This window comes from Xiphias gladius, chromosome 12, assembly GCF_016859285.1.
Source record: "Xiphias gladius isolate SHS-SW01 ecotype Sanya breed wild chromosome 12, ASM1685928v1, whole genome shotgun sequence".
NCBI classification, from domain to species: Eukaryota; Metazoa; Chordata; class Actinopteri; order Istiophoriformes; family Xiphiidae; genus Xiphias; species Xiphias gladius.
Genome location: NC_053411.1, coordinates 863,323 through 935,411, shown reverse-complemented (window position 1 = coordinate 935,411; position 72,089 = coordinate 863,323). Strand labels below are relative to the sequence as shown.

The following is a 72,089-nucleotide window of genomic DNA, read 5'->3' as shown; positions in this document are numbered from 1 at the left end:
TCCATCAGGCCCATCCAGACAAGCCGGGTGGCTCACCTGGAGGCTCTCCTCGCGGGGGGGGGGGGGGGGTATTGTCATGGCCCTGGCCATAACTCTAGTTTTTTTCTTGTGTTTCCTATGTTTCCTCCTGGTTCCCTGTGTGTTTTGTTTTGTTTTCCCAGTTTGTCCTGTGCGCGTATGTCTGTCTATGTCTGGGGCGTGGCTCTCCTCCATCTCCCTCTCTCCCTCACTTTCAGCCACCTACCTTCAATCAGCCTTCACATCTGCGTCTCATCTGCTCCTCAAGTCTGCTGCGTATAACCCCAACAGCCACTTTTTTAACCAGAGTGTTTTCTCACCCGTCCGGTAGACATTTAGGCCGCTTAGCACTGTTACAATCCAAGTTTATTTCTTGTGTTTCTTCCTGGTGATTAATGTGTGTTTCCTTGTGTTCAGGATCACATCTTGCTTCCCCGTCTGTGCAACCTGCTGAGTGCCAGCTTCTTCTAGTCACGCTCATCCATTAGCCATCTGCCTGCCCACTTCACCATCTCATCCACCTCCACTCAAGACTGCATCTTTCCCCATTTCACCTCACTATATCCACCTCAACTGGTTACTGGCCATCCCCACGCCATCTCTGCACTCTGCCATCCTCCTCTCCCGGTTACCCACTACCCCCAAAGACTATGCCCACCACTTCCAGTGGCAACCTCCACCCTGTCCCTGGTGGTCACAGCCTATGCCCTCCTCAGCTCTCCTCCCTGCACCACTCCTGCTCAGAGCCACCTCCTCTCAACTCCCCAACCCAAACCCCCACTCTTCATTCAGTCTTTGAATAAACTTCCTGGTTCTTTGAGACTCTGTTTGCTGCATTTTGCAATTGGATTCCCCTGTCTCTCTTGACTAGTTCTATGGTCTGTTTTTGCGTTTATATAGAAAATGTGGGAAAGAATAATTGTGTTTTGTTATTCTCAGATATCTTGTGTTCTGTTTTTAGTAAACCTCCTCATGCTCACCTGATGAAAATCCCATCGATGAGGGTTACCTGCCACAGTGGACATGCACATCAAAGGAGTAGATTGGGGAAAATGGTCCACAGTGCATCTGTACCACAACCATCCTGAGTCAATTATGTTTCTGAAGCAGAAAGACTTCGAGTGGGGTATGCATTATATACTGTATTTATGTTTGCTTTTGTACTGGTCTTTCTAACTGTCTGTCTTACTGAATTTCTACTATGTGGTTTGCTGTTAATGTCCTTGATTAAAATTACAATTAGAACTGGCAGGGAAAAGATCTTATTCAGCTGTAGAACTCCAGTATGTTTTTTCTGATTCTGTTTATTAATGCCACAAGCATACAACTCACTCAAATCAACTATGCATATCCCTTTAATTTAGTAAAAGATGCTCCAATTAAAACAGACCAGGTAATAATTAGAACTAAGAACTTTATGTTGGGTTATCCAGCATGATTGTAACTGTAGCGAAAGAAGTGGATTTATAAAATATACAAATACAATCAGATAGGTTGTGTTTTTAATGACTTAAGAAAACCAACACAGTAGTGTGAAGATACTCTTGACCAAGACGTATTTACATTACAACTTAAGCTCCACTTGTAATTAACTTTATAAACAAGACATGTTTTATGCTTTATTCTGTGCTGGAACGGTACAATCTAGAGTCTGGCATATGTTTTAGCCAACTATAGAACCATATCTAACCTTCCTTTTATTTCTAAGATCTTTGAAAAAGCTGTCGCCAACCAGTTGTGTGACTTTTTACATAATAATAGTTTATTTGAGGATTTTCAGTCAGGATTTAGAGTGCATCATAGCACAGAGACAGCACTGGTACAAATAATCTAATTGCATCAGACAAAGGACTTGTCTCTGTACTTGTGTTGTTAGATCTTAGTGCTGCATTTGATACCATTGACCATCATATCCTATTACAGAGACTGGAACATTTAATTGGCATTAAAGGAACCGCTCTAAGCTGGTTTAAGTCAGATCGATTTTGTGCATGTTGACAATAAATCCTCCATATACCCAAAAGTTAGTCACAGAGTTCCACAAGGTTCTGTGCTTGGACCAGTTCTTTTTACTTTATATATATACTGTATATATATATTTATATATATATATATGCTTGTTTTATGCAATATTATTAGGAAACACTCCATAAACGTCCATTGTTATGCAGATGATACCCAAATGTACTTTAGTTAGCTAAACTTCTAGCGGGCCTTAAGGACATAAAGACCAGGATGACCAGCAACCTTCTGTTGTTAAACTCAGAAAAAATTGAAGTTATTGCAGTTGGCCCCCAATACCTCAGAAACACATTATCTAATGATATAGTTAGTCTGGATGGCATTGCTCTGGCCTCCAGCACCACTGTAAGGAATCTCGGAGTTCTGTTTGATCAGGATATGTCCTTTAACTCTCACATAAAACAAACTTCGAGGACTACCTTTTTTCACCTACGTAATATTGCAAAAAACAGGCAAATCCTGTCTCAAAAAGATGCGGAAAAACTAGTCCATGCTTTTGTTACTTCTAGGCTGGCTATCTGTAAAATCCAAAATAGAATTCAAGATCCTCCTCCTCACCCACGGAGCCCTTAATGGTCATGCACCCAGAACGCAAGCTTGCTTGTGGTTCCTAGAATCTCCAAAAGTAGTATGGGAGTCAGAGCCTTCAGTTATCATTCTCCTCTACTGTGGAACCATCTTCCAGTTTTGGTCCGGGAGGCAGACACTCTCTCCACAGTTAAGAGTAGGCTTAAAACCTCCCTTTTTGATAAAGCTTATAGTTTAGGCTTATAGCTAAGGCTTGGCCCCAACCCCCCTGTAGTTATGCTGCTATAGGCCTAGACTGCAGGGTGACCTCCCATGATGCACTGAGCTCCTCTCTCCTCCTCTTCCCCTCCATCTGTACGCATTCATATCCCATCAATGCTCGTTACTAACTTGACTCTCTCCCGTAGTTTTGTGCTTTCTCATCTCTCTCCTCTCTCCTCCTGTCACTTTTGCAGGTATTTCTTCCCCTGGTGCTGCAGAGTTTGGATCTATGACTGCAAACCACCTACTGTCCCAATGATCCTGATCAACACCCACTACTTGAAATGTTATGATTACCCCCCCTCTCTATCTTTCTCTCTCAACCCAGCTGGTCTAGGCAGATGGCCGCCCACCATGAGATCATCTCTGTTGTATTTTGGCGCTAAATAAATAAAATAGAATTGAATTGAATTAATCATCGATCATCGCGAACTCAAGTGCAATTCAGAGCTCAAACCAATGGCATATTGGATACGCTTAATTGTGCAAGAATCAATTCTATGCCAACAATGGCTACAGTGTAAACCATGACCCAAGATTACCACTGCACTGAACCATGAAATTGGACAGTGATCCGACAAAGAGTTTGAGGAATGCTGGGATGAGGAAGTTAATAGACATCAATTCTAACTTACCAGAGAAGACATCTATGTGTTACCACAAGGGCTTGCGGCAGCCATCACATTGCCAACCCAGCTGTTGCAGTGGTTCCAATTTAAAGACTCCATGCCTCATGCAACACTGATGATTGTGGAAGAATATGAGTCACACAAACTTGGGCCAGTGGTGAAAAGAGCACTACAAATTTAAGAATGTTTCCCCACAGTCAATCCAAAGATCCACATTTCAGCTGATAGACAGTTCATTAGGATAACAAGTAGGACCTATGATCAGGATATAGCTGGAAGGGTATAATTAGATAATAGGTTAACAACACAAATGTCACTCACAACTTAACAAACAACACTGCTGCAACACTCAAACGACTACAGGTTGGTACATGATCTAAGAGTATTCAACTAAATAGTAGATGCTGAGACACCAATTGTGCCAGGTCCACATATACTGCTGTCAAACATTCCACCTGGAACTCAGTGGTACAAAGCGACTGATTTGTGTTCAGCATTTTTAAGTGTACTTTTGCATCCAGACTCCCAGTATGTCTTTGCATTCACATACTAAGGTCAACAGTATACATACAGCAGAATATCACAAGGATATTGCGAAAGCCCATCAGTGTTTAACAGAGTGCTGTCAAAAGACCTGCAGTCAAATTAGTACAGACAAATTGCAGTTATGTCAACATGAGGTTAAATACGTTGGCAGGAAATTGCATGGTGACAAATGCCTAATTGCATCCTCACAGGTGGAGGCTGTAACAAAAGCCCCAAAACCACAAACAGTGGGACAGATGCTTTCTTTTCTGGGCATGGCAGGGTACAGCCACCAGTGGATTTGTGATTATGCAGCTCCATTCCAAGCATTGATCAAAGCAGAAGGCCAGACTGACAACACGGCTAGACTGCAATGGAATGAGGAAGCTGAGGGAGCATTCCAAGCACTGTAAGGGGAACTAAAGTCAGCAATATTTGGAAACAAGGGCTGATGGAAGGCCGATTACTCATGAGGCAGCAATTTTAGAATTATTGGAAGCCATACCCTCGGCTTTGGCTTTGGCTATCATTAAATGCCCGGCACACCAAAAAAACCCACACCCTGGTAGCAAAAGGAAACAACTTTGCTGATGAACTGGCCAGAAAAGCAGCTTTAAAGCACAATGTTATGGCAAGCAGAGCTGGCTGAAGAGCCAGGTCCATCCAACTGATCTCTCGTCCCTGATCCAGGGACAGGAAGCCAGCGTATATGAGAAAAGCATGTGGATAAAAAGGGGGGCTGTTAAAAATTCGCAAGACGCCAGGCATAAAACTTGTGGTGGAGAACTAATGGTCATTTTGGTGCCCCCAACTCCGTTTTTCACACGCTAATAAAAAATGCGCGTGGTGTGGACCATTGTGCGGGGGGGGGGTCATTAACAGAATCGAAAATACATGGTTGTCACCAGATTTGACAGCCATGGTGGACCTGGCATTGCATAATTGTGATGTATGTGTGGCTTATAACAACAGCAAAGCTTTTTCAGCACAAACTGGACATATTCCACCACCTGATTGTCTATTCCAACATCTGATGATTGACTACGTAGACATGACAAAGTCCATACAGGGCAAGAATTACATGTTGGTTGTGGCAGATAAAAACAGCCGATTGGCGGAAGCAGTGCTAACGAGTGGTCAAGGTGTAAAATCTTTGGTAAAATTCCTGTGCTGAAAAGTGTTCCCTAGGTTTGGGATACTAAATAAAATTGGCTCAGATGATGGCCCACATTTTGCAAACAAACTAATGAAAGGCGTTGCAAAAACCTTGAGAATTAGTCTGAGACTAGGATGCGTCTATCACCCGCAGTCACAGGGAATGATAGAAAGAGCTACAGGCAGTCTAAAAGCAAAAATAGCCATGATATGTGCAGATGGGAAAAATAACTGGGTGGGAGCATTGCCACTAGCTTTGGGCATGAGAATGCAAAGTAACCTCAACTGGAGCAGCTTGAAAAAGAATTGACTCACTATGTGTATCACCTAACTGCCATACACAAATCTATTTTTCAACAGGTGAAGGGTGCTATGGAGGGTTGAACCAGCAAGATTCCTGAAGAGCTGCAAAAGATCCAAAAGGTGAGTAGTTGTACATAAAGGTGTTTAGGAAAAAGGGGAATGAGCCAAGGAGAGAGGGCCCATTCAGGTTGATCTTGACAACTCCAGCTGCCCTTAGGGTTGAGGGAAAAATAGTCTGGTACCACCTCAACCACTGCAGCAGAGCAGAAGAGCCAGGCCAGAGGTGAGTGAGTGACCTCGGAGACCATCTGCAGCATGCTACCAACCGGCGGTAGGAAAGAGACAGAAACCGCTCCACACACTTCTAACCATTGCATCAGTGGTGACGATTGCGAGGAACACTAAAACATGACCTCATCACCACCAGGCTGGCCTTGACATCCCTTCAGGAGAATGGGCTGTGGCATCAGGGGTAGAATATGTACTTTGCTTCTCATCAGCACGACTATTTTACTCCCTATACTGTGGAAACTGGAAGGGAAAAATTAAGGAAAAAGAGTATATACCAACATCCTCCCCACTGACCGAAACTAACTATTATGACAATAACGCTCAGGTCCTGGCATTACTGGCTACAGCTAAATCAAAAGTACAGTACTTAGCACCAGCAGACAATTAGATAAACGGGCACTAGCAACAGCACTTTTAGCAGCCTCACAAGGTAAGACTACCTCTAGGCAAGACATGAACGTGACTTATATCCAGCCAACGACTTATGCTCGTATCACAGTTGCCATCTTGGAACAGGAACCTACTCAGGGATGTCCCATGCATGTAAGATACAAGTAATGATAATGGCTAAGTGCTTGAATGACCAGTGTATCAACACAGAATCGGATAACTTTATAGCAATTGACCGAGCAAGGCATATGGTAAGGGTATGGAATGGTAGAGTTAAGCGGCATGAAGATCAATCGCAAAGCGAGGCTCAATTAAACGCATTGATATCATTGAGCAAACCACACGCACTGCAAGGGCAGACAATTTATTTTTTTATGTTACAATGCTAGTAGAACACTGCGTGAGTCTGTTGTTGATGCTGAATGCATGTACAGAAGACTTTAAAAGCGGGGGAAATTGCTATTTTGCTTGCATATTGTATTTCATGGCAAAAGACACTAGTCAACGGCGCCTAACAAACTTCCCGAATTTGTGAAGGCATCCTCCTGATAATGGAGAAAAAAAGTTTATTCATACCACCGATAGTTGTATTACCCAAAGAAGGGGGGTTTCTATTATGCATTGTGAGAGATAAAAACCAGACTTCCATGTGTTTCCAAGCAAACACATAAAAATTCTCATTGGATTAACTACTTGTGGTACAACCAACATTGAGGAAAAATGTTGCACAGCTATCCCAATACACACAGGACCAGATGGAAATGTAAAGAAGGTCCTGAATAGTTTAGCGAAATTAAGGGATGAACATGTAAAAAAACACACAAGGAACATTGGAAACACAGTCACGGTGGAATTGGCTGTTTTCTACATCTTGGAGAGCTACCCTAATACGACTAGGGACAGTCCCAGACAGTACCTTGATAATTATCATGTTGATAATCGTGTTATGTTGTGTAATTCCCTTAGTCCAGTCAATCAGAAGAAAAATGGTGACTACAATAGCTGACCAATATGTGGGGTTTTCACAGGTTAAAATGTTTTTGGCAGTCACAAAGCTAGAGATGCCACTGTTAATTAGATTTGCACAATGGAATCAGGTGATGCAGCTAGTTGGCAAATACCTACCTAAGAACTTTAAACTTATTGAATAAGAAATATTATTGGATAAAGATAAATATTGGCCTGATGATTACTTGATAGCAATGCATCAAAGGATGACATTTTGGTTGATGAGTTTGGAAAATGGAAGGTGGACCCCGATATGATTTGCCAATAAAAAAGATATACAAGCCCTGGTCAATAAAGATTCATACTTGGATGATTGAGAAAGAGATAATAAATTGTAATTGTATGGAGGCCATAGTACCTGAAGTCACAGTAATGGAACAAGATATTTACTGAGGTGGCAAATAACATTCTAATATCCAGCCTTTCCAGACCCCCAGACCCCAAACATTTTATATGGCATTTTTTGTTTAACATAGTATGGAAAATGCTTAATGTGATCAAGTTTAGGGTAGGGGAAGACATCATCAGGACAAACACATAACAGGATAGCCACATAACCTGGAAACCAAACTGGAGCAGTTTCCCTGTTTGATGGTCCTACGATACCTACATTAGAGTGCATTATCAGTGCTAATAATTTCTCCGCAGCAATGGCCCCCAGCAGTGTTTGAAACACTTGGGCTGAAGAAAAAGATGGTGCCGTTGACTATGAGTTGTGCAAAGACATTGTGACACTGTAATATGCCACACTGTAATAACCTATGAAACATGTAATCAGTTGAACCTTATCCTGGTGATTTGCTGGTCTGGTCCCTCTTCCAGAAAAATTATAATTGTGTTTTAATGTTGTGTTTGTTAGCAATTCACAGTTAGCTTGCTCAACCTATGTTAGCAAAAACACTGCATTTCTGTAATGACTAATTATTGTTTTTATTTTGTCTAGGACAATTTACTTATTCATATACAGTATACATATAGTCCATATAATGCTTAGCAGTTAAAGAATAGATAACAGTAAAATTAAATTCACTTTTCTAAAATTGTCATTTTTATCCATCAGATTAATGTATAAGTCCTGACTTTGGAATAGTCTTTTACATTTTCTACTAATAGACTGTTGGATAAAAAAATGGAAAAATTAAAATCAGACCATTATTTCTGTTGATGCCTTGGGTTGACTTAGAGGGCAAGCTCTAAGTGCTTGCTTCTGATTGGCCAGTTCGCCATCATTACGGCTGTTTTCATTATATCTGGTCTTCTTACAGTCACAGATGCTTACATATACCACTACTGTAGTCAATTTACACTTTTTTTTTTCTATTACATGCACTTTGGACAAAGGCAGCAACTCATGGCACAGCCTATGTGAGCTCTTGTAAACAGACTTATAGCATATAGCTTGAGATCTATCTATGGTACTTTTCTTACAGACGTGACCAAAAGTGTTGGTACCTTTACACCTAATTGAAACAATGCTCGGAATTCTTGCTTATTCTTTGAAGATCATCTAAAATGGCCTGGAGAAAAATGATTTATACCCCTTAGAAGTGGCAATAAATAAGTGGATTGTAGTGATGTGACTGTAGTGAGAATATGGTCTTCAAATAGCATAGTAGGTGTCTTCAAACTCATAATCATTCATTCATCCTATTTAAATGGAGAAAGGCACTCATTGTGCTGTTTGGTATCATCGTGTGCACCACAATGAACATTGACAGGAGAAAGAAAATAAGAGAATTCTCTGAGGATTTAAGGAAGAAAATAATTGCCAAGCATGGTCGAGGTAAAGGCTACAAGATCATCTCCAAGCAGTCAGATGGTCCTGTCAACACAGTTTTGTAATATTTAAGGTCCATGGGACCGTAACCACCCACCTTGGACATGGTTGCAAGAGAAATCTGGGTAAACAGGAAACAACCCCAAATTCAGATTATATAAATTAATATGAAATTGATTACCTTTTATAAATGTCTATCTTAAAAGCTTTTTGTAGTTTTAATCATCCTGTTGCTTTTTAATTTCCATATAAAACACCTTGGTCAACATTAGTTGTTTTGACATAATGCCACTATATATTCACTGACTCGACCATCTTTTTTTTTGTAAGGAATGAGATACTGAGCCATGGTCCTGAGAAAATGATTTGATATCTCAAGTTAACTAGAAAATTAAGTTGTTATCATGGTTACACTCTATAACATTATTTTCATTTGTGGAGAAAAATAAAAAAATTGTCATGATCATGACAAAACGGTTTATGTTGAGATAACATAATAAATTATGATCTCAAAAGAAATTTATCACCCATTACAGCTGCTCTGTCTCCTTTTCATGCAGGAAACAGACCACCAGAAGCCAGAATCTTCTGAGGAAAAGCAATATCTTTGGAATGAAGGAATGGGGCTGCATGGTCTAGATGTCTTAAATTGCCCTTAGAAGGGGACAGTAATGAAAGCATGTCCTCATGGGGGTATGAGCAGCAAAGAATGAATGACTTCATGTTTTGGAAAGAAAGAAAAAAAAAAAGCAGAGAGTACATAGAGCTGACTGTTGCTTGCAGCCTGAACCCACCACAGAGCCACCAGTCACTGCAATACATTTACACCTACAGTTACAAATGTCTCTGCAGTTCTACAGATTAAATTAATTTGTAATGAATAAATAAATGCATGTTTTCTCTCAATTAGTGTCTGAAAAAATCATTCTAACAGGTATAAGCTAGAGAGCATCTTGTGAATTGATCACACCAGCCAGGACCCCCATCATCATGTTGACATTCCAACCCATGAGTCATTACTAAATTATTACATGAGCACTCAGTAGTTCAGACCACACCCATCTTCAGACTTGGCCTTTATATTGATCTCAACTACACTCCTGTAACATTTCGTGACTGCATCTCGCACTGTTGTGACACTATCGTGGTGACAAAAACTGTCCATAGACAGACAGACAGACAGACACTTACCAAAGTTCTCAAAACCGCATCCGTGGTAGTTGCTGCTACAGTAGGTGTCTCCAGGAGCACATTTTGCCATGATGACACACACACACGCACACACACAGACTCATAAGGTGAAAACAATACCAGCCATCCTGTCACGGCTGGTATTGTCGAAGGACTGCCTACAGAGATCAGAGACAGGATTGTGTCAAGACCCAGATCTGAGGAAGGCTACAATATAAGTTCTGCTGCATTGAAGGTTCTCAAGAGCACAGTGGCCTCCATGATTCTTCAATGGAAGAAGTGTGGAACATCCAGGACTCTTCCTAGAGCTGTCCAACCAGCGAAAACTGAGCAATCGGGGGAGAAAGACCTTGGTATGAGAGGTGTCCAAGAACCTGATGGTCACTCTGGCTAATCTCCACAGATCCTGTGTGGACATGAGAGAAACTTCCAGAAGGAAAACCATCAACTGCAGCACTCTACTGATCTGGGGCTTTATGGAAGAGTGGCCAGACAGAAGCCCCCCCTCAGTGAAAGACACATGAAAGCAACTTCGAGTTTGTAAAAAGGCACCTAAAGGATTCTCAGACTGTGAGAAACATGATGTTCTGGTCCGATGAAACCAAGACTGAACTGTTTAGCCTCAATTCTATATGTTATATCTGGAGAAAACCAGGCACTGTTCATCACCTGCCCAATACCATCCCTACAGTGAAGCATGGTGGTGGTAGCATCATGCTGTGGGGGTGTTTTTCAGCAGCAGGGACAGGGTGGCCGGTCAGGGTTCGAGGGAAAGCTGAATGGAGCAAAGTACAGAGATATCCTTAATGAAAACCTGTACCTGACAGTACTTGAGAGGATATACAGAGAAGAATGGCAGAAAATCTTCAAATCCAGGTGTGTAAAACTTGTTGCGTCATACCTCAGAGGAATTTCGGCTGTATTTGCTGACAAAGGTGCTTAACTAAGTACTGAGTAAAGGGGCTGAATATGTATGTCAATGTGATATTTCAATTTTCCGTTTTTAATAAATTTGCAAAAATTTCTAAAATTGTTTTTGCTTTGTAATTATGGTAGATTGATGACCTTGAAGTACTTGTCCTTTACTTGAGTATTTCTATTTGATGCTACTTCATACTTATACTCCACTACATTTGAGAGGAAAACTTTTTACTTCACTACATTACTGATATGCTGTCTTACATTAAAAAACAAACTGTTGTGTTGTCTCTGAGTGATTTCCTCCAAACTTCTTGGATGCTTTAATTTAAATAACCCAAAGAGGTAAAACTCACCGAAACTTCACAAAAAGCAAAGATAGGTACAGGAGTAAAACAGTCAATTACACATTGAGGCATCAGTATTAACAATCTAATTATAATATTCTCCGTATAATATTTTGTGACAGGGGCCATTCTTCTGCAGAGCAAGTACTTTTACTTTGATTCTTTAAGTACATTTTGCTGCTAATACTTTATACCTAACTAAAATGCACTTTTAGTTGGGTATAATTTTATATCTAGGACTTTTACTTGTAATGGAGTAGTTTTACATTTATGTATAGGTACCTTTACTTGAGTAAAGGATCGAAACTTCCTCAACCACTGATAATCAACAATGTGTCCAGCAATTGTGGCTCTAGATGACCATTATGTTGACTCAGATAGTCATTGAGAAAGCTGTCTGACTGAATGTTCATTGAAAGAGCTGTGTGACTGAATGTTTATGATGCCACTTTTTGTTCTCTTTTCTTTTTCCAGCAGCAAAAGCCCAAAGGCTGACCCCAATAAAATAATTTTTTTTAAAAACAAGGCAAAAACGAAGCTAGTACAGCTTTTTATGGGACATATTCTCAGTGTGTATTTCAAGCATTATATGATGAGACAAAACTGTTCTCCCATGGAAAATCACCCCACAGGTTGTCTGTGCAAGCAGCTTATTACGACCCATAGTTAAGTTTTATTGCTAAGCAACCTCTAGTAGTCCTGTGAGACAGCATCAATTGTTTCAACAAATGCCCCCAAATGACATATGTTTACATGCAAGTGACAAAGAGCTCTAGTGGCCTCAGTAATTATGATGGGAGCAAAGGAGGAACTCAGGTGAGCCATAAAGTCAGCATACAGAAGAGGTCAGGGTGGATGGATGGGTCGACAAAAACGCGACTTTTATAAGGGAGATGCACGGCTCCTGTTTCAAACCGAGTCAACGTTTTCACTTTTAACCACAACCATTCCATAACCTTAACCATGTGTTTATCATTGTAAGCATGATGATGAAGGTCCTCTAACCTTAACAAAGTACTTATTTTAACCCAAATAATCTTTTCCTAGACCTAACCAAATTGTGTTTGTGCCTAAACCTAACCAAACTTTTACCATAGCATTGTTACATCATGAAAGGGCTACTTCTTTATTTTTCAACAGTGATTTTTATATGTCCTGCCACGGGTAGGGGCACAACACTCTTACGGGTCATATCATAGGGTAGGGACAAACAACCTATATGGTCGTTTAGGTTGGAGGACTTGTTGGATGAGAATGTTTAATTAGATTAGCAGTGGTGTGACAAGTTTGTTTTGTTTTCTGTCTTGGATGTTTTTGGGAATAACAACATAGACTAGGTATTTCCTCTCCTTCAGGTGCAGAACATGTGTATTTCAGTAGTCAGCTGGCAGGCAAATGTGTTCTTTGTTTACCAGAAGATGTGAGGTGATGTGATGCAGCTCAAAGTGTTTGAATAGGAGGTTATTGCTGGCACAAGTATGTAGTTGGCTGTGTGTATGGAAGCCCTACAGAGGTTTGCATGGTCCCATCCCACGGCTGTTCAAGCAGATACCTTAACAACAACCAGCAAGAGTGACTAATACACTGTTTTAAGACACATGATCCCTCAACTGCTTCCCACTAAGAAAACACTAAGACCTTTCTGTTCTCTCAGTTTCAACCATTCTCACGTTGTAGCATAGAGAGAGGAGTATCTCTCCTAAAACACAGTTGTAGCAAGTCTTAAGATTAAAGGAGTAGTTCAACATTTTAGGAAATTATCTGATTTCTTTTTGAGAGCGAGATGTTCCGATGGACGCCAATCTCATGACTGTGTATTAAGTACAGAGCTGGACTCAGGTTGTGGTTAGCTTAGTTTAGCATACAGGGCGATACAGCTAGTCTGGCTACTCTGTCCAAGGGTCAAAATAACACCTGCCAACCTCTAAAGCCCAATAATTAACATGTTGTAAATTGTTTAAATCATACACTACCAGAAATATGAGACACTCTTTTGGAACTAATTCTTGATACAAAGTGTAAAAAGTCATTGAAGTCATGTTCTCAATTATTTCTGGACATTTAGCAATGTGGGGGAAATTTATATTTTACAATTAAATTCTCTATATACATATAAATATACATACACACATTGCAGGGGTAAAATCCTGTTTTTACCCTTTACTTTTCATATATTAAACCGCTCAATGCTTTGCCTAAATGTGTAAAGTATTGTCTTAGTTTAAGTGAGTATATATTGGATGAATGAATCAGTAACAAAGACTAAGAACTGGACCAGGCAATCAATACTAACGTTGACACTTTACTTAACAATGGTATGGACACCTTTTGGCTGGTACTCAAGATGTTTTGAGTATTTATACCCATCCTTACTGTATAAAGGATACAGTGTTTTAAAATGAAATACAAATATTTAAAAGGGTTGGTGCATTAGGGGAGGAGTTGACGTATGACGTAGAATGTAACTTTAAGGACTAATTCTGAGGTCATACACGGTAACAATGATGTCGCCAACATCTGAGTCTGAGCTCCATCGCCACGCCTTCAGGAGGGCACTGCTCCCCCCATCTCCTCCCTCTCTATCCGGCCGGCTTCAATGCTAGAGGCGCTCACCCTGCCAGAAAATAGCATGGTCACTCAGCTTGGACAAAAGAAAAACGAAAAATGTAATTTACTTCATCTGATACTCTCAACCTACATCTGGATTAGTTGTCTCGTCAGGACGCATAATCACGGGAACAAGTCAAGGACAAGTTTCACCGTTCAACTTCCCAGATAAGGATAATTTATTCTGATGAAATTTGCAACATTAAGGAGGCATCTGTTTTTCGTGATTATGGATTTCCACACATCAATGTAAATACTCCATAAAGTGAGGAGTACTGCGGAGCCAGGAAACATGATCTCCGCGTAAGATCTTTAGTTTCTATCAGTCCCAAATCCTCCTTTAAAAAATGCAGATCCTCCTGTACGCAGCTGTGTTCTTTTATCTCAAGGCGTCTACCAGAGCTGAGCCGAAAGCCACATGTCCAGCACGATGCGATGTGAGTAACTGTCTGAGCCCTAGCTGCCCTAGCGGCTACGTGCCGGACCGCTGCAACTGTTGCCTTGTATGCGCCCAGGGCGAAGGAGAGCCGTGCGGCCGCAAGGACGACCTGCCTTGTGGGGACGGACTGGAGTGCAAATCCCCGGAGAACAAACGGCTCTCCAAGGGATTCTGTCAGTGCAAGTTCAGCCAAGAAGTTTGCGGCAGCGACGGGAAGACCTACGATAATGTGTGCCACCTGAAGGCGAGCAGCAGGAAGGCCCTACAGCAGGGACTGTCTGGCATCTCCCAGATCCAGAAAGGACCGTGTGAGACCGACATAGGTACGATTTACTCATTGGCGGTTTAATTTGGTAAACGAGACCGTTTATAGGAAACACAGGGCCGGTAAGGTTCTAAAGTACATTTAGGGCCCTAAAAAGAGCTCTTTCAGATACCCACCCACCAACGGTCTTAGAGTTCTTTTCTGTATTTTAATACTGAAAGGTAGAATTAGTGGCACTATGCATGGCATTTGGACTGGCTCAATACAGTTTACCCCCCAAACTGCTTTAAAATGAACAACCAAAATAAAAAAAGGAAGTCAAAAACATTAAGGATATAATAAAAATAGATACAGTATTAGTTAAGTGTTAAAAAAATATTAAACTATTAATTAAATATTTATAACGTATCTACCCCAAGACACTTGTTGTGGGGTTCAATAGGATTTATATGTTCAGCAATAAAATCTGAGGTGAAATTATTTCAAAAATGTAATTATTTTTATTTTTTGATGTATTCAGATTTGTTTACCTTATTTTAGGATGTTCTTGATTAATGTGTAGTTTTTCAATCAAAAGTAAATTAAAAAAAAAAAAAAAAAACTTTCTTAATGCTCACTTGACTGCTCAGAAGCTGGCAGGGTTTGTTCGTGCCTTGGACCAGATATGAAGTGCTGTCACTTAAAATAAAATAGTTTGTAGGAATAAGAACCAATACCTTATTCATGGACCTAAATCCTATATGTTATAGAATTTCAGCAAACATCCATTCCATGTCTGGTACTAAAACCATAATCTTTCCGCACATCACTTCTCAGATGGACATACTGTTTCCCTCCATTTTGCATTAATGAAGAGAATGACAGTTGCCTTAGTTGCTGATAAGTCAGTGGGATGTGGACAGAGTGACATTGCATTTCACCGCCAGATCATTAGAGATTAGATATTTTATATTTTCCTACCTTCGAATAGTAGTTAGAATTCTGTGTACAGTACAAAACAAAACTGAGTACACCCCTGGTCAGTATCACTTAAATTATAAGTATTTACGAATTCTGTCCATTTAATACAATTTTGTTTATTTTTAGCCAAAGCCCAAGAATATGAAGCCAATTCATTTGAAAAACAGAAATGTTTTGACTAAACTATAAAAAAAAGGTCCCTATTAAATAAGCTACAGCAACAAAAGACAGTACACCCTTCATTAGTGAGATTCCATTATTATATTTTTTTTATATTTGCTGCTCTTTGCTGGAGTGGTTTTGCTAGTCTTCATTCTGCTTAAAATCCTCCAAAGGTGTTCTGTTGGGTTCAAGTCAGGGGACATACTGTTCATGGCCAGTTCGTAGTTTTCACTTTTTTTTTCTTTAAAAACTCTTGTGTGATTTTTGCAGTGTATTTGGGATCATTGTCATGTTTGAAAATTACTCTCCTGTTAAACTTGTTAAGATTTTGAGTCATCTTTTCATCCAGTATTCGGGTATACAAACTGGCAGTTCCATCTATAAATCTCATCTCTCCTACACCTTTTGCACTCACATGGCCCCATATCAGCATACTCCCACCTCCATGTTTCATGGTTGGCACTGTCAGTCACTTTGGTGGTTCTTGCCAGGTTCTTGCCAAACATGCTGGACCCCATCTGATCCAAACAAATTTATTTTGGTTTCATCTGACCAAAGAATGTGTTGTTTCATGTTCTTTAGTAAAGGTTTAGCCTACAATCTTGTCTTTTTTTGTGAGCAATGGTTTTCTTCTTTGATGCTGTCCATACAGGTTGACTTCATGCAGTGTTCTTCACACTGTCTGTTCAGTCATTGAAACACCAATTTCCACTGATAATCTACAGACAGATGACAAGTTAAAGGAAAAACCTGAAAAATAAGTGTAGAAACAGGATGACAATGCCCACATCCATAGGGCATGCGTGGTCACTTTGTAGCATAATAAATTGATGTGAATCATATGCCATGGTGTTCACAGCCACCAGATCTCAACCCAGTTGAACACCTGTGGAAGATTTTAGACTGACGTGTTAGACAGTGGTCTCCACCAACATCATCAAAAGACCAAATGAGGGAATATCTTTTGGAGGAATGGTGTTCCATTCCTCCAGTAGAGTTCCAGAGACTCGTAGAATCCATGCCAAGGCACTCTGAAGCTGTTCTGGCGGCACGTGATGGCCCAAAACCCAACTAAGACACTTTATGCTGGTTTTTACTTTCATCTGCCACCTGTCTTTATGTGCCAAGTAAAAAGCACCTATCCGTCTGTTTTTCAATGCAAGGTTGCATAAACAGCAAATTGTGTGTGGCGTCATTTTTCAAGGACAGCCACTATAGCTTTTCTGACAACTGAGCAAACTATCTGCTGATGAAGATCATGTGATATGATCAAAAGGCCCAGAACAGCTACTAAATGGACCTTGTGGCAAGATTATTTTCTCAAGTTTCGTTTCCGAGGTCAAAAATGAACTTTGAAACTCAGTCTAGTGTTACTGTTGAAGAAATCTGTTACCCACAGTATCATGTTGGATCACCAGTACAGTGCATTCTGGCCCTGCACCCACGCCTCAATAAACTGCCTCATGGCTTTTCTCAAATGTCTCCACATTAATAAAAGCCAAATTAATAAGGTGTAGACACCAATATAATGCTTCACAGCACCAATAAACAATGGTGAGAGGGCAGGTGCAGGTTTAACAGCCTGTTAAAGCAGATTTGAACCATTTATTTGGAATTTGTAGTTTAGGTTACTGAAGGCCTTGCTGTGTAAAAATTAATGTTTTTGTCAGAGGGTTGAGTGGAGCTGCTTTATGAAACGATGACCCTTTAAACAGTCTGAGGAGATTCTGTCTCAGCACTTGTGCGGTCAGACAAACAGTTGGATTTCTGTCCTTTAAATGGAGGTGGGACGTGGTCAATAAACTGTGAGTTCACTGCAGTTTTGATTTGCAATGCTACTGGTAGAGGATGAATTAGAAATGACGGGCTATTTTTAAAATGTGTGTTACTTTTTGTTTCAGAGAAAAATGTGAGACCATTCTGCAGACTTCTAACTTATGCTAGAGTAATTTGATTTTTAGCCATGCTAGTGGTGTGGCTGAAGTAATGGCAGTATCGGTTGGCCAGTCAGTTCACCATTTTAATCCAAACTGAAATATCTAAAAAACTATTCAAATCACCGACATACAGGTACAGACAGTCATTATGATTTACAGTAATGACTTTGGTAATCCCCCAAAGATAGGGACATAAATAATATTTGTTGGGCCGATAAAGGGTGAGTGGGGGCAGGGTGGCGGGGAGAGTGTGAAAGAGGAGAGATGCAAACTCTGGCCCTGTTCATACCTGGTATTAACGTGTCGTGGGTGATCCAATCACAAGTGGACAGATGTTAAGTTCGCAGTTTACACCTGACTTAAGAATCCGTTTCCACATGTGTCTTGAGTGATCACTTGTGATTGGATCTCACCTCCTTGCTCTATATGCAAATAAACACATACATCACCTACATCAAAAAAACAAAACTGGTAAAAAAAATATCTGGAGTGAACTGCCTGATCTGAAGCCGTTCTTCTCTAGCAAAAGTAATCAGTTTTGAATAACCAAACACACAAAGAATACACAAAAACAAAAACAGTACTAGAGATCATTGTACACAGGCTGCCATCTGTTGCGCCATCTTGAAACATCATGTATAAATATGTAAATAAACATGTTGTGTCTGACATCACTGTGAAGTTTTTCTGTATTAAACCAGACCACAATCTTTCCCTAACCTTAACCAAGTGCTGTGAGTGTCTAAAAAAATCCATAAAAACTTTAATAATGCTTTAGTCACTACAAGTGGATGCTGCTATTCTGGCAGAAAATAAAAATGTTTTCTGTGAACATTTTACTGATATGTTCAGTATAACCATATTTGCTACTTGCCAAATACGTAACAGTCACAGCTAGCAACTCAACACAGTGACAGTAACTGTCTATCTTTAAATCCCCTGAAAATTTGGTTTCACATCTTCTCTATAGCATTAAATATACATGACTAAATATGCATACATAAGCATGTGGAGTGGTATATGGTATTGGAAGAGGAGTGACTTACTGTTTTCTTGTGCCATAAGCAAGTCAAACAGCAGCAATGTTCCACTAGTTAAAATGGCATATGACATAAGAATTGATAGAAGACAATAAAATAACAGTGGTGCAACACTTCTGTTTCCCTGTCTGACACTTGCTCTCAAACACCTTATTTTTAATGAGCTTTTTGATCCAACTACTGTGGTTCAAAAATATAGAGTTTATAAGCTTAAATTATTGATATGATATGAATAAAAGTCCAGGTGGGAGAATGCCATCCCTGACAGTGACATTATGTAATCTGCCAGAACGAAGACCCTCACTCTGTAGGATTTGTTGGAACTAAGGAAACACTCATGGTTTTACAGTGGTGTTAGAGTGGAGCTTCTTCCTTCGAAAATTTTTCCAAGTACTGAGAGCGGCGTGCAGAAAGCACACAAACCAACAAACAGCCAAGTTTAATTTAGGCCTGCCATCTAGTTATTCACTGAATTAACATTAACTAGTTAAAAGCTGATATGATGTACCACCGGCAACATTTGTTATTTTAACAGGTGAAAGTGATGCTCGGGACCAGCTAAAAATGAGAAGCTGCTTGCTGAATGTTTTCTACACTGCTTTACTAGCAATTATTAGTGTCAGTGCTTCGTGAATCTGTGCATTTTCCAACCTCAGTGTCTGAACTCAGCATAACTCACTACTGTGCACAAATAATATTTCACATTCACACACATTAATTGTCACAGGCTTATGCAGCTGGATGCTGCACTGTACAGCCCGGCTAATAGAGGAGCTGCAACACCAGCAGGCTTAGGTGGACAAAACACAGCAGATCACAGTAATGAAAGGATCGGATCTTGATCAGCGTTATTTTAGGTGATACTAATCCATTAAAATGTTCCCTGACTGGTCCAATCTGTAGATTACCCTAGGGACATCTCTGCTGCTGAGATCTAGGTACTCAGCAACATCACCAGAGTTTTGAAAAATTTCTAATCTTAATTACCTTTTGACTTTCATCAGTTCATGTCAGTGAATATGGCAAGTCAAGGTTTTTTTTCCATTAAGAAGGTAATAGTACACTGCCTTAACAACAAGAGAAAATGCTGCTGTTGCTGCTGCTGGTAGAAAGCTAAAATAAATTACTTCCTCTCTGTATGAGGATTTCTCCCGAGAGAGATACACTGACCAGATAGAGAGTGTTTAAAACAGCACATGGGAAAGCTTTCATTAACTGAATGGAGTCTGTCAAGAGTAAAACTGCAATGTATATGAACAAGTTTTAATTCATTAATTAAAGATTTATATGGAATCATATTTGTGCTGGGTGATGGAATAATATGTGGATAATAGCAAACACACAAATACTTTTATTGAGCACACAATCTTTTTTTTGCTTAAGTTAAATTATTCTTTGTGTGATAAAACTTTTTCTACAAAATATAACTTACATGAGTGCAAAAAATGTTTATTTGCACTCAAAATTGAGGTACAAATACAGAGCAATAGATTAAGGCTTTCATCAGTTTTGTTTTTACAAAAAAATGGCTTTAGAGAAACTTGAAAAAATGAATTGTTATTTAGGGCTATTTTCTTCAAAGTCACTGCTAGTGATCTAAATGGGCAAGATGAATGATTTACCACAACAGATGTGGGATTTGGGACTTAGTTTATGTTTATAAAGATGTAATGCTCCAATGACGTGTGTGTGTGTGTGTGTGTGTGTGTGTGTGTGTGTGTGTGTGTGTGTGTGTGTGTGTGTGTGTGTGTGTGCTTATGTGAATGTTAATGGTTGTGCGCCAGCCACATACCCTTTAAACCAAGACAAAATAAAGGGTTTGTGATCAAAGGGAAACGCAAATAGAGTCTGCCACAACTCTTGGCTGCAGGGACTTCCTGTTTCCTCAGTTGATATCTATCATTTGGATGTGTGTATGTGTGTGCATGTCTGCTCATGTGTGTAACCTCCTGAGCAGGAATTGCGGTGAGGATTGTAGCAGTCAGTAGAACAGGAATCTGTTTCATCAATCAGTCTGCTGATTCTAACATTTACAGACAGATGTCCAGAGCAACATACTGTATCTCAACAGCTACTAGCCAGACTGGCATGAAATTTACTGTGGATATTCATGAGTTATTGAGGACGACTCCAAAGAATTTTTTGACCCCTTGTCCTGTTCTGTAGCATCAAGAAATATCAGAATGTAATGGGACCCCAACATGAAATTTACCAAGCATAATCATGTTCCCCTATAGGGGATACTTTGAAATCCTGTCCTGTACGAGCCAGGTGAAACTAATGCACAAAGTTATTCTTTTGCAGTCTAAACACACAGTAATTTAAGTAATGCTAGTCAAAGGCACAGCAGAAAATGTTATTTTAATGAATGTTGTGTATTGATTTTAGTGCTATAAACTAAATTATTTTTGATCACCCTCTTGATGTTTGTTCACACTGTCACTGCCAATCACAGGTGCATGTGTAAGAGTAGAAATCAGGTTTACTCAAGTTAGAACTATTTCACATTCACTATTAAGATTAAGCTTTATGAATCACAACCATACACGGGACTTTATTAATCCGATGAAAGAATGTGTATGCATATTTCTGCCTTTGAAGTACACAGTGCTTTAGTCTTAAACCTACACAGATTTTTATGGATCTAGCACCTTGTGACTTTGAGTCTTTGTATGTCTTATAATGTCTTTTCTGCATGTTCTCAGTGATGCTTTCCACACTTTCCATTAGAAACTTTAGTGATATTTAAGTCACATGCTTCATGTACATCATGATTTATTAGCTAAGTCTGTTTCCATATTTCAGGATTTTTTTTCTAATTTCCAAGGTCTCCATTCAGTGTTTTTTAAGTACAAATTTAAAAATGGACATAAAAATAGGTTAATAGAAATGGACTTGTAGTTGTGACGAATATGATTTTCAGGCTAACAATATTAACACATACAAAAATCCAACTTTAAAATATTATTAATGCGGCCACTAGGGGGTAAAAAACCATTAAAGCAAGCTTACGGATACACAGCTACCGCCATACACTCAGTTGCTAGTTTATTATTAGGAACTGTGCTGCATTATACTGAGAGAGTTTCTGTTATTTATCCTACCATTTATCCTACCCTCACAACAGAAGAGGACTTGTACATAAAAAACTAATAAAATATGAAGAACACCACTGCAAAAGTACAACAAAATAGAATTAAATGTGGATATTAGATCTCTGCCATCTGAAGCTTTACTAGTAAACGATCTATCAGATCTCTATCAGATCTTCATATTGACTTATTTAGTCTTACTGAAACTTGGCTGTGTCATGATGAATATGTTAGCCTAAATTAATCTACTGCCCCAGTCATATCAATACTCACATTCCTCGATGCACCGGCCAAGGAGGTGGAGTTGCAGCCATTTTCAACTCAAGCCTAATAATCAACCCTAAACCTAAACTAAATTATAACTCATTTGAAAGTCTGATTTTTAGTCTTTCACACCCAACATAGAAAACATTAAAGCCTATTAAAGCCACTATTTGTTATAGTGTACCGCAATCCTGGACCGTACTCTGAATTATTATCTGAATTCTCAGAGTTTTTATCAAGTTTAGTCCTTAGTACAGATAAAGTAATTGTAGAAGGTGATTTTAATATTCATGTGGAAGTTGACAATGAAAGCCTTAGTACTGTGTTTATTGCATTATTAGACTCAAGAGGCTTTGCTAAGTGTATATAAACCCACACTGCTTTAACCACTGCCTCGACCTTGTTCTTTACCTAGGGCATCGAAATCGAACATTTAATACTCTTTCCACCAAAACCTCCTTCCTATTAGTGGACTTCATAACTTTACACTAAAAAGTCTTTACTAGATTTCTATCTGATTGTGCTGTAGCTAAATTTAAGGAAGTGATTGCATCAGCACTTAATTCACTCCCATGTTTCAATATAACAGAGGACACCTATACTAACTTTATTCCCTCCCAAATTGATCATCTTCTTGATAGTGCTGCAGTCTCAATCAGAATGACGCTGGACTCTACTGCCCCTCTAAAAAAGAAGAAAGGAGGTTAGCTCCATGGTTTCCTCCTAAACCCACATATTAAAGTGAAAACTTGAAAGGATATGGTGCTCTACTAAACTGGAACAATTCCGCTTAACCTCGCATGATAGTCTTAAAAACATATAGGAAGGCCCACTGTAATGCCAGAGCAGCCTAATACTCATCTTTAATAGAGGAAAATAAAAACAACCCCAGGTTTCCTTTCAGCACTGTAGCGAGGCTGACAGAGAGTCATAGCTCTATTGAGCCATGTATTAAAAATAAATAAATCCTAACTATTAGAGACAAAATTCATCACCTCCTGCCCTCAACCATTACCAATTTATCTTCAAACACAGGAACCTAAGAAACAGCTGTGGAAACCTGATATATACTTAGACCATCAACCTGTCTCTTAGACCGGATCCCAACTAGGCTGCTTAAGCAAGTTTAAAGTAGCTGTAATTAAACCTTTCCTTAAAAAGCCTATTCTTGATCCAGATGGCTTAGCCAACTATATACCCATATCTAACCTTCCCTTTATCTCCAAGATCTTTGAGAAAGCTGTCGCCAACGAGTTGTGTGACTTTTTACATGATTATAGTTTATTTGAGGATTTTCAGTCAGGATTTAGAGTGCATCATAGCACAGAGACAGCACTGTTGAAAGTTACAAATGACCTTCTTACTGCAAAGGACTTGTCTCTGTACTTGTTTGATCTTAGTACTATATTTGACTATTTAGAATAGTCTCATATACCTCTCCACTTTTTGTTTTACTTCTGGGAGCTGGGTGAAAAGGATGCTGATTCTTTGTCATCCACTGTCTCCCTGCACAGGCACCAGCAGCGGGGTAGTGGAAAGTGTTTTGGCCAGAGCTAATTGCATCGGACAAAGGACTTGTCTCCGTACTTGTCTTGGTAGATTTTAGTGCTAAATTTGACACTGTTGACCATCAAATTCTATTACAGAGATTGGAACATTTAACTGATATTAAAGGAACGGCTCTAAGCTGGTTTAAGTCCTATTTATCAGATTGATTTCAGTTTGTGCACATTAATGATAAATCCTCCATATACTCAAAAATTAGTCACGGAGTTCCACAAGGTTCTGTGCTTGGACCAATTCTATTCACACTATATATGCTTCCTTTAGGCAGTATTATTAGGAAACACTCCTTAAACTTCCATTATTATGCAGATGATACCCAATTGTACTTGTCAGTGAAGTCTGACGAAACCAATCAGTTAGCTATACTTCAAGCATGCATTAGGGACAAAGACCTGGACTATCTGCTGTTAAATTCAGACAAAACTGAAGTTATTGCACTTTGCACCCAACATCTCAGAAATTCATTATCTAATGATAAAGTTACTCTGGATGGCTTTGCCCTGGCCTCCAACACCACCATTAGGAATCTCTGAGTTATCTTTGATAAGGATATGTCCTTTAACTCCCACATAAAACAAACTTCGAGGACTGCCTTTTTTCACCTACGTAACATTTGCAAAAATCAGGCACATCCATTGTCAAAAAGATGCAAAAAAACTAGTTCATGCTTTTGTTACCTCTAGGCTGGATTATTGTAATTACTTATTAACAGGCTGTCCCAACAAATCTTTAAATATTCTCCAGATGATGCAGAATGCTGCGGCACAAGTATTGACAGGAAATAGGAAAAGAGATCATATTTCTCCTGTGTGAGCTTTTCTGCATTGGTTCCCTGTTAAATTCACAATAGAATTTAAAATCCTCCTTCTCACCTACAAAGCCCTTAATGGTCAGGCACCGTCATATCTGAAAGAGTTCATAGTACCCTATTACCCCACTAGAACATTGCAGTCCCAGAATGCAGGCTTACATTCTCCAAAAGTAGAATGGAAGGCAGAGCCTTCAGCTATCAGGCTCCTCTGCTGTGGAACTACCTTCCAGTTTTGGTCCGGGAGGCAGACACCCTCTCTAAATTTAAGAGGTGGCTTAAAACCTTCCTTTTTGATAAAACTTTATAGTTAGGGCTGGCTCAGGGTTGTATTGAACCATGCCATAGTTTTTACTGTTATAGGTCTAGACTGCCATGGGACTTCCCGAGATGCAGCGAGCTCCTCTCTCCTTCTCTCCCTCTCCATCCATACATATTCATATCCCATCAATGTTTGTTAGTAACTTGGCTTTCCCTCTCTTTATAGTTCTGTGCATTCTTGTCTCTCTCATCCTGTCTCTTTCTGCAGGTATTTCTGCCTCTGGAGCTTCAGAGTTCGGATTTTTAATGGCAAACCACCTACTGCCCCCATGATCCTGCTCAACACACAATGTTTCAATTAATAATAATAATAATAATAATAATAAGTCTGATAATTATTAGTAGTCTTATTATTAGCCCTATAGTTAAAAGTACCAGTTTTATTATTACTCTTATTATTATACATCTTTATGTGGAACCTGCATTGTTCTATGTTCTTCCCTCCTGCATATCTCTCTCTCTCTCTCTCTCTCTCAGCAGCAAGTGCCACTGATTCACATTCTGAGAATAATGATTTAGATAGGGAGGAACAGAGTCAGTCTGAGAAGCAACAGGATTCTGAGAATAAATGGAGTATGACTCTGAGTTAGATACTGTATCTATTGTTGAAACTTCTAACAGGAACACAAATCTCTACTCTTTGAAGAAAATACATCAATTTCTGGAGGAGACATTTAGAAAATTTTTTGAGAGTGAATGATTACTTCAGAGACACAGACAAATTCATCAGATCAGCTGGCGTATTGAAAAAACTGGTTGGTTTTGACCTTTTGGATGAAAAGAAATGTCTCTGCCTCAAAAAGCATATCACAACTGTGAGAAAAGAAGCAAAAAGTAAAAGTAAAGTAATAGCCTAAATGTAGCTAACGTGATCATGTATCACACAGTGTTTTCATCTTCTTACTGTTCCTGGCTCTTTTCTTTTCTGTTTCTCCTCTCTCACCTCTCTATGTAGAGCCTCAAAATAGGGTCTCTGAACATTAATGGTGGGAGAGACAGGCACAAAAGGGCTTTAATAAAGTCTCTACTTAAAAAAAGATTGATGTGTTGTTCTTGCAAGAGACACATACTAATCCAACAGACGAGGTAGATTGGGGTTTATGGTGGGAGGGTTTGTGTGTCCTTAGCCATGGCACTAACTTAAGTGCAGGGGTAGCTGTTCTGTTTAAAGCAACTGCAAATGCAACTGTTTTTTCTTCTACTGAAGTAGTGAAGGATAGGCTGCTGATTGTCAGTGCAGAAATAGAGAGCTCTGTGTTCTGTTTTGTTAATGTTTGTTATATGCCCCAAATCAAGAAATAGAAAGAGTAGGTTTTTTCACCACACTAAAAAATGAGTTAAATTAATTATCATCAGGATCATCAGGATGACCACCACTTTGTCAGCATAGACTTGATAATTTCACCAGGTGAAAGGGTTAAATCCTACTGGAATTTCAACAATCAACTCCTGCAAGACAGTACTTTCTGCCAGTGCTTTGAGTGCCTTTGGCAGCAGTGGAAAATAATAATAATAAAAAGATTTTAATTCATTGAAGCTGTGGTGGGAGCTTGGTAAGGCAAAAAATTTTTTTTTCTGCCAGCAGTACACCCCCCATCCCACTTTTAGGATTAAGGCAGTAATTCAGGAACTTGAAGCCAAAATTAGGAACACTGAAGAGGGGTTGCATAGAGACTCAGATCCCACTACGGGTCAACTGCTGCAGGAGAAGAGGTTGGAGCTGAGCTCCTTCCTGTAGGAGAGAGTGAAGGGAGCTCTTGTCAGGTCCTGCTTCCTCCAGCTAAAGGATATTAATGCTCCAAGCTCTTTCTTTTTGAAATCTGGAGAGATCGGTGGCACAGGGGAAGCAGATGACCTGCCTCAGAGTGACCACTAGTCCGGGTGAGATGAGGAACCATGTGACAGATTTCAACACTGACATCTTTGGTGCAGAACGATTCAGCATTGAGTGCCGCGGGGAGCTCCTGAAAGGGCTTCCTCAGCTAAGCCCAGAAGAGTAAGCAGCTCTGGATAGTGAGCTGACTCTGGAGGAGTTGACAGTTGCTGTTGACCAGATGACATCCGGACAGGCACCAATGATTGATGCTCTCTCCAGTTACTTTTATAAGCATTTCTGTAATATCATTGGCGGAAATTTGCATGGTGTTTGTTGGAATGTTTCAGAAAAGGATCTCTTTCTGTCTCCTGTCAGTGAACAGTGCTTTCCCTTCTACCCAAGAAAGGAGACCTGGCCTTACTCAAGATCTGGAGGCCAGTTGCCCTCCTCTTTGCACACTATAAGGTGCTTTTCAGAGCCTTATCAAACAGACTCAAGAACATGCTGGAAATAATTGTACACAAAGATCAAACTTACTGTGTACCTGACAGGACAATCTTGAACACTTTCTGTATTTGAGATGTTAGTGATGTGTGTAGATATTATATGTATAATGTTAAATGTGATATTATTTCTTTGAACCAGAAGAAAGCTTTTGACAGGGTAGATCACTCTTATGTGTTTTTCTGCACTTTGGGTTTTGGGTTTTTTTTTTGGGCTGAGTTGGCCAATCCCTGTACAGTGAGGGATAAGACAGGGTTGTCCTAGCTCAGGTCAACTATATAGCTTAGCTATTGAGCCCTTGCTGTGCAGGTTGGGAGGTTGGTTCAGTGGTCTCTCACTGCCTGGGTCCTCTGACTTTGATTGTGTTCCTACTGTTTCTGCTTATGCAGATGTTAATATTTTTGTCTCCAGTCAGGGGGATGTTCAATGTTTGCAGGATAACCTGTCACTGTATGACATTCATCTGCACAGTTGAACTGGGTTAAGAGTGAGGTTTTTGTTGGTGGGACAGTGGAGGAATCAGGCAATGTCTGGAGGTTTTGAGTGGGGGAAAGGGGCTGAAAGTGCTAGGAGTATTTTGGGGCACTGAGGGCTTTCAAAGAAAGAACTTTGAGGGAGCTAAGGAGAAAGTGGGTGTTCAGTTGTCTAAATGGAAATGGTTGCTACCCCAGTTGTCTTATAGGGGAAAAGTTCTGGTTGCCAGTAACTTGTTGACCTCGACTCTTTGGCACAGACATACCAAGAGACCTGATAGAGGACATTCAGACAACCATCTTGACTACTTCTGGTCTGTCCACCACTGGGTCTGGGAAGCAGCCCTCTACCTGCCTGTGGCTTGAATGGGGGCAGAGACTGTCAACATCCAGTCCAAATTTGCCCGATTTAGACTTCGGACCTCACAAAGACTGCTGTACAAATGTGGCCCAAGCTGGTTCGATACAGCTTGTCTGCTGCTGAGGAGAGCTAGGCGATTGGGCTATGATACACAGCTTTTCCTCTAACAACTGAAGACTGTGGACCTTAATGGACTAATACCATTTTACAGCTCTGTACTGTAGGCATGGCAGATTTTTAAGATTGCGCATGACACAAATGAGGCTTATGTGGGGCATGTGGTTGTTTGAAGAACCTTTGTTTTTTAACAGCCTCATAAAGACCCAAGCACTGCAGTCTGCAAGACCTCTCTGAGTCAGTCTCAGAGAGGTTGGCTGAACCAAACTGAATCATGTGATGACGGTGGTGGCAACATCTTTTGAAGCCCTGGGAAAGAACAGCAACCTCACCAGGCTGATTAATAGAGTGGTGAAAGAAGTCTTTGCTGCCTTGCCACAATCATTCAGAGCATTTGCAGAAAAATGTGCATTGTGTGACACGTGGAATGAAGGGTGTGAGTACAGTTTCCCCTCTTTGTGTATCACCCCAGCTGTGGGGGAGTGGCAGGAAAGAGGAGGTCAGCTGCTGTTGTTCAGTACCCCTCACCTGGACAAGTTTCAGGCTGTGGGGAAAAAAGCAGTCTACCAAATCAGTGTAAAGGTTCTGAACCTGCAGTCTTTGGCAGGGGTTAAGTGTGGCGGAAACTAGGGTATAATTTCCTGGTGAGAAATAAAAGTATTAGACTCAACTGAGTTTTAAGTAATTTATTGCATAAGAAGATAAATCAAACAAAGGATTAAACAAGCCAACAAACAGAGTCAGAGCAATACTATTCAGCTGAGTAAGGACAGAGTTCTTTCACCAAATCTGGTTCAAGAGTCTGACAATTCCTCTGGAGTTGAGCAGATCTTTTATACATGAGTTTCATATGACCTGGCGGTCAGTAGCCTTGTAGGCATCGTTCTGTTTTCTGCAAAATAGGCGAACTTTGTTCCTCCTGGCCCAAGACTGTGGGGCCCATGTTTGACTTGTCAATTCATTGAGGTCTTTCACTTCATTCTAGACGAATAACATGTCGGACAAGCAAAGTACAGTGCTGATACTTAATTAAGAGCTACTAAGTTAAGCAATTTCTATTACATTAAGGAGTTGAGGTAGACTGACTTTTTTGGTTACATTAGCCCGAAAAAGAGCTGGCAGTCCCTGTACAAGCTGCCCATTGAAAAGTGGACAGCAGATCTCCAATGGAGGGTTGTACAAAGGGCAAAGGCTACAAACAGATACAGAGCACACTTGGATCGAGAGCTTAGGGAGATGTGTTTTTCGGAGAGTTGATTGTTGAATTTTTTGTGTTTGGTCAACAGGTGTTGTATTTTTGGAATACCTTTCCTTTTACCCTCGGATGACGATGTGACAATGATCTGTTGTCTCCTGGTAATTGTTTAATAAAGCGATTTTAAACCCCCCCACATACACACCTCGCTCTTCCTCTCTCTATCCCCCTCTCCCAAGTTTCTTTGACCCCAGTACCGATCCTAGTCCTTTGTTATTGGGTATCTTCTGTTACTGAGTCTGATCTTATACTTATATTTACGTTACTTAAATGCTGACTAAATACCTGTGTATATGACACATTGAAATAATACAGCTGTGGACTACTTAATCTCAAAAACCTTATATTTTATGAGCCTCTTGATCCAAATACTGAAGGTCATGCTTCAAAAATATAAAGTCTATAAGATTAAATTATTGATGTGATATGAATGAAAGTTCAGTTGGGAAAATGCCACCCCTGACAGTGACATGAAGCGATCTGTTAGAAAGAAGATGTCTCACACTGTTGGATTTGTTGGAACTAAAGGAACACTCAGTTCACTCATGGTTTTAAGTGGTTTTATAGAGTGGAGCTTCTTCCCTTACAAAATATATTTTAAAGTACTGACAGTGGTGTGCAAAGAGCACACAAACCTACAAAACAGCCAAGTTTTTAATTTAGGCCTGTCATCAAGTTACTCGCAGAATTAACATTAATTAGTGACAGCTGATATGACGTATTGAGCTCCAGCGACATTTGTCATTTTAACAGGTGAAAGTGATGCTCAGCACCAGGTAAAAATGAGAAGCTGCAGCTGAATGTATTCTACACTGCTTTGCTAACGATAATTAGCGTTGCAGTATCGTGAACTGGTGTATTTTTCCAATATTTCACATTCACACACTAATTTTCACTATCTTATGCAGTGGGATGCTGCACTGCAGAGCTCAACTATCTTAAAGAGAAGAGCTTTAACATGAGCAGACTGAGGTGGACAAAACACAACAGATCACAGGATTGGATATTGATCAACATCATTGGCCAATACTAATCCATTCACATATGTGCAGATCGGCCCCAATATCAATCCTTAGGATCAACTCGGGACATCTCTGCTGCTTACTATTATAAACATCTGTCTTCACAAAAACTGTTTTTTTGAGCAGTTCATTAGAAACCACTTACAATAAAACAGTTCACTTGAAAAATTTCAGTCTGGTTTCTATCAAAAACACAGTACTAAGACTGCTTTGCTTTGTGCCACTGTGACATTCTGACCAATGCACATTTTGCTACATGCTCAGAGTTAGTACTGTCACAATTAAGTGCTGCCGGTTGGTGTCAGTGACTCTAGTCCTACATTGTTTGTCTCATATATCTCAAACATTAAGTTTTCTGTCACAATCTGGGACTATTCCTTTTCTGTCCACCCAGTGTCTGGTGGGACACCCCAAAGATCCATCATTATTCCTATACTGTTTTCTATTTATATTATATTACATACAGAATCCAGCCAAATATTTCTTACCAATCTTATGCAGATAATAACCAGTTGTGTCTTTTTTTAAATCCTAACCATTTTTAGCAGACTAGATGGACCAAAACTTCCTGCAGCTGAGTGTTGAGAAATTGGTTTCCTTGCCCATCTATGTAATGCCAGTGTACAAGAATGTAAGATGTGTTTGATCTGTTTTGAGTCATGGTTGTTTTCCGTTACATCACAAAAATGTCATGCCTCCTTTAGATCCTTCCTTTCAATTAATGAAAATGAGAAAGTCATCCATGTCTAATTAACTTCCTGGTTAGATTACTGTAACATACTTTCCTCTTTGCATATGTCTGTAATTTAATTTGATTATTCAAAATCAATGTGTCGACTGATTATTAAAATATATAATTCTTCTTGCTAGTATAGGTCCTTCACATGCTGCCAGTCCTCGTTACAAGTTCAACTTCATAGCTGACGTAGTGGAGAAAATCGCTCCAGCTGTGGTCCACATCGAACTCTTCCTCAGGTACTGACTGTGCATGTGTGTGTGTTTGTTTGTAGGGGTTATTTTGTCATGTTTGTGTGGAGCATGTGACTTTAAAAGGTCAACATTTAGAAAATGAAAAACATGAAAAATATTTTTGCTTTTATGTTTAGAAAATAGGTTTTCAAAGGGGTGTCATTGGTCCATCCATTGGATACCGTAGCTTAATAAAGTGGTGCCCACTCGTACAGTACATTGAGACTTAGGTCACGTCCACGCTAATGCAGAAAAAACTGTTTTCTTACAATATGCCATCCATAATTAAATGCCAAAGTGTTGGAAAAACTGTCCATTATATAAATAGTGCATTAATGAGCAATGTGCATTTGCTTTCTGTAGAATAAAACTCCATTAGGTCACCTCTCAGTGATCACTGTATTGTTTAACTAGCCACACACTCCCTCTGGGTGTTTGTACTGTAACAGTGTTTTATGGAGGGTTTCATTGCAGTTGCCGAACAGAGAAATGCAGTATGTCATTGACAACAGCTGTATTGTGTGATCAGCTACAGTATATAAAATGAGAAATCAAAGACAATTGGAGGAGGCAGTAAGTTATTATTTTGGCTGCTAAGTAGTCACCTACGCCTGTTAAGGTAATACATCAGTGTTTTTAAGAAGGTTTGTTTCATTCCAGTCCACACTATAACGGGAGACCATAATTTTCACATTCAACCCCTCGTAGAGCCTTTTTAAAAAACTCAGTTATTGATGAGAAATGCCACATTTTTGTGGATGGAATGCCAAAAAGAAGAGAAAGTGCTTTTTTTTTCATTTATCCACTGTGGAAAATCAGCAAGAGTTGCGAATGGTTTTGTTGTCTCATATTTTATAAATAGAGAGATCAGTCTGCTGTCCAATCATATGTGAAGCTTACTTTTGTAGAGCAACGTTTAGTCATGATTACTAGAACTGGGACTAACAAAATGATCAGCAATCAGCTCTCTGTAATCCAGTCCAGCTAAATTTACTGACGCTTTCCTCACACTCGAGGCATCCTCTCTTTGGTCGGAACATCCCTCTGTCTAGTGGATCCGGGTTTGTGATGTCAGAGAATGGACTGATTGTTACCAATGCTCATGTAGTCTCCAGCACCACTCCAGTGTCCGGTCAACAGCACCTCAAGGTAAAAAAAATCCAGTGATCCTTTATCCTTTTCACTTTCTTATCTAAATCATATGCTATTTAGAGGCAGAGTAAGCTATTCTAATCTAAATTCTAATTTTCTAAAAAAAATCTACACAGTCCCGGCTCTGTAAATGGGATAAAAACAAAGTGAGTCGAAAATTCCAGCCAATCAGTATCTGGGATCAATTGTGCTCGTGCACAGGAGGGGGAAATGGATAAAAGGGGGCAGTGGAAGCGAGACAGATGGTAATTCTGGCGCATGCTAACACGCTACACAACAGAGAGGGCAGGATGGCTGATTAACATCCTAAGAAGAGAAGGTCTGAGGAACAAAAGTTGAAAAAGAAGGGCTATGATCAGGTGAGGAGGGAGACCCGTGTTCATATTTGTGAGTATTTTCAAGGGTGGAGACTGCACGGTCAGACTAGAAAATAAATTCAGCCCTTGATTTATCCGCTATCTGTTAGCAAGCAGGTACCACTGCCACATTTGTCTGTCCGTTGGTCCAGTAATTGCCAAGATATGGTGTTGGCGTGATGTTAGTAGCAGGATAGTTTTGAGTATCGCTGTCTGGAGCTGGTGTGCAGGCTCTGGGAAACCATCTCGTCCTCTTTGCATGTTAGCTTTGCAGCAGCAACTGTAGCGACAGTTAGCTGTCTCTTTGTATGCTCTATGTCATGGTATTTGTCCATAATCATTTAAAGGGTTATATAGCCACAAAGACCTAAAAACAAGTTTGCTAGCACAGTGGAATTATTCAGATTGATGTATAGTTCAAAAATGCTATGCCAGGTAACACTGTTCCTTTTTAGTTTAGCTACAAACCTACAGTTCATACTTGTCACTGTAGTTTTGTCAAAACAACCTAAACAACTAACTCTCGCTAGTTTTCTCCATTGTTTTTTGGATGCTGAATTTGCGTGCATGTCGTTTGTTTGATGACGTTTTATATTATAAGTTTGGTTTTCTTTTAGAGTCTCCACTTCCATGCCGTATAAGACACTCTGGATTCCATCATTGTGTCGTTGCCTTGGCAATGCACGTCCATTTTTTTTTTTTTGTTTATTTGTTTTGCTGTTGATTTAAAATAAAGTCTTTCTCCAGACTCGCTTATGCTTTCTTTGAAAATACTTAATCCTAAATCCTTAAAAGAATAGTTCAACATTTTGTGAAAAACGCACCTTTGCTTTCTTTCCAAGGGCCCTATTTTTAACTGCGCAGGCACAACGACGAGCACAAAGTGGTAGGTCTTGCTCGCATGGACTGTGGGTGTTTTGTAAATGCACCTGCTATTTTGGTTCATGTAGGTGCAGCAGCGCAAATTGCAAAAGGGCTGGCTGAAGTGGCGTATAAATCGAAGGTTGTGGCAATTAAAAAAAATTCACTCTTAACCAGCCACATCACTGATCTCATCGCTCCAAAATAGCTCTGCCAATCTCGGTGACACATGAGAACAATGTCTCAAAAAATGTAGGAGGCCTCTCCAGTAAATCATGTTTTTTTCTGGAGGGTGTAAAGCAACACAATCTGAACACACAGCACCTTAACTCTGTAGCTATAAGCAGATGATGTGGGTTTTTATTTAACTTGTAAAACGATATAAATAAATAAATAAAATGTTGATGAGGCTATATATGACCACATCAATCCAACACTATTTAAGTTTTATTTCTACTCCATCTTAAGTCATAAATGGCACAGAGGTAGCATATTGATGTTGCTGGAAACAGACGTAGTACTGAGACATCTGTTCTCAGTGCAAAGACACATTTTCCACCAAAATACCAACAACGTGCTTTGCGCTGCCTCATTTGAATGAACCTCCCACCTGTTTGCATCTCTCCTCACATCTGTGCACCGAGTGCTCTGTGCTAGCCACCAAAATACCACACAGATATATAAAACAAATTTCAAGTTCAGGAAATTACCTAACTTTTTCAGCACTGCTTGCGCTGGTCATTGCCCTGCCACAAATGTCGCAGCACAGGCAGGGAGGACCCAAAAGCAGACACATGGAGGCAGGTTGATGCAGAAAAGATACGTAAATAAAGAGAGAATGAACAGGCACATGGGTAGATGAGCCGGTAGGCTAGTTGACAGGCAAACCAGCAGGAACAAACAGGATACTATACACGAGGAAAACGAGGGATTAGACACTGGAACAAAACAGCACATGAAGAACTGGGATAATGGGGTATCTGGGAACAGGCGTGTAGAGCTATGTGATTACAAGGGAAAACAGGTAAGTGGAACAGGAAAAAAAGTCCGGGGACATCTAGTGGGAGGATGGAAATTCGCAGGTAATCAGAAATCAGAAATGCAGTAAACACAGAAGGGCAGGAAGTTAAACAACAAAGGGACACGCAAGGAAAGTGATTTCAAAATAAAACTGGAAAAAACAGAGTCCAGTCATAAAGTCCCTCAGAGGGGCAGATCGTAACAACAAAAATAGGGCCCCAAGAGTGAGATGTACAGGTGGATAATAATCTCATGTCTGTGTGTTAAGTACAGAGCTTGAGTCACAACGTGGTTAGACAAGTATAGCATAAAGAGTGGAAACAGAGTGAATACAAAGTTCAATAATACACCCTACCAACCCTGATTAACATTTTTTATTTCATTTGTTTAATCTGTACAAAAATAGAAATGGAAAAACGACAATTGGCTGTTTAAAGAGGAGAAGAAATACTTCCAACAACTAACTTACCCTAAAACCATTTCTCTTTGTGTACAGATCAAACCAAACAGATACAGCATGTTAATGAGTAACCTTTAGGTATTTTTAAGTGTATTTTTGTAATTTGGACAGAGCTAGACTAGGCGTTTCCCCATTTCCAGGTTTTATTCTGAGGTATCAGCTTCCTGCCTTAACCTATATAATTAATGTATCTCTCAGCAAGACAATGAATACATGTATTTTCCAAAGTGCTGAACTGTTCCTCTAACAATGAGATCAGGTCCAATCAGTGTTGTATCGTCCACTCACTGATAGAATGCATATGATGCAGCTTGACTGATTACATATTAATTGTAGAACTGTCTTTGAGATTACTCTGCTATCAGAAAGTATGAAAGTTTGTCACTTATTTTTTCTTTTTTGTTGTCCTGGGTGGAGTATTTCCGAGTGTCAGGGTTGCACAGGCACAGGCAGAGGACCAAAAGGCAGACTCGAAAGCAGGTGGACTCAGTAAAGTTAAAATTAATAAGGCAAAAACAGGCCTACAGGCACTCGAAATGAAGAAGATGGCAGGCAGGAAGACAGGCACATGCAGCAGGTTACAAAAGCAGGTAGCACGAACACCCAGAAAACACATGGGAACTGAAACAGGAATATAAGCAGATAATCCAACATGGAACAAAGGAAGGGAAGTGGTATAAATAGTCCCAGGCTGATTATAGAATAAGGAGCAGGTGGGGAGAGACCAGAGGCCTGTACTATGAAGCAAGATTTGTGGTTAGCAAGGTAACTTCAGGTTTAACCCTTGGTTCACAGGGTTATGACGGTGGTTCACGTCTTACATCACCATGGTAACTTATGCTACCTAACCTAACGCATATAAAAACACCGCCTACTGACCAATCAGATCTCCTGGAAAGTGGCATCACCATTCGTAGAACATTCCGTGGAGCTCAGTGCCCAGATCCTGAGAGGGGTTCAGGATTCACAAACCCCTCTGGCTTTCCCTAATGATTTTTTTATATGAGCAACCCTCATTTTTGCAGAGGGCCAGCTCCTGAGCAGGAGTGTCCCCCTGTGTGGGAGGCCCCTTCCTGTCTTCTTCATTTTTTTTTTCCTGTTGGCTGCAAGCGATGTCAAAGCCATTTCATTGTGCTCTTGTATAACGACATCATCCTACAACAGAGACTGATTGAATCCCTAAAGCTTTGTACTTGTTGTACATATGATACGAAAGTAAGCCTACTTACTACTTTGAATTGTGTTTTTATATTTCTTTTTTATTTGCTCCTAAGTCCATTTAACACCCCCAGGGTTGCAGCTGGAAGAAGAAGGCTAAAATTGTCATAAATGCTATACGAATACATCTAAGAAACACATTATTTTAATGGAATACACAAATGTAATTATTCAGATCTACTTGTGCCCTAATGATGGGGCAGTGATATTATAAGCCTATAAACTTATGCATTCACACAGTTGGTGATTTTGTGCCTGCTGTCCATCCTGCATTTGGCAGCTTCAACCGTTGCTTCTAGCCTGGATTATGGGTATAGCTGCTTCATATTTGTCTAATATTATAGTTTGCTCTTCGTTTGTAAAATATGTCCTCTGCTGCCAGTACACTTTGTAATTGATCATGTGCCGCAAACACCGCCCCTTTTATGTGAACGCATTTGGGAAACCTGGGTTGACCTCCTGAGTTGATAAACACCGTTGTGTGACCGTTTAGTGTGATTGTGGTTGTTGCCAAATAATGAAAAGATATGCTGGGTGTGTTGAACTTGCTTCGTAGTACAGTCCTCAGGTAACTGCAAGACTGATGAGAAGTGGCAACAGGTGTGTAGATGGGCAGGGCAGACAATTGAATGAAAACCTGGAGGAAAGTGTATGGACATCTGGTGGGTGAGTAGAGGAAGGTAGTTCTGGGGAAATTGAGGGGAGATTGGGACTGAGGGGAACAGAGGGGCAGATCATGACAGAGTCCAAATATGTCCTCAATATTATTGGCTTTCTTTGGATGTTACCGTACATACAGAAATAACCATTTGCTGAAAATCATTTAGCCCTGATATAGCTGATACAATGCTAACATAGTAGCAATGGATCCACCAAAATACTTTGCAATAAAATATCTTTCATTTGTAATTTTCTTGAAATGTAAATTTTCCATTCTTTCCTTAAGGTCCAGATGCATAATGGTGATGTATATGAAGCCAACATCAAAGACATAGACAAAAAATCAGACATTGCTACCATCAAAATCAACCCACAGGTGAGTCCACAGCATTTTCAACAAGCAATTACTTGAGTGAAATGTGTGAAATGATTGAATTATTATTGAACAAACCTCATGAAGGACATCACAAGCTACGTCCTCATTGGTGACTTTGTCACATTTTTTAGGCTAACATAGCTATTAAACCTTCTTACTCAAACGTTTATACGCATTATACAGGAAGAGGACCAATTTTGATTTTGGTCACGATGGTTGTATTTCTTTCAATAGCCTTGGAGGACTCACTTCTTAATTAAATTCTGAGTTTCCATATTATGACCATCAGCCATGACAACCTAACTGGATGTTGTAACCCATTTAACATTAAGCTGTGTTGGAAAGTACCCAAAACCCTAAGGTGTCTTATTCCAGAGAACACCCAGATATGTGCAAAAGTGAAACATTCTTGGCAATTTTTTTTAAAATTTTGTGGCAATGGCCCAATGTCTCCATATCAAAATTCAGCCATAATTTTGTGTTTCTGTAAATGGTAAGATCACTGTTAGAATTAAAATTAACCTTGTTTGTTTTAAACTGACTGGCTGCACAGCATAAGAGTCACACTAAAAATTTGGTTGCTTGCCCCTTTTGTTTTTGATATGAGCAAGTGTTATCTGTTAAACAATATCGCTACCTAAGGTTTGCTGATATTCATCACCATTAGCCACCACAATCTATTGATCTTACCAAACCAAAAAAAGTATTAGTAGCAAAACTGTTGAATGTATTGAACTGAGCAACAGTATGTTTTATTGCAAATAAATTCAACGTTTCCTTTGGTAAGAAGAAGAATATGTTATTTCTTTTCTATTTCTATTAGTCTCACTTTTAAGTTACCAAGTGGTGTTTTTGACCACTAGTAGCATTGTGGAGAAGTGTTTTGATGAGTAGTTCAGTTTATATCACATGTTCTACAAGTAGGGTAACAAGGACCTACATGCATGCCAAAAACCCAGGGGTGACATAATACGCATTTCTGCAGAGGATGGGAGCAGTTGCTGGTAGTAACATTACATTACAAGGCATCAGTAAAAGAGAAGAGGAAGAGGATGACTAGCCAATGGAAACAATGCAGGTTTAAAACCATAAACAACTGGCAATCCCAGTGTTTTATGAGATAGGAAATACATTCAACATGTCTGTTAAACCTTAAGGAGCTTGCTTACGCGTAATGCATTTTGTGGGAAACTCTGGATGTAAACAAAATATTGTCTGTTTCAAAAAGAAGGCTTCAATGAAGACTCAACAGGGTAGCTTTAATCCACCTGCCTCATTGCCTCCATTAGCATTCCTTTTTCCAGTAAAACTCTTACCAGAGTCATCTTTGATGGACATTTCATCAAGGTCAGCAGATTAATCACGTGTGTTAACAGTGTGTGTCATGTGTCCAGGTTTACAGTGATGTTAATAGGGTAGGGTGATAGACCACAGTCAGAATCCAAACCTCTCCTGGGGTGACACCAAATACTTCCAGCTCTGGTATACTCTGGTATACAGCTCATCCACAGCTCATACCACTTGCAAGTTTCCTGATTTATTGGACTACTGGCCACTGTAGTTAAACCATGCATCTTTTGCATATATTACATTTTGAATAATACTTTGGAAAATTACGCTTTGATTTAGACTCTTACCACCAGAGACAAAGGTTTGTATCCTGCATCCTGTGAATGATTAGTTTTAAGCTACCAAAAACCTTGCAGAAAGATTATGATTTTGGTGAAATATTGAAAAAGTAAAGCCCCTTCCCTGGAAGCCAGAGGTACAGCTAGAGATTGAGCAGTGCTCCATGATGCTGGTCAAGGTTTTGCAAATATGGGATGTTTTGGATGCCAACCGTGATGAATCTTGGCTGGACTCCACATTGGAATTATCCTGAGAAACTGCATGGAAAGTGCAGGACTGTACCCCTTGTATGATCAGGCTTAGGCCACAAAAAGACTGGTCAAGATTAAGGTAAGATCATGATTTTGTTAAGTTGAGAAAAAGATTATGGCTTTGTTTGAGCTGGTTTTGCAGATACCATTATCATTTTTTTGCAAACCTGCATATATGTTTATGTTATGCTCATAGTACCCTATTACCCTGGTAGAACACTGCACTTCCAGAATGCAGGCTTGTTTGTGGTTCCTAGAGTCTCTAAAAGTAAAATGGGAGGCAGAGCCTTCAGTTATCAGGCTCCTCTACTGTGGAACCATCTTTCAGTTTTGGTACGGGAGGCAAACACCCAGTCCATGTTATAGAGTAGGCTTAAAACTTTCCTTTTTGACTGGCTCAGGCTTGGTTTGAAACACCCCGTAGTTATGCTTCTGTAGGCCCAAACTGGCAGGGGACTTCCCGTGATGCACCGAGCTCCTCCCTCCTCCTCTTCCTCCATCTGTACGCATTCATATCCCATCACAATATATTTAATGTTGCAAATTAGTAGTATATCAATGTAATTTTCAATACACTCTATAAGGCAGGGAAATGTGACAGCTGTGTATCTTATGTATCACCATGTTCTGATGTTTTTTCTCCAATGTAGATGCCAAAATAATTAATGCAGTCTTAAATTTTCAAAAAAGATGTTCACACTCTAAAATGGTATCGCATGTACTGTATATTCTCTATCATGTTCCGGCAGTTCACTAAAACTATGTTTAGACCCAAGACATATTTTAATGGCTGCTACATTCCATAATATGGAAGTATTCTAGATGCCTGGTGCATCATTTTATAGGTATTTTCCTATTGGTTTGAGCAATGCTTGGCCACACAACATGTTAAGATGAAGACACTGGTGGATGGATCATTAAGTGCAAAATTATCAGCCTCTGCCATCAAAAACCAATTTCAGCTAAACTTCAGTCATGACCAAAGGTTGACATCCCTGCATTAGAACAGGGAGAACTGGATCATGACCACAACAGGGAGGAGTGAGACAGAGAAACAATCCAACTTAAAGAAATTCTAAACAGAGCAGTTTAAGCTCATTCCTTCTCTCTCTCCTTCACACCACCTGTCTGCTGAGCATGTGTTTTTAATCAGGTCTGATCTTTTCCTTCCTTTCTCTTCACCTCCTCAAGACCCTTTTTTTCTTAATCAAATCCCCTCCCTTTTTCTTTGTCTTCATCATGTTCCAGACATGTTGTAATTGCTGATTGTTGGTTGGGCAAGGTTTTGATACCCTCTAGTTGCCCTACTTGCACACTGGGTTTTTGGAACTTCCCAAACAGGACTGAAGTAACCAAGACAGCAGGGTCCTGCAGACTTCAGAATTATTATTACACATTTGGCCTTGTTTTCTTGGACCAGAGTGTATATGCTTGTGCTTCTGGCATGGATAATTTTGGGTGTGTGGTAGTTTCATTAGCAGAGGAGCAGTGGCTGAACAGTTGTGGAAGTGGTTGGATTAGGACAAATACAGCACAGATCAAAGGAAAGTTCAGCTTCTTAGAACCAGGATCATATTTTTGTAGTTTTGGTCTGTATACCTATAGGTTAGTATAACATTTTACTACTCACCTATAGTGTTGTAGAGAAGGGTCCCTCTGCAAACAGTCAAACATAAGCACAACTATCAAAAGCATATGAGGTATACATTAAAAGTTATTACCTCAATAATCTCTTAAAACTGTCTTTTATATTGTAGTGCAACCTCTGGGTTTAACCTACAGGTTGAGCCTAGTGCATGCCACTGTTTTTTTTTTTACAGTGGGATTTACCTGGGATACCTGGGATTTACCTTTAAGGTTGAATTTCCAACTGAAATTAATTAAATTGTGTTTTTTATCTGCTCTTTAAAGGACATGTTCCCTAATCAGTACCAAAAGGGAAAAAAATTATATTTTTCTATTTTTTGGTTTAATGATGGTCCCCCCATCTGTGCTTTAACCTGTTAGGAATGTTGTTGATTTTTCGTCTACGTACGTGAAAACTTCTTACTTTATAGCCAATCAAATCATTTAATTTTGAAATGTATTTGCATTAAAGTAGTGACATCATCATTCTCTCCTAGCCAGATTGTCTAACACTGACTACTAGCCAGCAACGTAATAGTAGTATGCTACACAACTCAAAAGCCCAGATTTTGAACAACAACTTTCATTAGCTTTCAAGCTCCTTCCTTTATAAAAGAACACATCTTGTACTGTACCTGAATGACCTACTAAACCAAACCACCACCAGGTCAAATTGCACTGCCACTGTCACTTTGCAGGATTGATAGCTAATTACCTAGTTAGCTGCCGCACCTTTAACGGCCAAACAACCAATCTGAAAATGTCAACATCAGTTGGTTTAGATGTTAAATGGTCTGCTCCGTCTTTAACACCACTGCTAACATAATACTATTTGTCCTTAGCTTGAAAAATACAATTACCAGTGTATTTTTGTTAAAGCTTTTCAGCATTGGACCTGTGCTCCATCTCATCTGCATGTGTGCGTACAATAGTTATTGTGTATGTACTTATGCGAGCTGTGCAGGAGTTGCCATTGCTCTCTGATGGTGTAGTGGGGGCTGTGGACTAATCTGCTACAGCAAGCACAGGGGAGAAGACGAATGCAAGAAAAGCTGCACAAGACGGTTCATTGTTAAAACTTTTGCAGTGGTTGCGTTTCGCTGCTGAACAACATGTTTTGTTCTTTCCTTTTTTCTTGTTTAGCTGGTTTTGTTGCTCATCCAGTTACTGGTTTGTTTTGGAAGGATACAGATGTTCTATGGGGTTTAATTCTGAGCTTTGGCTGAGCCTCTAAAGAACAGTCGGAGACTTGTCCCAAAGCCACACAAGTATTTTCTTGGCTATATGCTTCAGGTCATTGTTGTGCTGAAAGGACCTCTCTGTATTTGGCTGCATTTATGCTTCCCTCAATTCTGACCAGTCTCCCTGTCCCTGCTGCTGAGAAGCACCTCCATAGCATGATGCTGCTACCACCATGCTTCACTGTAGGCATGTCATTAGCCAGTTAATGAGCAGTGCCTGGTGTTCACCAGACATATTTGAAACGTAGCTCCATGTTAGAGGTTCCCATCTCTGCAGACGACTTTTAAAGTTTTGTTAGAATGCCTGTTGGGTTCTAAGTCAGCTCCCTGACATAGGCCCTTCTTGCCTGGATACTCAGTTTGGCCAGAGGGCCAACTCTAGATAGAGTCCTGGTGGTTTCAAACTTCTGCCACTGTGCTCCTGGGAACACTCAAAGCTTTAGAAATGGTTGCCCTGATCTTATGCCATTCCGCAGTTTCATCACAAAGGTCTATAGAGAGGACTTACAGTGTGAATTACGGCACCTTATACACAAGTGTGTGCCTTTCTAAACTATGACCAGGTAATTGAGTTTGCCACAGGTGGACTCCAGTCAAGTTGTAGATGCATTTCAAAGATAACTAAATCAAGCAGGACCCCACCACAGGGTCTGAATACTTTTTTAAATGAAAGATTTCAGTTTTTGACTTTTAATATTTTTTTGATTGTTTTGTAGTGTAGATTGATGGGCAAAAAATCATCTGAATACATTCTACAACATGTTGTGCTAACCAACAGTACAAGTACAGTGAAATATACTGCATATAGATGGGATTCAGCAAGAAGGTTCAGGTTTTCTCCAGGTGTTTCAGTTTCCTTCTTCAGTCCAAGCAGGTTAGATGAAGTTGACCCTCTAAGTGTGAATGCAATTGTGAATGATCGTTTCTTTGCTTGAAAAAGTTTCTTCAAATATCCTATACCTTATTACAGCTTATATCTTACCCTGGCCCACTTTATCTGTTCATTCTCTACCCCCAGATAAAGCTGTCTGTATTGTTTCTGGGCCACAGTGCAGACCTGAGGCCCGGGGAGTTCGTGGTTGCGATCGGCAGCCCCTTTGCCCTCCAGAACACTGTCACCACCGGCATTGTCAGCACTGCCCAGAGAGATGGCAAGGAACTGGGCCTCAGGGACTCTGACATGGACTATATCCAGACAGATGCTATTATCAATGTGAGACTAAAGCAAGGCAGGATAAATTGTACTCTTGAGTCAAAATTATTCTTAAGCAGTGAAAAAATGTCAAATTGTTAGGTGTTTGTATTTTTTGTACACCACAGTTTTGTGTTTGTTTTTATTTTCTTTCACAGTATGGTAATTCAGGAGGACCTCTTGTCAATTTGGTAAGCTTTTTTTTTCCTACCTAGATTCTTTCATGACTGCTGTAAAATACCTTTCTCTGCTTGGGTCTTGTTAAACATATAATATATAATGCACAACGATTGTGTTTGCGCAAGCACTGGCTTTGCACCAACAGGAACAGAGGGCTCTTGAACTCCATGTAATTTACTTTGAGGAAGAAAATCATCTCAACAACCTCAAAATGTAAATAGTCTTTCTTCAACGGCTCCTTTCTGTGTCTCTGTATTTGAGGACGGGGAAGTGATAGGCATCAACACCCTGAAGGTTGCAGCAGGAATCTCATTTGCGATTCCCTCCGACAGGATCACTCGCTTCCTTAATGATTCCCTTGACAAGCATAACAAAGGTGAGCTTGACAGTGATCTCACTGGTCAAGATTAAACATCTTTGAGCATCCTACTGAATATACAGAAACTTACTGGAGTCTCTTTCAGATGTGAGGTTGATAAAGAAGCGTTTCATCGGAATACGGATGTTGACGATCACACCAGCGTAAGTCTACACTGATGGTAATTATTGTGTCGATGGGAAATATGGCTTTCCCCTCAGCATTGTACATTCATTCAGATAATTTTGAATGTTACCAAAGTCTTTCAGATATCACGTTGTTCTATTTTAGATGAATAATACTGGTTAAAATCTGTCTGATGCAAATGCACCTTTTTGTGCTATTGACAGAGTTGTTTATTGCACTGGCTCTCTCACAGCTCAAACTTGCTTTTAACAGTTTCTAAAATAATTTAAAGCTTGAATGCTGATAAAACTAGTTATGTTAGTTACACATTCTGAGAAGAATCTGTTGGATTCCCCCAGCCATTGTAACAGACAATGGCAAAACTATTTAGAACATTTCTGCTTATAAATATTTAGGATTTGATCTAGATGACAAGATGAAAAGATGAAGATTAAATTTGATTTTTATTTTCTTCTCCTTCCTATCTTAAAAAAAAAGGCTTCAGACATTTTTGGCCTTTACTTGACTGTGGGAATGCACTGAACTTTGACCTCAATGAAACTGAATAAAGGAGCTTCATGAAAATTGCTCCATCTGCACAAATCCCTCTGCAATTAGATCTAAAACTGCAAAATTTTAACTCTGTGTGAATTTAAGCCATTGCTTTAGAAACTGGTTGTACTCTCTTCTGGGTGCTTATGTTTTGAATATTTTTAGAATCCTGGTGCAGTGGACTCATTAAGTTAATGTTTTAGACTAATCTATATTTTTATGGTTTTACACAGGGCAGCTCTTGGGTTGTTTTGAGGTTTCATTTAAGGATGAGGCGTATTATATGAATGTGTTAGAAATATTACTGAATTTAATTTCTGTCAGATTCAGATTAAGTGTATATTTTCTGTTATCTGTCTTATATTGTTTATCTTTTTGCCACCTGTCTTGGTCAGGGGAAAAAAAATAGATTTTTAATCTCAATGAAGCTGTCTTGGTTAAATAAGAGTTATATAAAAATATACAGTATGTATTAGTATTTATACACCTCTTGGTCTCTGAATAAAAAATAGTTAAAGTACACAAATATTTGGGAATTTGGTTGGATAATGGACTTTCTTTGAGAGACAATGTGCATTTGGTCCAGGTTAACTGAAGAGCTAAAACAACAGAACCCAGATTTTCCTGACATTACCAGTGGGATTTACGTCCATGAGGTCATTCCTCACTCACCTGCACAGAAGTAGGTTTAATTTACTCATTCATTCCTCAAACAAAAGCAATATGCAGTTTGTTACTCATTTCTGGAGTATAATGAATTATTGTCTAATAACAGTATCTCTTCATTCCTCTGTCCATCTCTAGGGGTGGTATCAAAGACGGTGACATTATTGTGAAACTGAATGGCAGACCTTTGATGACAACAGCTGACCTGCAGGGGGCGCTGCAGGAGGAGACAGCCCTGCTACTGGAAGTTAGGAGGGACAACGATGACCTGCTCTTTAACATCGAACCTGACGTTATCATGCAATAAATATTGCAAGCAAAGCACTCTTGCAGAATTAGACCAAAATCTAAGGCCCTATTTTGTGAAAGAACTTGTTGGATGGTAGAAGCTGTGCACAGGTGAAGTGGTTTTTATGTCAAATGCACACATCTTCTGATACTTTGTAACTGGCCGTTAACTTGACTGTACCAAAATAAAAGGACAGTATCAGTAAGGACGACATAGTACAAACAGTTTCAGCATTAAGAATTTACAACTGTACCTCCGTCCTGTTCGGATATGGTCAACGTTGGAACACCCTACAGAATCACTTAAAACCAAACCTATTTAATGTATGTTATCTATGTGCTTGTTTCACATTAATTGATCATGTTTCAACCAGTGGACAGATCTATGCAGCCCAAAAATAATGAAGCAACAATGGGTGTTGGATAGCATCTTATGGTATATATCACAAAAATTACAAGATAAAAGAAAAGTTGACGAATGCACTGTTGAATTGATAAATGAAAATTGAATAAAATTCAATTAAAAAAACAAAGGTGATCGTATACAGATGATTAAATTAATTCATTTTATCCTAAGCATTTTTATTTCCAACAAAGTTTTTTCAGACAGGGGGAAAGGGGCGTAAGCATTGTACAATCAAAACAATCCTATTCAAATTAAAATTCAAAATACCTTTATCAATTGAACTTCATTTGTGTAAAAGTGCATATACAACATGTAGCCAAACACAAACACATAGTAGACATCAAACAAGTACAACTAATGACAATTTAAAACCGTTTAAGATAATAAGGTTAAATGTGTATAGATACAATAAATAAATGAACAAGTTAGCTCAGGAATTAATTAGTCTTATGGATTTAGGCAGTGGGCTTGACATGGCCCGCTTGATCCTGAATGTCAGTGATTTGTATCTGCGGCCTGGAGGTAGGTGGCTGAATTGGTTGTTTAGTGTGTGTATAGTATCCAAGGCTATTTGTATTCTTTTCATTTTATTCTATCTGCTGTAGATACTGCTTAGTGGTTCTTCCTTCAGTCAGATTTTGCTCTTCATTTTGATGATTTTGTTGAGAGGATTAAGGTGGATGTTACTCAAAGCACCAAACCAGGCTGTTATGTTGTAGGTGATGATGGATTCAATGAAGCACCTGTAAAAAGCTAGCAGAACTGATTGTTGAACCTGGAGTTTCCTCAGAAAGGAGTGATTTGAGGATTTAGGTTTGTTAGGTTTTTGAAGGTTATAGTATGCCTCCACTCTCTATAGCCTTTTTATTCTCCACCATTGTACCACCATTGAATGTCATTGATGTCCTCTCCTCTCAGCTCCTTGATCTTGGAGGCATTAAGGTCATTGTAGTTCTCCCTGCAACACTCTTCTCTTTGCAACACTCCATGAACATGCACATAACATCCTGCAATCACTTTCAGAGAAATGACTGACATCCAGAAGTATTTATTTGGGTAGAGTATTTAGGGTTTTTGAGTAGAGTTATCAAGTGGAGAGTTGGTTGGCAGCAGTGTGAGCAGAGACAGATAGTCCAGTGGTAGTCCAGTGGATAGTTCGAGAGTAGCTGAACTGACTGTTTCCACTGTTAGACCTCTGTGTGCCCTGCTGGGAAATGAAAGGACCCAGAGGATCAGATGTGAGTTGACATCCATTTTGGAGATTTTTTGCAGCTTTTCAGGTAGGGTTTAGCTTTGTTAAAATTTATTGAAAAGTTAAATTCCACACCACCACATATCTCAGGCTACCAGGCTACTCAAGTATAACAGCTGTGCAAAGCAGCAAAACAGCATCAGCACCATCCATGTCCATGTGATTATAATGTAAGATGGTAGTAGTATGCATGACACTGCTTTCTGCAACTGTGAAAGAACAAGCATCTCAAAGCTTTTCATTACCAGGGAAAAAGGGGAAGACATTACCTGCCCATTTTTTTATCTTTATTTTTTTATCTATATTTTCTTTCATTTTTTTCATCATGAAAAAAAAAAAGTCCAATATTATAATCTAAAACTCATTATTATACATCCCATATGCCTCTTCTGACTGAAACAACAGGCAATACTAGCTTAGGCCTCTTAAAAGCCTACTTTCTTCTGATTGGCTGAAAATCTAGAAGCCTGCTTTGGGGCAGCGCACCCAGCATTTGTGAGCACCACCTCGTTCTCTTACTGATGTGGGGGTTCTGAAAAAAAAACTAAAAAAACTAGTAACTAGTAATTAAAAAAAAAGTAAGTACACATATTCAAAAATTGAAAATGGAAATTTCCTTTTCCATCCATGTGAGCCCAAATGTGTGATCGAAATGAAGAGTGGAACATCACAAACATCACCAACAACAAAGATTACTGCAGGACATCTCTCTTCTGTAAATATTTCACTCATTACCTGCTTATTGTGTGACATGGGAGTGAACTTAGTCTTTCAGTCACAATCCATGTATAAAATTTGTTCTATATACACAATGCCCCCGCTAATGGGTGTGCGTGTGGGAAATTTGCTAAATTGCACACTGAAGTGGAAAACGTCTGCTGTCAGGAAATACAAAAGCTAATATTGCAAGTAAAATGTTATTCTGCTGTTGCAAAATAACTGTTATTTGTATTTTGGAGTACATTAAATTCCTGAAATATTACTCAAGTAGACTGTTTTGGGAGACGGAGTTGTGCTTGGATTGGATGACCGTATAAAGAAATCCATAATGACCTGATGTCAGTTTGTCACGGAGGTCTGACGCCTGAGCTTTTGTATTACTTTTACATATGTATAGCTCATTACTTGAAATTTTGGCCACATTTAATATGGACATCCAACACTGTAACATTATATATATGACAGAAAATAAGGAAAAGCATAAAAGGTCCCTGTCAAAGCTATGGGTCAATAGCCGTTATTGTAGGTGGGGTTGCTTTATTTGGGTACTGTAAAAATAATACAGGCTTTCCATAATGTAGGGATTGAGTATTCTGCCATTGAGAGGTTGAAGAGCACACCAGAGAGTTGGCTGCAGCGGGCCTTCAGCAGGTGACCACAGATCTAGTCAGGCCCAGTTGCTTTGTTTGGGTTTATCCTCTTCAGAGTGTGTTGTACCTCCCCAGGCTGCAGTTCCAGGTTTGCAGTATTGAGTGACATCGTAGCTAGGTCAGATACAAGCTCCTCCCTCTCCAGTGTGTAGTCATGCTGGTCAAACTTGCAGTAGAAGTTGTTCAAGTTATCTGCCATGCTGACACAGTCTTCTGCCTCAGATCTAGGTAAGGTGGGATTACTATGGAGGCTAGCCAGGCATCCCTGGCTCTGCCTTCCTGAAAGAGTTTCTTAACCTTCACCTTGTATGCTCTCTTGGCCTCTCTTATTTGTTTGTTCAGCTTTTTTTTGAATGAATTTACACTCAGTTCTGTTTCCTAAGATAAAAGGTATTACTAAGTGTGAACTAAGTGTGTTAGTTCACAAAAAGTGATGTATTGAGTGAAAACATCAGTAGCCTCCTCTAAGCTTCCCCCCTGAGTTAACACCTGCAACTCTGTACAGCCCTTTAGTGTCTCACATAAATTATTGTCTGATAATTTCCCCAGTTTCTTAACCATGCCCTCTCTCTGTAACCTTGTGCGGTAGGTAAGAATGAGATGGATGGCGTTGGGGTATTTTTTTTGTGGGTTTTGTATGCATTCTTAACATTGCCATAATAGAAGAGATTTTGTTTTTTTTTTTGTTATCAACCTGATGGTGCATGGGGCATACTGCTGATAAGTCAGGAGTGCTTCGTTCAGCCTACAGCCATTGAAATCCTCAAGGATAAGGACAGGGGAGTGTGGAGATGTGCACTGAATATGATGGACACGTGGCTATAGCAAACAAGTGCTAAAGCCAACTGAGCAAAATCCCAGAGCAGATATTTGGGTCTAAATGTCACATTAGCAGGAATCCTTCACATTAATAATCGTACTCCATGCCCTGTTTACATACAGCCACCCATACACACACACCATCCCCATCCGTCCAGTCCCAGAAGTGTTTATAACCTAGAGTCAGAACACAAAGGCCCCTGCCATCACCTGCCACCCATTTGTAATTCACCTGACCTTCACCTAAGAGAGAGATTCAACAAAGGTCCATGGTTGGAATCAAACCAAAGACATTGCAGTTGATGGTCTCTGCCGTAAATCCTGACTATGTCCTTATGTCCAGCCTAACCCTGACCCACAAATTGATGGCCCCACGGCATTCCTTCAGGGTGAGCCAATAGAGCCTCATGGGCGTGGGTCCAGCCACCATGCACTCGCTGGTAACCTCCCCTCCCAGGCCCACCTCCAGCATTGAACACTGGTCTCCCTAATTAAAACAAGGTAACTTGCTCCCCAAGTTGCCACTACAAGGGATTTCTGGCAAAGAGGAGGCTGTGAATAAGCAAAGGTCTTGATGTACCAGTCAATCAGCATTCACACCCTCATTTTGTGCTCAGGAACTTTGGTTGATGATTTAAAGATGAAAAAATCCTAAAATGAGTTTAATTTCCAGAATGTTTGAGCCCATCCTTAGGGACTCTAACTACCATACTTAGAGTAGAAGCGGCTGCTTCCACATGTTAAAAGCAGTCAGTTAAGTTGGTTCAGGCATCTGATTATAATGTCTATGTCTATGATGCACTCTAAATCCTGACTGAAAATCCTCAAATAAACTATTGTTATGTCAAGTCTCAAAAACTGATTGATAACAGTAAATCATTAAAAAAAAAGTGCTAGTAGGTTGTATGAAAGCTTTCCCTTTGCATTGATTATATCCATTAGGTCAACGTAAGGCAAAGACGTGATTGTGTATCTGTGTTTGTTAGATCTGTAGCCTCAAATTTGAAAGGTGTACTGAAAGATGTGATTTTCAAAGGAATACATAATTGTTACCTCTTCATCTATGGGTATGTGACTAAATCTTTTATAAACCAGTTGCATGCGATGGTGAAGTGGAGTTTGTACACTCTGCTCTCTATTTTGAGTACCTCAGGCCACAAAATACCAAAAAGTCAACATACTTTTTGTACATTGTGTTTTGTACAGTTGACTACACTTTGCACCATTTTTTCATTAAAATATGATTTTAGTTTTGTCCACTGCTAATATGATGGACAGTCCTTCTTGAGTACAACTAGTGGTGTGTTTTTAATTCTTATTATTTGCACTGTAAGTCAGGTGTATGACCAGAGGAACCATTTTAGTGTGTTGTAGGAGGATTTTGCATAACAGTTTGAGTCTGTAAAACCTGCAATAAAACCTGATTAGTTTTAGGTGTGGAAATGGTTTGATTCAAAAATAATGAATATAGACCAGATAGCTTCATTCCCAAACTGTTGAAACAAATCTATATTGAAAATGGTAATGACTTACATTATATCTTTTGTTGGAAAAATGTTTTTAAAACCCCAATCTAAGAGCTGTTCTGCATATCAATGAATGATGGGTGTATCATAAAGGAGACAATCTCATCTGATCCCTAAAGTTGTATGACCTCTGAAAGACATTGGTTCTAACTGGGTTACTTGTTACTTACTTCTAAGTAATGAGCTGTGTCCCATTTTAGTAGTTGTTTTCTTCAAAGTCTGCATTTCAAGACTGAATAAATCATGATGTGCCAAATCACACAACAAAATTAATGTATTAAAAATTAAAAAATACAAAGAGTAAAGCCTTTTTGACTTAGTGCATGTTTTACCAATGGTCCAAGATGTTGACAATATGTGACAACCCATACCTGAAAACTTGGGTATCATGGAATATGGAGTTGACACACGGTGTTCACACTTTATGGGCTGTTAAGCAAAGCGCTGAAAGATCATTCAACACTGTCTGTAGGTACAACAGTTTATTTAGATCAATTTGTGTGTCCGTTCTTATCAAAATTGATATTAAATAATAAATTTATATTAAAGTTCTTTGAGACATCACCTTTTTACAAAGGGAAATTGATAGCAGATTAACTGATTTAGTCTCTGTAATGGTTTACCACGAGTTTAGGTATTTTGATTAATAATTAGAATAATCAAAGGGGAAATAAATTGATCAGTTATATATAAATCCAACAGTAATCTGATTACTGTTAGGTTTATAAAAGCAATGAAGTAACCGCACGCTTAAGTTAATTTGGTGAGTTCTTGGCACGGCAGCGGCTGGCTTCATTACAAAATTCAGACTACAACAACAAGGAGCACATCTTGTTACAGCATAACAAGGTTTATTCTAGTTTAGCAGAAATAACCATACCACCAGTACTTCTGGAACAACAATAAAACACAACAGGAAATCCTAAGGAAAGAAAGATGAAAGAAAAGGTGGTGGGATCAGCTCATACAACATGAGTGTTAGAAATGAGAATACACAAAGGAACTGACAAAACAATCAGGAGCATTTAGAACACTGGCCTGAGTTGAACATGAACAATGGCGTCGCTCACATTGTTGGTGTGTGTATATCAGTGAGAGTCAAGAGAAAGAGGAAATAAAGAGAGATGCATGTAAAATCTAAACTGAGTGAAGCCACTATCAAAAACAGGACTGAATGACCAGTCAGATCAATCTAACAAACACAGCTTCACCAAATACAATTCTCATAAATGTGTAGCATCACAACAAGTAAGCATCGCTCAAACATAAAATACAGCATCAAACATTAGCAGTTCAGAATCAAACAGCATAGGATTTAGCTTTCACAAACACAGTTTCTTAACAAACTCTGTCCAAATATCAAGCTTTACTAGGGGAATCACTCCTGTGTGTGATTCACAGTTGATTTGGACCGCCCAAATTCCTAATGCGTTGAGCGGTCTGGATGGCAGCATAGGCTGGTCCTTTGACTGGGCGCTTGTCTGAGAAAAGTCATGTTTCGGCTGTACCCCTCGGGCACAGCGATGAAGGGGGAAAGCAGGAGTTTGTAGACATTGAAGAAAAACAAAGAGGAAACGGAAACTGGTCTCCTTCCATCCTTCAAAACAAAATCCATTGTTGTCTTGCAGTGAAAGAGAAAACCTGGTTGTTCCTAGTACTTACTTGAACAATCGAACAAAGCTAAGTTAATGTTACTTTACTGTGGCCAAATGGTGACATCAGAAAAACATGGTCTCTTTGTCCTTTGTTTGAAAAAGGAGGGAAAACTCCTGAAGGGAATGCTCAATAATGGAGATCTCTTAACTGCAAACCTCAGGCATTGCACAGGGGGACCAATATGAGTCTGTCTGCCTGTTTTATCGACAGGATGACATCATAGGTTGTAGGCCAAACTTGGACCCCATGGCTGGGTTTCACACCCAGGTGGGAAAATTTGAAGGATCCTGTAGAACCAAGTTCAGTGGGAACAGAGGAACAAAGATGCATGTGATCTCAGCCGCCATTTTCAGTGGGCTGAACCCCTTCCCCAACACCTTTCTGATGTCTGAGATGCCTTTAGACCTGTTTAGGTAATGCTATCGTCATGGCACAGGCAGTATTGGAGAAATTATTTGTTGTTACGTCTAAGGAAATGAATAACTAACACCCTTTTGTGCTATCCCAGCTTTTACAGTGGTCAAGAATGAAAAAGAAAGGATTTGGGCTGACACGAACCCCTGTGAGACTGACTCGATTCCCCTCAGTCGCTTCACTCAACTCCCGCAGTGTCGACTCACTTGATGCATGGTAGGAACTGGGTCTAGCATCCTCTTGCATCGTCTGTCATGCTCTGATCTTGGTTGGTTTCAGTTCATCTATAGATTAATAGATGCAAACAGTTGTCTCCTATACCCTCATTTAACTATCTTCTTTATCCATTACTTTATCTAACTGGCTCATATTAATAATATCTGACTCTTGGCATTTGACATCAATCAATAGGACAAATGAAAACCTGTGACTGTGACACTATGTACGAAATACTTGTTTGTTTGAAGCACACTGAAGCCCTTTAGAGGGCAACTTCCAAGTTTGGAAGTTATACATTTTTGACTTAAAGAGTTGAGGAGGTGATCACAACAATAGCTGTGGTCTATGTTAAGTTTGGGGCAGAATTTGCAATTATTCTATAATGAATCAACTGTGAATTATGTCATCTGGAGAGGAAGTGGAGGTTAACCTTCTAGCCTTTTGTAGGTTGCATCTTTCTTGATACGCGAAATGGGACACAGCCTGTAAAACAAGTGCAGACCCTGACCTGAGCACAGTCCGTACTATCCAGTCAGATGATAGGATGTTAGGCTCAACAATATGAAACACTTTACACTTTGTTTATGTTTTACATCTGCTGTGTCATGCTATATTAACTTGTAGCTGATTTGTTGATATCCACTGATTCCGGAACAAAGTGAACAAGAAGCAATACCCCACTTGATGTGGAGGCATTATAAAGCATCATTCCAAAAACACATCATGATCTAGGTGCACATAGAGCATGGTACAGTTGGGTTCCTTAGCAAGCTCTCTAGCAGCTGACAGTGTTTTCTAACACAACCACTGTGTACTACTTCATTTCTTTGCTCTGCTTGAATTTCTGATAACTGACCAGTTTGTTACTGACTCTTCCAATTAGTTTAATCTTTGTATAATGGCAGTTTGTTAGCTAGCTAACCCAAGTTCTGCATTACATTACATATATTAAAGCAGGTTTAACAATTTTTTGGCCACTTGGGTGCAGCACAACAAGCTGTAAACAACTTTGACATATTAAGACCTTATAAAGTTATGACCTTATTTAAAACATGTTAGCATATTTAACGACCAGCAGACATGGAGCAACATTACTATTCATTTGGATTCATGTTTTTGGCTAATATTCACTCTGTTTTGGTCTCCATGAACTCCTGACAAAAAAATATAGGTCTTAACCTGCTAAAAACTCCTCTATGTTCACCAGCTAGTCACTAACTGTCAGTGTCTGCGTCGTGGACAGTGAGAGTGAACCAAAAGTAACAGTAAAGTTGCGGGCCATGAAGCCAAAACAATGAGCTGAAAGATGCTGCATAGAGCTGAGGGGGAACTGCAGAGTTGGTGACAATTCTCCTTGGATCTGTCACTAGGAGTGATCTGTTTCGTTACACATAGTCACATGATGTATTTTACTATACAAATATTGATTAGTGCACCTTTAACTTTCATTGCTTGGCTTAATAAAACTGCTGGCTAGATTTCTTGCTACTGAAACTTACAAAAAAATCTTTATGTTAAAGCTAATTAAACCTTGGACCCATCTCTGTAGTGGACACAGAGATGCAATTTCCCCTAATGTTAAAGCTTTCCTTTAACCAACATTAGTGCATGTACAGCAAGACAGTACAGATGTAATAAAACAAACTCATAAATTTGTGAAAACTTTATTTGGTGGAAAAAGTTACTTCCAAAGGCTGATATGGAGTATTGCTTTGTTGGCAAGTTACATGTAAACATTTGGTTTTGACAATGTGATAAAAGTATGAGTCTATTCATGCTAAAAGCACAGACACTGGCTAATTTTCCAAAGGACGTCTGTGATACCACCATATGCTGTCGCAAAGGCTACAAACCCTCTACAATAGACAGAATGAGGAAAATAGTTAGCAGATTTAATTCTTAATGGGTCAGTAGTAAAATATGGCATTATTTTGAGTGTTGTTTTCAAATCAGATGACTTGTGTCAAATTGTATTTAAAGATAAAAGTAGAATGATGATGAAATAATTTTTATCAAATTTAATTTAAGGAAAAAGTTCCTACACTCCTAATGAGTCTGTTTGTTAAGTATAACAATAAACTGTAAGTTTCAGATATGTGAGATGTGTCTATGTCAAAGCCTATATTGCAGCTTTGTCATTGTATCTCTGGTTGAAAATTGGCATGATTCTTGAATACTGTAAGCTGTCCTTGCATAGCCAAATGTGAACCAAATTGGTGTTTATTTAGCTTAAATGATGTAGTCTGTTGGAATGAAGAGCACAAAATGTGATTGGTTCTTTTATTAGCTTCACCACTCTTGCTGCTTTGGGTCATAAGTGTCTGTGCTTTTGGCATGAATAGACTCATACTTATATCACTTGTATCACATCGTCAAATCGAACTCAAAACCTGAGTGCAACAGGATATGCCAGTGTAGCGACTACTGTCCATAAAAAGATCGCTAAGTGGCTAAGTAGGCTCTTAACTTTTTGACACATTCTTACAAATCCATACTGAAGTTCAGATGCATTTATACAGTTTATTAAAAACAAAAAAGTACTGACCAGCAGTTGTTTACTGGATTATTTAAAGCAAGGCGTAATGGTCAACAGAAGATATCAGAGCCCTACTCACCCTCTTTGTCTGAAAACCTGCCATACAAGTGAACAGGTAAACAATGTGAAACCACACCCATGTGCCCATTACTGGAAGTGATAGTAAACCAAAAGAATGTGTGCAGCCTAAACAAATAATAAACAACAGAGGCTAAATACACATTTTGGCTCCCACAGCCAGTGTCCAGTGACCGATTGTGCACAGTGTAGTCAGGTCCTGCAGACTGTTCCGGCTATACCTGTATGGTTAAAACAAGGACTTTCAATATCAGCTTTCAATACTTGACGCGTCAATACTCGGTGCTACATAGACATTTTTGTTGGTAACAAGAGAGTACCAGCACTATAAAGCAGCAGTAACAAACACCAGGGCTGTAGAACACCAGCCCTGATAAAGGATAAACCTGAATAATAATTATATAATATTGTGCTGCATTTTTCCTCATCATGCTGATTTTTAACTACAGTGGCTCATTAGTATGAGAGTTAACCAGTTTGTTTTCAGTCTCCCACTTTGAGCATTCAAATACATATGTAAGAACAATACCTGGAAAATTGCTAATAACTCTATTACTTTTAATTTGGTAAGTAACATCAATAAAACACAGATCAAATACAGTATAAAGTTAAGGTAAATGTTTGGATCTGGGGTACATTGGCTGGACTTGAAACCATGACCTCAGTATTTCTAAAATCCTGGCTACAGCCCTGTGTGAGACTACCCACAGCGTTAAAAATAAACTCACGACCTGTCAAGACCAGGGCAGGAAAGAGTGGTTATGGCTGAAAAAGACCGTCTGTCTGCAGTGACTTTATAACTACACCGCAAAAGAGTTTCCTTTGTGTTTTTTCACTGCATTTCAACGTGGGAGACTTGTATCCACTCAGGAATGTTTATGACTGGCTACGAGGAGAGTTCTTTCCACACAGTCAGATATTGCAATACCATGCTGAATAGCTCCTAAATGTCTCTCACAAAAACGTTCCATGAATCATTGCCTATGACCTATACTTGAAGGTGAAGAAATATGGACACAATTATTTTGTGTTTCCAAAACAAGACAGTACAGATGTAATAAAACAAACTCATAATTTTGAGAAAACTTTATTTGGTGGAAAAATTTACTTCCAAAGGCTGATGTGGAGTATTGCTTTGTTGGCAAGTTACATGTAAACATTTGGTTTTGACAATGTGATAAAAATATGAGTCTATTCATGCTAAAAGCACAGACACTTATGAACCAAAGCAGCAAGAGTGGTGAAGCTAATAAAAGAACCAATCACTTTTTTGTGCTCTTCATTCCAACAGACTACATCATTTAAGCTAAATAAACACCAATTTGGTTCACATTTGGCTATGCAAGGACAGCTTACAGCATTCAAGAATCATGCCAATTATCAACTAGACATACAATGACAAAGCTGCAATATAGGCTTTGACATAGACACATCTCACATATCTGAAACTTACACCAGAAGTTTTTATTGTTATACTTAACAAACAGACTCATTAGGAGTGAAGGAACTTTTTTCTTTAAATGAAATTTGATACATATTATTTCATCATCATTCTACTTTTATCTTTAAATACAATTTGACACAAGTCATCTGATTTGAAAATAACACTCAAAATAATGCCATATTTTACTACTGACCCATTAAGAATTAAATCTGCTAACTATTTTCCTCATTCTGTCTATTGTAGAGGGTTTGTAGGCTTTATCAACAGCATATGGTGGTATCACAGACGTCCTTTGGAAAATTAGCTATGCGCTAATGTTGGTTAAAGGAAAGCTTTAACATTAGGGGAAATTGCATCTCTGTGTCCACTACAGAGATGGGTCCAAGGTTTAATTAGCTTTAACATAAAGATTTTTTGTAAGTTTCAGTAGCAAGAAATCTAGCCAGCAGTTTTATTAAGCCAAGCAATGAAAGTTAAAGGTGCACTAATTAATATTTGTATAGTAAAATACATCATGTGACTATGTGTAACGAAACAGATCACTCCTAGTGACAGATCCAAGGAGAATTGTCACCAACTCTGCAGTTCCCCCTCAGCTCTATGCAGCATCTTTCAGCTCATTGTTTTGGCTTCATGGCCCGCAACTTTACTGTTACTTTTGGTTCACTCTCACTGTCCACGACGCAGACACTGACAGTTAGTGACTAGCTGGTGAACATAGAGGAGTTTTTAGCAGGTTAAGACCTATATTTTTTTGTCAGGAGTTCATGGAGACCAAAACAGAGTGAATATTAGCCAAAAACATGAATCCAAATGAATAGTAATGTTGCTCCATGTCTGCTGGATGTTTAAATATGCTAACACATTTTAAATAAGGTCATAAATTTATAAGGTCTTCTGCACCCAAGTGGCCAAAAAATTGTTAAACCTGCTTTAATATGTAATGTAATGCAGAACTTGGGTTAGCTAGCTAACAAACTGCCATTATACAAAGATTAAACTAATTGGAAGAGTCAGTAACAAATTTGAATATATATATAATTATATAAAAATATATATACATATATATATTCAAACCTGTTACTGCACGCGCAAGGAGTCATTCTTCCTGACTGCACTTTCGTTAACCTTCATTTCAATCAGGAGAGACTAAGAGGAACAGAAGACAATAAGAAAATTTGAAGTAAAATAAAATTTATTGTGAACGGGAAGAATAGACTTTGGTGCTTAGACCCTCACAGAAAGTAGATCACTATAGGAAGCGATCCTATGAGTTAGGTACTTCCAGTATGATGTTAACTTCCCCCAAAAACAAAGGTATACCATACCTGACTTTGCGGCACTAAACCAGCAGAGTGAGGGAAAGAGCGGAAAGTGAGGTCAGCATTCATGAAGAAGTTAAACATTAGCATAACACATAGAAATAAGGAATGGTGGTGACGCCAGGGAATAAGGCCAGCTATGAAGGGCAAGTGATGATGTAGGGGACGTAGGTCATAGATTCAATTAAAATAGTCAAAAAATGATGCAGGGGAAAATGGCTAACAGTTATGCAGATGAAATAGCCATTAATAATGTAGGGGAAAAGCCCAGCAATGATACAAAGGAAACGGATTATCAAAGATGCAGGGGAAACAGCCATTAATGTTACAGAGGAAATATCTAGCAATGATGCAAGTGAAAATGGTTAATGATGCTGGGGAAAATAGGCTAAGGATGCAGGGGAATATAGAAATAAACAATCAGAAGAAGAGAATATGAGGACAGAAACAGCAAGCATAAGAAATACTAGAGACACCACCATCAGTTATATGCATGACTTACATGACAATCGAGGTTTAAGAGATCTTTGAGGCAGGGTCTGGATGTACAGAAAGGTCACATATTAAAGGAAAAATCTGAATAAAAGAGTGGAGAAATGTAGGAAATGCAAATGTCTCCACACAGGGTATGAAGGGTCACTGAATGGTTTGATGAGTATGAAAATGTGAATGATATGCTATGGCCTTTGCAGTTACCAGGTCTCAGCCGAATTGAACACCTATGGGAGATGTTGGACTAACATGTTAGACAGTGCTCTCCACCACCATCATCAAAACACCAAATGAGGGGATATCTTTTGGAGTGTTCCATCCCTCCAGTGGAGTTCCAAAGACTTATAGAATCAATGCCAAGTTGCATTGCATTTTTGTTGGTTATTCCTTTAATTTGTCACCAGTCTGTATGTAGGAGGAGTAAGCAAAAGAAGACCAGCAGCCCAGCTGCTGAAGAGAGGCTGAGGAAAATTCCTTGCATTGCAGCATAGCACCTATTCCAAATACTGCTGAGGGAATAGATTACACTTGAGGAGAACTTTTTAAGATGATGGCTAAACCAGATCTCTGACACTGGGGTTAGAAAAAGAGGAGATGATGAACTAGAGGAGGGTCTGAGGTGAATATATTCTACCATGGCTTTAAAAGGACAAATGGGGGAATAAATACGGGTGACAACAATGGAACAAGCACCCTTTGCCTTAGAATGTTTAAGGAATAAATTATAATGCCTAGGGTGGTATCAGAAAATGTGATATCTCTAGCAGGATTAAATTAAGTAGATGGGGAAGTACATTTGCCAATTCTTAAAAACCCATAGAAGGCTAATAAAACACGCTGACTAGATGTGATAAACATAGGGGAAAATAGACCCTCATGAAGAACAGTTATCATATTATGCAAAACAGAGGAAGTGTGATGGGACATCTATTATCAGGCACAGAAGGAAAGCATTTAAAAGTTCCTTTTACTGGCAACTTAATTGCTGAGTCAGTGAAAAGGATAGGAAAAGAGGGAGCAAAACATCTAACACTGAATTGGATCGCTGCCAACCAAGACCCCTCATAGCAATTATGTTAAAATGACATGACGGGTAGTGATGAAGAAGTTATGTATAACAGAAAGCCAGGAGATGCACCTAATAATGGGCATGATAACACTTGTAGAGGTGCACTCTTTATTTATGATATCAACAACAGCTTTGGTGTTGCATAGCATTGCTATTCTTTTGCGTTGCCAATAATGGCCCCAAACATGGCAGGTGACTGCAACAGGATAAATCTCATACAAAGCAGAAGAAAAATCTAGCTCAGAAAACAAGGAAGGCCAGTTACTGGCAAACCGCTGGTCTTGGGAGAAGAAAAACTTTCATCATTTCTACATAGAACAGCAACAACAGCAATCAAAATTTTAAATCAGAACAACAGCTTTCGTCCAGTGAGAATTGGTTATTTTGGATGGAAGAGACCAAATCTAGCAGCATAGACATAAAGGAACGACCTTGTGGAAATACACACATGGCAAAATTAAGGTGGAGTCAAAGGGGCCAATTAGGAAACCAGTACTTAGCTCTTTTGCAAGTAACTGGGACACAGTCACTGGATCCTTTATAGCAGACTGGAGTTTTTTTGCATTATATGCAGAGTCTGGGGATGAAACAACCCTGCCTTAGGTCCCCTACTAAGCGAGGGTTGGCAGATTTAATAACATATGTAATGTTCTCAATGGTGGAAATTTTTTTTAAAATCACATTCTTGGATGGGGAGAATGATACTGACCAGATTGATGTCTTTGCCGTGCAGAATTTTTTATCTTAACCAGGTTGAAATGTTTGCTGCTGAAGGAATGTAAGGCCTACCTAGCAGAGGCGCAGGGATAGCGGACGCCAGAGAGTGATGAGAATCCTCTGGGGCGCTTACTGCAAGCTGAAGGACCATGTGGCTAGTATGACATCAGCGGACCACGTGACTGAAGTGGCAGGATCAGCAGAAGCGGCAGAAACAGCTGGAGTGGCAGGAAGTACATGAGTGGCAAGAATTGCCAGGGTGGAAGATGTAGAAGGGTCTGGATGAATTTGATGACGGCCTTCTTTTTGGCTGAGGTGCAACAGATTTCCTGGTCTATTTTTGGCCGAGCTGAGTTTCAGCAGATACTGATATCTCTTCTATAGGTGGTGGAGAAGTGTTTGGTGAATTGCTGACCACAATTACGCTTGCCAGCTCGCAAAGCTGATACACCTGGAGCCCTGGGGCTGGAGAAATGCCTTGGGCCCTCAACTGGGAAGCCAATAACTCATACTCTCTCTGAGCTAGAATTGATTTGGTGGTTGCAATACAAGTGCTTTGATGTTAGGCCACAGGAGACTGAGCTGATTCTAGCAGGAGCTCAGCACTTGGATTGAAATCCTCCAAAAGAGGATCAGATTCATAATTCAACATGCTGTGGCAAGCAAAGAGGATGCAGCAGAATAAAAAAAGATGAGCAAAAGGAAAGGCAGCCACACAAAATCTCCACGGTGGTGAAATAACATCTGAATAAAAGCATACAGAAAGAACACTTTTAAAGTTTGACAGCTTACAAGTGATTGGCTAAAGGCGAGTGTGTCAGATTGTAGATGCAGACAAGAACTGCTGAGCTGGTGGAGCCTGGAGATAAGCAGGAGGCCGCTACTTACGAAGCTTGCACAAAGAGACAGTCTTCCTGAGTGAACTTTACCTAGGCTTCATTAAAGGGTGTATAACACAACTAATACAGTACTCCCAATACCAAAAATGGTACACTTAGAAACAATAGAACAAGGGATATAGGTAAAATTAATACAGATTCAAATACAACACATACCATAAAAATAAAAATTACAAAAATTATTCCCTGTCATTCCTTCTGTCATGCACCCTGACCTGCTAGTTTGATCAATTTGATTGCATTGTCCACTGTAGTATAATGAAGGGAAAAAGGAACAGGAGAGATAAGGCTGTTGACGCTAGTGATGGGGCCAAGGTGAGGAGCCGATAAATCAAAAAATTAATCTTTTCCTCCTTGAATATTTCATAGTAGCATGACAAACACAATGACAAGCGCACAGTGGAAGGGCTTGACTGCATGGACTGTGGGATCATCTCCAAGCACACCTGATATTTTTGCTCATGTAGGTGCAGCAGCACAAAGTGCAAAAGGTTTGGCTGAGTTGGAATATAAATCAGAGGGTTTGGTAGTCAATGAATACATTCTTAACCAGTCACATCACTGGTCTCATTGCTCTGAAACAGCTTAGCCAATCACTGTGACACATGACAACAACAGATCGACAAAGGGAAAGAGGCTTCTCCAGGAAATTATATACTTGTCTGAATGTTTCTGAGGACCATGACCTGAACACACAACACCTCGAATCTGCAGCCAGAGGCAGATGGTTTGGGGGTTTCATTTAATTTGTACAATGATGATAGAAATAAAGAATGAAAGATTTTGATGAAGCCATTCATATGACCACATCAATCCAATGGTATTTCAGTTTTATTTCTACTGTATTTAACATCATAAATGCATTTCAAGTATAAAACATGAAATGCTACTTTTGCTAAAAAGAAAGTTGGAAAGGAGACAATGATGTACAGGGTTGATGAGCCGCTGTTATCCAATAACTTCCACTTAAACCACAGAATACCAAGCCATAATGGACCAGTCTGATGTGTGTAGTATTGTATGGAGTTACTTTGTTGCAGCCTGGTGTCATTACAAGTGATTTGATAAAGGTAAGCATAGAGCATAATGGCACTGTGCTTTGACTCATCAAGTTAGAGGCGGAACAGTGGCACAATTTTCGTAATTTTGCCTATATACACCCTCACAATGGATTTGAAACGAGACCAGCAACATGTGATTGAATGTAGACTTTCAGTTTTAATTCAGATGGTTTAGCAAAAATATTGCATTAACCGTTTAGGAATTACAGCCATTTTTTACGCATAGTCCGTAATTTTCAGAGGCTCAAAAGTAGTTGGACAAACCAACATAATCATAAATATAAAGATTATTTTTAATACCTGGATGAAAATCCTTTACAGTCATTGATTGCCTGAAGTCTGGAACCTAGGCCTAGGCCTTTACTGCAACCACAGTTCCTGCTTGTTTGTGGGTCTTTCTTCCCTCAGTTTTGTCTTCAGGAAGTGGCTAGCATCCTCTGTTAGGTTGAGGTCAGGTGGCTGACTTGCCCATTGAAGAATACTCCAGTTCTTTGCTTTGAGAAGCTATTGGGTTGCTTTCACAGTATGTTATGGGTCATTATACATCTTTTCTGTGAAAGAGAACATAGCACAATACAGGTTCCACATAAAGATGTATAATAATAATGAGACTAACAATAAAACTAATAACTATAATAATTGGGTTGATAATAATACTAATAATCAGACTAAATATAATAATAATAATGATCACATAATAATTGAAGCAGTGCGTGTTGAGCAGGATCATGGGGGCAGAAGGTGGTTTGCAGTTACAGATCCAGACTTTACATTTCCAGTGGAAGAAATACCTGCAGAAAGCGACAGAAGGAGAGAGGAGAGAGACGAGGAAGCAAAAAACTACAGGAGAGAGAAGAAGCTGAGTTAGTAACAAGCATTGATGGGATATGAATGTATACAGATGGAGAGTTAGAAGAGGAGAGAGGAGCTTGGTGCATCATGGAAAGCCCCCTGGCAGTCTAGGTCTATAGCAGCATAACGAGGGGATGGTTCAAGATGACCCTGAGCCAGCCCTAACTATAAGCTTTTATCAAAAAGGAAAGTTTTAAGACTACTCTTAAATGTGGAGAGGGTGTCTGCCTCCCAAACCGGAAGGTGGTTCCACAGTAGAGGAGCCTGATAGCTGAAACCGCTGCAGCTCTACAGCTTTTTCAAGGATCTCAGAAAGAAAGGGAAGGTTAGATATGGGTCTATAGAGTAGGCTTTTTAAGAAGACGTGTAATTAAAGCTACTTTAAAAGACTGCGGTAGATAGCCTGTTGATAAAGACAGATTGATTATATCTAGTCAAGAAGTGCAAACTAAGGGTAAAACGTCCGTAAGCAGCCTACTTGGGATGACAGGTTGATAGTTTAGATGAAGAAGTCTTTAAAGTACTCTTCTCATCTTTCTGATTTATGTCAATCTTGGTTTCATCTGTCTAAAAAAATCTTGTTCCAGAACTGGGCAGGCTTTTTTTTTAGATTTTTTCTGGCAAAGTCTAATCTGGTCTTGAGTGTTACCAGTAGTTTGCGCCTTGTGGTATATCTGTATTTACATTCATGAAGGCATCTCTAGATTGCAGACTTTGACAATGATACGCCTGCCTCCTCAAGAGTGTTCTTGACCTGGTTAAATGTTGTGAACGGGTTTTCTTCACCAAGGAAAAAATTCTCTGATCATCCACCTTAGTTGTCTTCGTTGGTCCTCACAGGCTTTTTGGTGTTGCTGACCTTTTTTAATCAAATTTTGGTCTCTTTCATTTCCATCAACACCTCTTTGGACCACATAGTGAGATTTTCCTATGAACAGCTACTAAATGCAAACAGATTGCAAACTCCACACTTTTTATCCTCTTAATTTGTCATGAAATAATGAGGGATCAGGCAACACCTGGCCATTTAGCTTATCAATTGTGAAATCGTCCAATTACTTTTGAACCTGTGAAAATGAGAAAGTATGTATAAAAATGGCTGTAATTCAGAAACAGTCAATACAATATTTTTGTTAAACCACTTGAATTAAAGCTGTAAATCTACACTTCAATCACAGCTTGATGGCTTTGTTTCAAATACATTATGGTGGTGTACAGAGGCAAAATTACAAAATACTTATGTACCTATCAGTATATGACAAGATGGTGATTACTTCCAAGGCCCTTGTGAAAGAGGTGACAAATTCAACTTATTATACAATGCTATTTTCCCAGATAAGATTGTTGCATGAGCTAATAGATCCTCCTGATCTATTATCCTGATTCAGGGCCTCCTGATTGGGAGTATGAGTATATGTTTGAATGTCTGGGGATTTGGGATGCCATTGGCTGAAAGGTCTGTTACATGGGTCTGATGATTTGTAATCGTCCCAAAATAACATCACCTTCTAATGCCATGGTCAGTGTCTATAAAGTGGATGATTTATTAGACTGTCCAAAAAGGAGACATCCACCTCGGTTGGGAGAGGAGGCTCCCCCTAGTGGATGACAACACCACCCACAGGGAGCAAGTGGAGCCGCAGGAGTAGCATCTGTAATTCCAGACAGCAAAGGAGCTGTTACAGTACCATCTATTGACCATGAACCTCCACAATGTGCTGGATTGCTGGACCAAGCCTCAAAGCTACCTAAATCAATACCTCCAGAGATTGTGTTGACAGCAGAAGAGGAGGCGATGTCTGCTGGAAGTGTGAGGTCAAGTAGGTCACTGGGCTAGACATTGTACTGCCACAAGGACAATGGGAAAGCGGATGAGGAACATTGCACCCACCACCTTGCAATGTGTCAATGAATAGACCATTTGGAGACAGGAATCAGCCATCACAAAGATCATGACTACCTGTGCATGCCTTAAATCCTGCTACTGTTTGTCAAGAGAAGAGTGGAAAAACCACTAATAAATGACTGAAAATGCTGATTTGTTTTGCCTTTTTCTGCGCTACATGTCTGAAGAGCTCCCAGTTTTTATGATTATCGTCCATGGCACAATTTACAAAATACTGGCCAATAGGAGCTACTGTGTCATCATTGAGATCAATCATAGAAGCCTTTTCAGATATCTTCAAGAAATAAAACCTGTATTGGAGTCTCAAGAATGCCTTTAAAATCCAAAATGACTAAGTTGTGTTCAATGGAACGTGAAGATTTTGGGGGGTCATTTGTAACTGTTATAGAATGTCCAGTGCATCTGACAGGAAGAGACTTGTTATGTGCCTTGGGTGTAACTTTTTTTTGCACTGAAATGGGTTAGCATTGAAAAAATCTGAGTCTATTGAGGGACATTCAGCTATTATGGAATTCCACTCTTCAACTGCTTTTAGGTGTGTTGATCCCTCTTCCATTACATGGGAATTGTATAATTTTTTTGAGGCCCATAGTGATGAAATGTTTTTGAAACATGATCCATGCACTTATAAGTGTGTATGCTTCATATATAGCATAAAAAGCTGCAGACAAACAGTTTGGGAAAAGAGTGGGATACACAAACAGAAAGGAAAAGGTAGCATGGTAATGGTATAGTGGTCACCGAGGATTTTGTTGTTTTGGTTGATGATTCAAATGAGATAAAGAGGATAGTGTTTTGGAAAACTGGCAATCTTCATATTGTTTTGGCAAGATCATTAGTGTTTTCAATTTATATATTCAATTCAATTTTATTTATATATAGCACCAAATCATAACAGAGGTTATCTCAGGGCACTTTTCATGTAGAGCAGGTCTAGACCATACTCTTTATAGTTATATTTACAGAGACCCAACATTCCCACATGAGCAAGCACTTGGCGACAGCGGCAAAGAAATACTCCCTTTTAACAGGCAACCAGCAGACCTTGACCTTGACCAGAACCCGGCTCATGGTGGGCGGCCGTCTGCCCCGGCTGGCTGGGTTGAGAGAGGGAGACAGAGAGAGAGAGAGAGAGAGGGAGGGAGAAAGGGGGGGGGAATAGCACAGTAGACGTATAACATAAAGATGTGTAACAATAATGAGACTAATATAAAACTAATAATAATAAGGTGAATAATAGTACTAATAAAACTAAGTAATAATTATATATATCATTATAATTAATAATAATAGATGAGAATCATAATATTTGAAGCAGTGGGTGGGAGCAGGATCATGGGGGCAGTAGGTGGTTTGCAGTCACAGATCCAGACTATCTAGCACCAGGGGCAGAAATACCTGCAGAAAGCGACAGGAAGACAGAGGACAGAGACAATAAAATCAGAAATGCTATTATCAAAAAAAAATAACAATTCCAAAGGCTATTAGGCAATCGCCAAAGATTTTGAAATCCCTGTTTCAACAGTTTGTAATGTTAACTGTTAAGATGCTTCTAGGACGTGGCACTAAGAAGAAACTCAATGTGAGAAGTTTGCGAAGGTTGATGCGGATGGTAGAAAAAACACCACGCAACACATTTTGAAGACCTTCAGGCTGACTTGGAGCAATCTAGAGTGGTGGTTTTGGCCCATACCATACACCGCACACTAAACCAAGTAGGGCTCCATGGGGGTAGGCCAAGGGGACACCACTATTGAAAGAAAGGCACAAAAAGGCAAGACTAATGTTTGCAAAAACTTTCATAGATAAGCCACAGTCTTTTTGGGATAATGTTCTTTGGACAGACGAAACCAAACTAGAACTCTTTGGGAATGCAGTGCATCAGTACATACAGTAAAACATGGTGGAGGTTTTGTCATGCTGTGGGGCTGCTTTGCTGTCTCTAGTGCTGGAGGCACTGAATGTATCAAAGGAATGATGAAATCCAAAGATTACCAAGGCATTTTAGAGCGGAATGTGTTATGCAGAAAACTAGGTTTGAGGTGAAGGTCTTGGGATTTCAGCAGGACACTAAGCCAAAGCGCACATCCAGGATGACAAAAGAATGGTTGAAAAGGAAAAAATGGGCTGTTTTAAACTGGCCAGCAAATGAGTCCTTGCCTAAATCCTATTGAAAACCTTTGGAGAGAGCTGAAATCTGCCATTCCAAAAAGGACTCCTGCAAACGAATAAGAGCTAGAACGTGTAGCAATTGAAGAGTGGCAGAAACTACCAGTAGACAGTTGCAAGAAGCTTTTAGATGGCTACAAGAATTGTTTAGAGGCTATCATTGTTGGTAATGGATCTGCAAGGGTGCCAATAACTGTGTCTGGGGTACATTTTGTGTTTATATTGTTTTGCTATTATACAGGTGTTGTTTTTTTTATTTTCTTTTGTTCATTTACCTTGGACATTTTATTGAAACATTAATATTATACAAAATTGGTTAATTTGCATTTATTTCAGAATATACTCTGAATTCTATACTTAAAATTCACGGGTGCCAATAATTTCAACCAGGACTGTACTAAGACACTTTATGTTGGTTTTTCCTTTAATTTGTAGGTATTTGGTTTGCATAAATCAACAGTTGGTCACATGTTAAAAAAGCACTGGAAAAATAGAAAATAACAAACAACCTGGTAGAGTGAAGAGCAAAGGTCTTGTGGATGACCCGAAAATCAGCATGGAAAAAACAACTTAACTGCACAGCAAGTCAAGAACACTATTCAGGATGTAGACATGTTTCCTTGTCAATGATCAGGAGAAGACTTTGTGACCAGAAACTCAGAAGATTCACCACAAGATGCAAACCTCTGGTAAACCTCAGAAACAGAGAGGCCAGGCTGAAGTTCACAAAAACACATAAAAGAAACTGGTAGAATTTTGGAACAAAGTTCGATGGACTGATGAAACAAAACTCAACCTCTATCAAAATGGTTCTGTTATTGCTGGGGCATGTATGGTTGACAATGGAACTGGCACACTGGAATTTATTGATGATAACACTGCTGATGGAAGTAAGAGGATGAATGTAGAGTTATACAGTAACATTTCTGTGTGCTCAGATTCAGTCAAATGCATTAAAAATCCATTGGATGACATTTCATCAGTATATAGCCAAAAGCAGCCAGAGAGCTTTTCTGGGTGTTTAGGATTACAAAACATAACAAAATGTGAAAAAATTGAAGGGGTCTAAATACTTTCCAAATGCACTGTATGTGTGGCTTGAATATAATGATTAAAATATTTGTTTTGAAACTTGCTTTCTTGGATTGGTTGTTAAGGAACTTATTGAGATATAGTAATGTAAGTAATGAGGGATTACTCAGTAACTACTTTGTACAGTGTAACACTGTGCACAAAAATGATAGGTAATTGTGGGGTAATGAAGTAATGATGGACCAATTGATAACTACTCAGTTGGATGTATCACTTTACTTGAATGCACAAGAGGAGTAATGTTTTAGTTATCAGTAATGCATTGGTAGGTGCTGTTTTGTGCCACCTAGTGGTGGGTTGAGATTTAATGAGGAACGATTCATGAAGAAAGTGGTCAGTACGTTGATTCACAGATATTAATTAAATATTTATTAACTCATTCATTAAAACAGTATCTCCACTCTGGTCTCTAGTAACTCACCATGATCTACTTCACAGTGCTGGCATCAGAGTCCTCAGGAAACTACTTATTAATGACTTGTCAGCTATCACGTCATTCCTCAATTGTTCCTCACTTGTTCCTTGGTAACTACACACAATTTTTGTAACATAATGTAAAGAGTTACCTTAATCTCTTCAGTCTGGTCTGTGGGACTCTAAATCTTTTTTTTTGATGACAAAAGATGATATTCTTTAAATAAAATATAAGACAAAAATTGAACTGAGTATTTGACCCAAAATCTTTGAGCAGATACGTAGCAGTCTGGTCAGTCTAGCTTCAACCTGAATAGGGAGGCAACAGTAGCATGCTCCGATTCCATACTGCAATAACAGTCTGAATTATAGAACGGTCTGTATTATGGTTGTTGGTATTTTGGTAAAAAATGTGTCTTAGATGTTGTACTGAAAAACGTCCCAGAACAATGTCTGTTTGTGGTGCAAGGTCATTCTGAGGCCAGTTTGGTAATTTCATCAACAAGAGCAAAATAAATACTTGGGAAAATGTGCAGGTATGATGAAATAATGCTTTAGATTCAATAAAAAATAATTTAATTAAACAATCACCAACCCGTAGATGCAATAAAATCAGCATCAAAATTAATATTACTATGGATAAGCAGGACTGTCAATAAATCTTCCATTTCACCAAAGTTGGCATTTCATGTCTTATTCTTTAAATGCATTAGCGTGCAAACGTTTGGGCACACCTGGTCAAAATTTCTCTTACAGTGAATAGTTAAGTGAGTAAAAGATGAACTGATATCCACAAGGCATAAAGTTAAAGATGACACATTTCTTTAATATTTTGAGCAAGATCACATTTTTATTTCCATCTTTTACAGTTTCAAAATAACAAAATAAGGAAAAAGGCCTGAAACAAAAGTCTCAGCACCGTGTATGGTCAGTACTTAGTTATACCCCCTTTGGCAAGTATCACAGCTTATAAATGTTTTTTGGAGCCAGCTAAGAGTCTTTCAATTTTTGTTTGAGCAATTTTTGCCCATTCTTCCATGCAAATGGCTTCTAGTTCTGTGATATTCTTGGGCTGTTTTGCATACACTGTTCTTTTGAGGTCTATCCACAGATTTTTGATTATGTTTAAATAGGGGGACTGTAAAGGCCATGGCAAAACCTTCAGCTTGCACCTTTTGAGGTGGTCCATTATGGATTTTGAGTTGTGTTTAAGATCACTATCTTGTTGTAGAAGCCATCCTCTTTTCATCTTCAGCTTCTTTAAAGATGGTGTGATGTTTGCAACATTTTTTCTCCAAACATTCCCTAATTGTGGCCAAAAAGTTCTATTTTAACTTCATCAGTCCACTTGTTTCCATCAGGCTTGTTTAGATGTTTCTTTGCAAGCTTCTGAGGCTGAATTTTGTGGTGAGGGCAGCGGAAAGGTTTCTTCAGATGACTCTTACATGAAGGTTATATTTGTGCAGTTGTTGCTGCACAGTAGTGCAGTCCACCAACCCCTCCAGAGTCTGCAAAATGTTCATGAAAGTCTTTTGCAGTCAAACCAGGGATTTGATTTGCCTTTTTTAGCAATCCTACAAGCAGTTCTCTCTGAGAGTTTTCTCTCTCCTCCTCTTCCTGCTACCTGAAAACACTTTGCAATCTTCTTATAGCCGTCTCCAGCTTTGCAGGCAGCAGTTATTTTACTTCACTTTTTTAGAGTGCTTGGCAGCTGCTTAGAGGAGCCCATGGCTGCTGATTGTTGGGACAAGGTTTGAGGAGTCAGAGTAAACCTATAAAAGTAAGTAAGTAAACCTTTGAAATTTGCATCACATGACCTTTCCTAAAGATGACTGCGAACAAGCCATAGCCCTAACAAGCCAATTGAAGTCTGAGACTTTGGTAAAAGTTATTCTAGAGCTCAAATCTCTTGGGGTGCCCAACATTTTGTATGGTTCTCCTTTCCTTTATTTCACTCAAAGTTGAACAAAATAAAAATATTACACTAATCTTACTTAAAATGTTGAAAAGAATATTTTACCTAGATCTTTATTCCTTTTGGAGATCAGTCCATCTTCTACTCACTTAACTCTTCACAATAACAGAAATTTTGACCAGGGGTGCCAAGACTTTTTCATGCCACAGTAATCACCACACCCTGCCTATTCATGCAATTATCCAATCAGCCAATCATGTGGCAGCAGTACAGTTCATAAAATCATGCAGATACAGGTCAGGAGCTTCACTTTCACATCACACATTAGAATTGGGGAAAAATGTGATCTCAGTGACTTTGAACTTGGCATGATTGTTGGTGCCAGATGGGCTGGTTTCAGTATTTCTGAAACTGCGGAACTGGGATTTACACTCACATAATCTCTAGAGTTTACTCAGAATGAAGGGAACAACAAAAAACATCAAGTGAGCGGCAGTTCTGACTAAAACACCTGTTTGATGAGAGAGGTCAGAGGAGAATGACCAGACTGGTTGGAGCTGACAGAAAGGCTACCCCTCTTTACAACTGTGGTGATCAGAAAAGCATCTCAGAATGCACAGCATCTTGAACCTTGAAGCAGATGGGCTACAACAGCAGAAGACCAAGTAAGGTTCCACTCCTGTCAGTCAATAACAGAAATCTGAGGCTGCAGTGGGCTCATCCCTAGCAAAACTTCACATTTGAAGACTGGAAAAATGTAGCCTGGTCTGACGAATCTGGATTTTTGCTGAGGCACACAGATGGTAGTTTCAGATTTTGGCATCAACAACAAAATCATGGGCCCAGCCTGCCTCGTGTCAATAGTCCAGGCTGGTTGTGGTGGTGTAACGGTCTGGGGAATGTTTTCT

At 39.3% G+C, this 72,089-nt stretch overlaps 1 protein-coding gene across 1 annotated transcript; it reads left to right on the top strand.

Annotated features, from left to right (window-relative positions):
- Positions 1–13,913: 13,913 nt before the first annotated feature.
- htra3b (HtrA serine peptidase 3b) lies at positions 13,914–46,693 on the top strand. Its single transcript, XM_040140288.1, has 10 exons — positions 13,914–14,732; positions 31,248–31,347; positions 32,358–32,490; positions 37,355–37,444; positions 43,210–43,404; positions 43,542–43,574; positions 43,825–43,939; positions 44,028–44,085; positions 45,186–45,281; positions 45,404–46,693. The coding sequence occupies exons 1-10, from the start codon at positions 14,318–14,320 to the stop codon at positions 45,570–45,572; spliced, it is 1,404 nt and encodes a 467-aa protein (XP_039996222.1). The 5' UTR covers positions 13,914–14,317; the 3' UTR covers positions 45,573–46,693.
- The last annotated feature ends 25,396 nt before the right edge of the window (positions 46,694–72,089 follow it).

What these genes read in the sequence shown, in the direction of transcription:
- htra3b (XM_040140288.1), top strand. Translation starts at nt 14,318, where the DNA reads ATGCAGATCCTCCTGTACGCAGCTGTGTTCTTTTATCTCAAGGCGTCT. An exon ending in ACCGTGTGAGACCGACATAG is followed by an intron (nt 14,733 to 31,247) that starts GTACGATTTACT and finishes TTGCTAGTATAG; the next exon opens with GTCCTTCACATGCTGCCAGT. An exon ending in AGACAGATGCTATTATCAAT is followed by an intron (nt 43,405 to 43,541) that starts GTGAGACTAAAG and finishes TTTCTTTCACAG; the next exon opens with TATGGTAATTCAGGAGGACC.